Source organism: Aristolochia californica, unplaced genomic scaffold (assembly GCF_029961685.1).
Source record: "Aristolochia californica isolate CCGP_79_NKW_82.1479 unplaced genomic scaffold, dmAriCali1.0.hap1 SCAF_10, whole genome shotgun sequence".
Classification (NCBI taxonomy): Eukaryota; Viridiplantae; Streptophyta; class Magnoliopsida; order Piperales; family Aristolochiaceae; genus Aristolochia; species Aristolochia californica.
In genome coordinates this window covers 5,767,155-5,838,848 of record NW_027181771.1, presented here as the reverse complement: position 1 = coordinate 5,838,848, position 71,694 = coordinate 5,767,155, and the positions used below count along the sequence as shown (strand labels likewise).

Here is a 71,694-nt window from a genome sequence, read left to right as displayed (position 1 = left end):
GTTTTTAGGGTAGGTTTCCTCCTCGAAGACAACTACCACCAACAATTTTCTATATGAAAATTATGGTAAGAGTGTTAAATCCAATGAAAAATAGGAGTTAAGAAAGTCGACTAATGGGAAAAACAAGAAACTTGTTAAGTTGTGAATCCCAATCAACACCTAACGCTAAGTCGATACGCTAACGATAAAGTTGTCGTGGATGTTGGAAAGGGGGTGAGGAGCCCCGAACGGTCCATGATATATTAACTGTCATTTTATTAGGACAATATTTAGAAATTTCATTATTGTAAAACAGTTCAAAAGGAAAAAGACATGCATAAATATAATTTTATGTCATCTTTATGAAAAAAATTCTTATTTACTACCATTAAGAGTATTTTTTTTTTCTTTTAAAGTAGCCCAGGGGAACTCTTTTAATTTCATCAAGACTCTTTAATATAAATAGAAGTGAGAGGAGCTAACCCTAAATGCACCGAAGGAGGAAGAATCACTCTCTCAGCTCCCTAGTTCTTTCTTTTCCCCTCTTATATTACTTTCTCTCTTCGCTTGGCTAAACCCATATGGATTAAATATTAGAATCTAACAAGAATACAAGAAATGTATACTTTGTATGAATAACGGGCATATCCTATGATTGATACTACAATTCAGTATTTCGACTCACACGTGGGTAGAACACTCGACACACCCATGAGAGTTGCCTCCCTCATCCTGCCTCGAGCTTTTACAGTTATGGGCAAAGACACTAATGAGTTGTTAGGCACAATTTTCATGATTAACACTGTTGGCTCAGAAAAGCAAAAATTAGTGAAGACCTGTATTTGGTTCGTCCAAATGATCTCCAGGAGGGATTTGGTAGGGATTAAGGTTCTATCTGGAATGTTTTTCAGTTTGGAACTAAATTTCTACGTGGGAAATAGGAAAACTAGGTTTTATTGGTTGAAAAAGGAGGCCAGAATGTGAGGAGTGTCATGACAAAGTATCCAACTGATCTCAAAGGGCTTCTGTATTGGGTGATGAGGAAGGTGACTAAGAAAAAAAACAGGTGTTTTTACGAAATCAATATTAATCGAACAATAGTCACCTCAAGGAGACACCCAAATAATCTTCAGCAACGATTAATTAAAAGCTAAAACGTCAATATAACAATAAAACCATTCTAATATAGCATACAGATAAAGCTGCCCTCCAGCCAAATAAAACCAACTCAGTGATCAAAATTCGAATCGCCAGATAAGAAAAGCAAATAAAAGGCAACTAACTACCTTAGTCGACTTCCTCAATCTTGGGGCCTGCTCCACCACCAGCTGAAGGTCCATCTTCTTCCATGCCGCCGGCCGCGTCTGGACCCGCACCTTGGTACATTTTAGCAATAATAGGGTTGCAGATGCTCTCCAGTTCTTTCATCTTATCATCAAACTCATCGGCCTCGGCAAGCTGGTTGCTATCCAACCACTGGATAGAAGCCTCAATTGCATCCTCGATCTTTTTCTTGTCTGCATCACCTAGCTTCGACGCAATTTTCTCGTCCTTGATTGTATTCCTCATATTGTATGCGTAGTTCTCCAATGCGTTCTTGGATTCTACCTTTTTCTTGTGCTCCTCATCCTCCGACTTGTACTTCTCTGCATCGTGGACCATCTTCTCTATTTCCTCCTTGCTTAACCTTCCCTTGTCGTTTGTTATAGTAATCTTGTTCTTCTGCCCCGTTGTTTTGTCCTCCGCGGAAACATTCAAGATACCATTAGCATCAATATCAAAACAAACTGTAATTTGAGGAACACCTCTGGGAGCAGGAGGAATGCCTGACAGCTCAAACTTGCCCAACAGATTATTATCCCTTGTTCTGGTTCGCTCACCTTCGTAAACCTGTATCAACACACCAGGCTGATTGTCTGAGTAAGTAGAGAACACTTGCTCCTTCTTTGTGGGGATGGTGGTGTTTCTTGGGATCAAAACAGTCATCACTCCTCCAGCAGTCTCAAGACCAAGTGAGAGCGGTGTAACATCCAAAAGCAGCAAGTCTTGTACTTTCTCATTGCCCTCGCCACTCAAGATAGCAGCCTGGACAGCAGCACCATAAGCAACTGCCTCGTCTGGGTTAATGCTCTTGCAGAGTTCCTTCCCGTTGAAGAAGTCCTGCAACAACTGCTGCACCCTTGGAATTCTAGTAGAACCCCCGACAAGGACAACATCATGGACGGTGCTCTTGTCCATCTTAGCATCCCTCAAACACTTTTCAACTGGTTCCATACACTTCCTGAAGAGATCCATGTTCAGCTCCTCAAATCTGGCACGAGTGATGGTGGAATAGAAATCAATACCCTCGTATAGAGAATCAATCTCAATTGTGGTCTGGGCAGTGGAAGACAGTGTCCTCTTTGCCCTCTCACAAGATGTTCTCAAACGCCTGAGAGCTCGGGGGTTCCCTGTAATCTCCTTCTTGTGCTTCCTCTTGAACTCCTGTACAAAGTGGTTTACCATTCTGTTGTCAAAATCTTCACCGCCAAGATGGGTGTCTCCGGCAGTAGCCTTGACTTCAAAGATACCCTCCTCAATGGTGAGAAGAGAGACATCGAATGTGCCACCTCCAAGGTCAAAGATAAGAACATTCTTCTCACCAACACTGGTAGCTTTCTTGTCCAGACCATAGGCAATGGCAGCAGCAGTAGGTTCATTAATGATACGCATCACGTTTAGGCCAGCAATAACTCCAGCATCCTTTGTAGCCTGACGCTGTGAATCATTGAAGTAGGCTGGCACTGTTACAACAGCATTCTTTATGGCACTGCCGAGGTAAGCCTCAGCAATCTCCCTCATCTTCATAAGCACCATGGAGGATATCTCCTCAGCAGAGAACTGTTTGTCCTCACCCTTGTAGTTCACAACAATCATGGGCTTGTCACCAGGTCCAGCAAAGAGCTTGAAGGGCCAGAGCTTAATATCGCTTTGAACAGAAGCATCACTAAACCTCCTACCTATGAGACGCTTAGCGTCTAGCAACAAACGTGACAGAAAACAGATTGTTAGCTTGTATACCAAGTATTATGGTTTGGATGCAAGTTATCAACAGAGACAAAGAAGCAGAATAGGAGACCATACGATACTTCATAAGACCCGAAAAATAAATCTAGATAAAAATTCAGAGAGAAGTGGAACCACTGTACATTTTACGAACATACTTTTTGGACATAAATCTTAACATCAAAATCAGAGACAAAAGGTACAGCTGCATCAAAATCAGACAAGGGAGGTTTCAACAATTCACGACATGAAACACGAATGCTAACACTTAAAGGTTTCAGAAGCACACAAAATTTCATAGATAATTTTTTTTAAAATAAAAACAGCTCATTCTATGGCAAACGCGTCAAAATAGGGGCGGAGCGCATTCACCATTGAAATTTTGATATTAATCTTCTGAATCGAAATCTATAAAAACAGCATCAGGAAAAGAAGATCTGGCTGAAATTTAAACCAAAACGAAAACATGTAAGAACCAAGAACCAAGAACCAAACAATGCTGCAGGGGGAGAATATCTTTTCAACAACCCTTGCCATATTTTAAGCCATAAAAATAATGAATCCATACATAGTTTTCAGATACAGTAAAAAACTAATCCTATACCCCTTCCGTAGTTGAAGCCCTCAAGGCAATTAACCCATGCATTTTTTATTTTTTCAGATCCAGACCAAAACAAATCATACATCACAGATCCAGAAAAAAAGTACAACACAACAGCCATGACAAAACCACAAAAACATAGATCATACAAACAGAAGGATAAAAAAACTCACCAAAGACGGTGTTCGTCGGGTTCATTGCCACCTGATTCTTGGCGGCATCCCCAATAAGACGCTCGGTGTCTGTAAAAGCAACGTATGACGGCGTCGTCCTGTTTCCTTGATCGTTGGCAATGATCTCCACCCGGTCGTGCTGCCACACTCCGACGCATGAATACGTTGTACCGAGATCGATTCCGATCGCGGGACCTTCTCCTTTGCCCGCCATTCCTCTTTCAGATGATCACAAACGAATAGGAAAAACGGAACCAAACAATAAAACGAAGAGAAACAGATCTAGGGTTTACGGAACTTGAAAGATCATCATTCCTACTCGGACATATATATAAGTTTCATGGTCGACTTCTGGAAAGTTCGCTAGGTTCCTAGCCGTCGATCAAAAGTAATGGACGGTGCGGAAAGTTCTGGAATCTTGGTTCCAACCCAGAAGGAGGGATCAGTTTTCGAATCCGAATTTTGTTTCTCTACCTTAATTGCGACTCGTGAGCCACATACATTCTGACGCTTGTCAACACGTGGGCCTGCATCTGTATGAGCTCACAAACGTGCAAATGTGTGGTCATGTGCCAATAACCTTGTTTAGGAACCAAAATGCTTAAAAGGATACGAAATTATTACAAAATAAATTTTACTGAACCTCATTTTCTTAAAGGCTTATGTTAAAAGATACCTACATATGTAGGAGTGGTATGACTAGTAAATAAAGAGAACTTCCATAGAAATAACATATAATTGTAAACATGTAAGCTGGTGTATGTCCTTTTGTAGTTATTTTTTCTTTTTAAATATGTAGCTCTAAGGGTATTGTAGTCATTGTAAACACCTTCGCACAAATATAGATATAGCCTCAAGGCATGAGGTATAACATTCAAGACTCTTCCTCTTAATTCAAATACGTCCATACACCTCTTTTTTTGTTTCTTTTTTTCTTTTTTTTCTCCTTTGGTTTCTTCTCTCCACTCTCCCAAAAGTTAGAGTCCATCTCTTCTCTCCTTCCCTTGAGATATCTTGTGTTTATGTGTTGGCCCAAAAAAATCAACATGGTATCAAAGTAGGCAAAGATATGAGATAGAAAAAAAAAACGAAGAAGAAAGGGAGGAAAAAAGGGGGTGGGGGAGTGATCTCTCTCATTTTCACTTTTTCCAATTCTTACTTTTTGTTGGTTTTCTCACTCTCTTTCCCATATGTTTTATATATAAAATTATATACTGTTAGAAAAATATTTGAGTCTACTTTCCAACTCAAAAATAATTTTTGGAATCAGATTTTTCTAGAGAGATAAATCAATATCAAAAGTAGCAAAGGTTAACTAGCAGAAAAAGTTCGTGTAGCAGTGGAAATCCTCAACTTTTTTAATGGTTTGTACCAATATGACTAAGAATTTATATTGAAAATTATATATAAAAAGAAAGCTAAGTGATCTACTTTGTATCCCAGTAAACCGTTTCTCAATCCGATTTTTCTAGAGAGAGATATCCATATTGGAAGAATCAAAAGTCATGTTGGTATCCTGTTGGATGTCAAAATTCGAATTTAAGCCAAATTTTTTGCTTCAATTTTTGAATTGTTAATGTTGGCTAAGTTTCCTATTTTTTTTTCAAATTCTATTCAAGATTTTACCAACTTGAGTATCTTTCCTTCCTTAAAATTTTCTTTTATTTGATATCACATTACATTAGTTTCATAATAGAGGTCTTTTCCTATGTGAGTTTTGTTTCCTTTTTAACAAAACCTGAAATTTTTGAATTATAAAGTCTCGTTTCCTTATTCTAAATTCAAAATATTAGTGTTCTAAATCTCTCTTAGTCCAGAATTGGTCAAGGTGTTAAAAATAACTACCTTATATGAGAAGTCTATTTTTAAAAAGTTTTCATTATTATGTTCATATCAAAACTTTCTTATTGGACTTTTTTAAAAAAAAATTCTTAGTCATCATGTTCATAACTCGATGAATTTTATATCTCCTTCTTGGGTCATACTTGGTCAAATTTGTTAAGTTATTTTAGTACTACTATTACAACCTTCTTAATACAATGGTGGTTATTTTTTCTTCCTTTAATCCCCCATTAACATCCGTTTTTTACTCTCGTCTACCCTCTTAGGCCAACCGTTGATGTGTTGCTTTGGTTGGTCTTTATATATGTATATATACATGTATATATATGGGCATTTTTAAGTCCATTGAGATTTTTTTATTGGTACCCTTTAGATTTTTATAACCATCTTTTGAGTGATAGACATTATCATCTTTAGTGATTATTATCACTAATTTATTCAAAATACTTTGAGGTTGGTTTCAACTCTTGCTTTATCACCCATGTTTTTTACTTTTTGAGAGTCTATGACTGATTGATTACTTATCTTTGGGATACCTTGATGGAGTATATAATTATTATAATTATTTTTTATTCAAGCTGGGATAATTGTCATAATCTTTTAGCTTGAGGGGGAGAATAGAAAGAGGCGGACGAAGAATGGGGTAGGTGACACAATCTACCATAAAGGATTCCACAAGTTGAATCCAGTCAGGTCACATTCATTACTCTAATGATTTCATGTATGTCATCTTCTTATTTTCTTTATGTACAAGAATTTAGATTCGAAGTTGATGTAGTAGTGGTTGCACCTTCTTCCGAATTTCACGTTTAAGAAGAAGTATAATCTATAATGAACAATTTTACATATTGCGGTAATCAAATTTTATATGACTAGAATAACCAAGGGGGAGAATAAGATGAGAACAAGAACAAGATGAATCAAAGAAAGACAATCAAGATTTTTTTTAAGCACACAAATTTCTTGACCAAGATTATTTACAAAGTGGAATTACAAACACTAGCTTGAAAGGGAGTGTTAAAAGACACCCACATGTGTAGGGGTAGCATGGCTAGTAAATAAAGATAACTTCCATTGAGATAACATAGAATTGTAATTATGCAAGTTGGTGTATGTCCTCTTATGTATTTTTCCTTTTGAAGCATGTAGCCCTAAGGGCATTTTAATCATTGTAAACACCTTCCCACAACTATAGATCTAGCCTCAAGGCATGGGGTAGAGCATTCATGCCTCTTCCTCTTGGCTCAAATTTGTCCTTACCCCTCTCTTTTTTCCTCTTTTTCCTCTCCCTTGGTTTCTTCTCTCCTCTCTCCAAAGAGCTAGAGTTCCTCGCTTCTCTCCTTCCCTTGAAATCTCTTGTGTTTGTATTTTTCAACTCGAAAAGAATTTTTTTAATCATATTTTTCTGGAGAGAAAAGTTGATATTTGTAGCAAAGAAAGTCAAGCACAAGAAAAGTTTCGAGTAGCAATAGAAAGCCTCAACTTTTTTGAACGGTTTGTGCATGACTGGGAATTTATATAGAGAATTATATCTTTAAAGAAATCTATGTGATTCTACTTTCTATCCCAATAAACCTATTCTCAATTTGATCTTTCTAGAGAAAGATATACACACTAGAAGAATCAAAGGTCATGCTGGCAGCCAGTTGCATGTGAAAATCCGAATTAAGGCCGATTTTTTTTGCTTAACTTTTTGAGTGTCTAATATTGGTTAAACTTCCTATTTACTTTCAAAATCAAGTCAAGATTTTAAAAACTTGAGTATCTTTTCTTCCTTACTTCCTTTCTTTGATCTCACGTTACATTAGTTTCCTTAAGAAATTTTTTCCCTTATATGAGTTTAGTTTCCTTTTTTACAATGTCCGAAAATTTTGAATCAGAAAGTTTTGTTTCCTTATTCTAAATTCCAAATATTTTAGTGTCCTAAATCTCCCCTATTCCATAAGTTATCTCTTGAATATTTTCTTTTCAAATTGGTCAAGGTGTGTTAAAAAGTAATTGCATTATATGAGAAATCTATTTTTAGAAAGTTTCCAGTATTATGTTCCATCTCAAAACTTTCTTAGTGGAGATTTTTTTTAAGTTTTCCCAAATCATCATGTTTGTAGAGGAATTATTATTTTTATCTCTCTTGGGTCATATTGGTTAAATTTATTAAGTTACATTCTTATTTCATTGGTAGTTATTTTCACTTCCTTTAATCCCCCATTATCCTTTTACTTGGTTACCTTTCTCCCACCATCCTGTTTTGATTCTTGTTTACCCTCTTAGGCCAACCCCTTGGTGCATTACTTTGTTTGGTCCTTCTTTTATATATGAGTACTTTTATGTCCCTTAGAATTTTTTATTGGTACCCTTTGGGTTTTTATCTCTATCTTTTTAGTGACATGCATTACTCTCTTTAGTGATTATTATCACTATTTTGTTCGAAATCATTTGAGGTTGGTTTTGACTTTTACTTTGATTCTTGTTTACCCTCTTAGGCCAACCCCTTGGTGCATTACTTTGTTTGGTCCTTCTTTTATATATGAGTACTTTTATGTCCCTTAGAATTTTTTATTGGTACCCTTTGGGTTTTTATCTCTATCTTTTTAGTGACATGCATTACTCTCTTTAGTGATTATTATCACTATTTTGTTCGAAATCATTTGAGGTTGGTTTTGACTTTTACTTTATCACCCATGTTTTTTATTTTTTGAGAGTTTGTATTTGATTGAGTTTTTATTCTTGGGACAACTTTATGTAGGAGATAATTACTACAACTATTTTGTTTTTCAATATGGGATCACTACCATTAGGGGTGGCATCTAACTGTGCAGGTTCGCAAGCGGCTCAAGCTTAGCTTGGTTCTGGCTTGGTGTGGTTTGATTTATCTCAATCTCAAATTGAATTCGAGATCGAGATCGAGCTCATTTAAGTTAACGAGCCGAGCTCGAGTGAACCGGCTCTAGGAACCCGAGCCAGCTTAGTTTAGAAGCTTGCGAACCGGCTCATGACTTTATGAGGGTCTGAGGCTTCGGAGTTTAGATTAGTCGGGATTTGGCATTGACAAGTTGGGGCTCGAGTTAAGGACTTTGGGGAATCACAAAAATAGGGATTTGGGGCTTGGGAAGATCGAAAAAAATTGACTGATGGTGAGAAAAATTGGACCGCAATTTGCTGTAAGTTTTGTTTTTTTATTTTATTTCAGCTTCTTTTTCTTCGATATTCCTCTCTGATCTTCTTCCTCTCCAATTTTCTTCTTCTTCAATCTTCGTTCATTGATCTTTGTAACCGAGCATCGTAGATGGAAGTGACGAAACAAAGGTAAGATCTTTATCTGCTAGTATTGTTTTGTTTTCGTTGTCGATGGCAGTGATGAAATAGTCGAACAGAGGTAAGCCCAAATTTATGTAGAAATATTGGTTTTTAAATACCTAATATTAAATATCTAATTTATTATTCTGTTATTCACTTCAAAGAATATGATTTCTTTGAAAAAAATTTCTTCTATCGGGGATTTTTTAGAGCAATTGTTTTTGTCGAATATTTGGATTCCAACTTGCAGTTGTCTTATTTGCATTGTTGTTATTCAATTGGAATCACCCTCCTTATTGTCACATGAGCAACTGGAAGTTACCTTTTAATAGCGCCAAAGAAAAGAAAAAAAAGTCATTAATTTATCGTAGTTGTTAAAAACAATTTGGTTTGTAAAGTTTCCTTAAACTTATGAGCATTTGGATGATTTTTACATTTCGTTCTGTTGATTATTTTCTTAAAACTAACTAGTTTATCTCTGGTAAATTCCGAAGTTACTTTCAGGTCTTTGGTTAGTCTGTGGTAAATTTTGATTGAAATTCAAACCTTGAATCATAGTAATTTGCACAATGAGACCCCACTAAAAGTTAGTTTGATTCCATTGGTATATTCTATATCTTTATATTTTAAAGGGAATGGGGCTTAATTTGTTTTTGCCATGCCCTAGTTTGGAGAAGCTAAGCCTGTACACTCTAAAGTTCTCAACCAAAGTGATCACAAGTTTAGAGCAATTTTTTGAACTATATCATACTCTTTCTTATTGTTAAAAATCATCACCTATAAAGACTAGGAGCGTCACTTTCCTTTTGGAACTCCAATTTGTGTGCTACTTTAAGTATATAAAAGATTAGATCATGTCAAATAACCAATGTAATTATTTTTGTAGATTAGACATTCACATCAATCTAAGGGTCCAATATTAGCAAAGCATTTTCTTTTTCCCTTTTTAATTGAACTTCATATCTTTGTTATCTGGATTTGCATACCTACCGCCTGTGTGCTGATTGGCTTGTCCAAAATTTTACTTGTTTGAAGTCATAGTATTTTGGGAGAATGGATGCATACAAAATCTTTATTTGTTGATTGAGATATGGGTGTAATGTTTTTCGGCAATTAGATATTGATCTCATACTGAAGCTCAAAGACTAAGATTATCACTTGGATATGCTCAATTTTATGTTAAATTTATGTATAATTTTATATATAGTATATTTGACAGGTATTTTATGCAAAATTTTAAATGTAGGTTAGAGCTCGAGTTCGAGCTTGAACTTGGTTAAAATTATTGGGTTTGAGCTCGATTATAATTTAAGGTTTGAGGCTCGGCTCAGCTCAATATTTAAATCAAGTGTAGTTCGATTCGATGCCACCCCTAATTACCATTACCTCACAACTTGAGAGGGAAAATAGAATGAGAAATATGAAGGATGAGGTAAGTGACAAAATCTACCATGATAAATTCTACAAGTTGAATCAAGTCTAATCACATTCATTACTCTATTTATTTGATGTACATCATCTTCTTATTTTATTTACATGTAAGAATTCAGAATGGAAGTTGAGTGCTACAATGGTTGAGCCTTCTTCTCAATTTAAATATGGGTGTTACTATCATTTGAGAAAAGAAATGCAATCTACAATGAAGAATTCTGCGTCGGTGGTAATCAAATTTTATGTGACTCGAATATCCAAGTAAGGGGAGGGAATAAGATGATAACAAGATAAAGATTACAAGGAAGATGTGAACAAAAACAAGATGAGTCAGAGCAAGGCAATCAAAATTTCTTTTTCAAGCATACAAGTTTCTTAACCAAGATTATTTACAAAGTGGAGTTACAAACACTAACTTGAGGGGGTGTTGAAAGACACCTACTTGTGTAGGGGTGACATGGCTAATAAATAAGGAAACTTCAATAGAGATGACATATAATTATACTTATGTAAGCTAGTGTATATCCACTTATGTCTTTTTCCTTTTGAAGCATGTAGCCCTAAGGGTATTGTAGTCATTGTAAACACTTTCCCACAACTATAAATATAACCTCAATGCATGGGGTAGAGCATTCAAGCCTCTTCCCCTTGGCTCAAATTTGTCCTTACACCTCTTTTTTTTTCTCTTCTTTCATCCCTTAGTTTCTTCTTTCCTCTCTCTAGAGAGCTAGAGTTCTTATCTTTTCTCCTTCCCTTGAGAACTCTTGTGTTTATGTGTTGTCCTTAGAAATCAACATTGTGGAACTGAGTTTTAACCATATAATAAAATGACTCAAAAATAGAGAATAGCTCAGCTCTATCTTTCTTTAAAAATAACAAAGTTACTCGAGTACAATCATCCATGAAGATAACAAAATACTTTGATTGATTTATACTACAAAAAAAGAGGTCCTCGAACATTTGATTCTACCTGTTAAATTCTAGAACCTTCTCACATGATTTCAAAGGTTTAAAGAGAAGAAGTGATGAACAAAACACACATATCCTAATACTTTAGCAAAAATTTGAAAGGCCTTTTCATGTGGTAGAAGTCCTAAAAATGGTGTTTTCTAGCCAAGGACACTAAAATGCATACAATTAATAAGATTGCAACTCATTAAAACAATATAAGGCAAAATGTGGAAGACTCATGGATAATAGTAAGGCTCGAGCAACTTCTAAGAGATGTCGATTTTTCCTTTTAGTAACACCATTTTATTATGGTGTATATGGTTTGATTGATGAACCCCTTTGCTATTGCAAAAAGATTGAAATTGAGATGATATATATTTTTTTGGTATTATCTTAATGAAACACTTGAGTTTTCTTAGGGAAATGAGTTTCAACCATATAATAAAAGTGCGAAAAAAATAGATAATGGTTTGACTCTATCTTTCCTTAAAAACAACCAAGTTACTCGAGTAAAATCATCCATGAAGATAACAAAATACTTTGACTGGTTTACACTTTGAACAAAAATAGGTTCTTGAATATCTGAATGTACCTGTTAAATTCTAGGGCCTTCTAATATGATTACAAAAGTTTAAAGAGAATAAGAGGAAAGAGGGAAAGAGAGAAGGAGAAAGTGAAGAAAGAGAGAGCTCTAGCTCATGGGAGAGAGAGGAGCTCGTGGGAAAGAAGAAGAGGAGAAAGGGAGAAAACTCAAGCGAGGAATTGAAGGCTAGAAGGATAGAGCTGGTTGCTCTAACTCACGCCCTTCGGGTTCTATTTATAGTTGTAGGAAGGTATTTACAATGACCTTAATAGGGGCTACATCCTTTTAAATAAAAACAAAATATAAATATATACACTAGCTTGTATAATTACAAGTACATGTCACATCTTATTGGAAGGCTATCTATTTACCACTTATGCCATCCCTACACATGGGTATAATTTTAACATTTCCCCTCAAGCTAGTGCATATACATCATAAATTTCTAATTTTGTACAAATATCATAAAGAGTTGTTGTTGCTATTGCCTTGGTGAGGATGTTTGCAAGTTGATTTCTTGAAAGAATGTAGAGCATGGTGATGTCCTTAGTTTTCTTGTCTCAATACCTATTGGTTTCTTGACATTCACACCACCATATTGAAATTTTAATATTATAAATTATATATTGATAGAAATATCTTCGAGTCTAATTTCCAACTCAAAAATAATTTTGGCAATCGAAGTTTTATACAATGAAAAATCTATATTTGAAGCAACAAAGGTTAAACTACAAGAGAGGTTTGAGTAGTAGCAGAAAACTTCACTTTTTGAGCTGTTTAAGCCATCAAGAATGAGACTTTATATAGATATTTATATTAAAAAAAGAAGTATAATTTTATTGTCTACCTTATCAAACCAATTCTCAATCTGAGTCTTTTAGAGGGTGATATCAATTTCGCAGTGGTCAGTGGTCATGCTGACCAAAGAAGAAAGCGTATTCAGTTCGACCAGATTATAGAGTCCAAAATCTATCAGTTTGTTTCTCTCAAAATAAGTATATTTTATGAATAAATTTAGACTTGGATGAAATGTATAAAATTCTAGTTTTAGAAGGACAAAATTTCATGCAGTCTGATTTATATTTTGGGAGATATTTGCACTGGAGTTGACAAGGGTCATGCAATAGAATGAAGCAAATCAAGAGGTCATAAAAGATTCAAGAACAAAATTTTTTACATCAAATTATGCATCAATTTAAAGCTATTTGAGTCTAGTTTCTTTAGCAACAAACCATTGGTAATTCTAAGCTATATTTTTGGAGATATCCATATAGAAGTACCAAAGGCTGATTATGCCAAAAATCTCTCATTTTCCCCTATTTTCTCTCCAATTATCTCTCCAAGCATTGATGTGAATTGAGTTTCCTTTTTTCCTAAAATCTAAGTTTTTTTATCCAAGTTTCTATTCTAATGAGAGATTTTTTTTGCCAGACTTAATCACTCCATGATGTACTCATTCGAGGTATGCAATATCTTGCTTCAATGTTGTTTTCAAGTTTTGTGTTTTTGTTACTTGGCTATGTATCTTCGGTATAGTTAACTTCGAAAAATTTTGGTGACCCCAAAAAAGTTAAACTTGGTCAAATTTATTAAAATTTACCATTATAGTCTCTCCTAGTTTTAAAAAAAAATGACTTTGGAAGTATGTGTGTTGGAATGTCGCTTCCTAGGTGTTGGGCCATGTGGCTTCTCAAGAGAGAGATGAATTGATATACTCAAATTAAAATCATTTTGTGTAAGAAAAAAATATCATGCAAATAAGCAACTCAGTGTAAGTACGATCATGCACACACTATAGGGAGAAAAATATTTTTTGTTCTCGATGTTCCCTAAATGATGGTCACCGCCCAAGAACCCTTGCTTGGGAAAATTTCCACTATTATGCTCTAATTGCTAAAAAAATTCAAAGACATTCCAGCGCTCTTTAGCCATGTGTAGCTTAATACACGATTTTCATACAATCCAATTTCCCCAACAGATTGTTGCTAGATTCTAGCTCTAACTAGGCCTTTCTATCTAGATTATCTGGTTCTAGATGAACCTTTCACAAATAACATAAAACAAATGGAAAAATACACTCCCTTACTTGGAGAGATGCTTCTCCTTGAAAGATTTCAAACTTCATCCTCCTTCGTAGCACGTTATAGAATGGTAGATGAGCTTGTACTATCATACATGCAAAGATGATTGAAAGAGAAGAAAGTTTTTTCAAAGTGGGATTTTGCAAGATAAAGCTTGGTAGCTTGAATATATGCCAATAAATGCTCATGGTTTGGTGGGGTATTTATAGCTTCCCCAACTCAAATTAGTTGTTATTTACCTATTGGCAAAAATCAGACCATTGATCGATCGATCAAAATGACTACTTTTTCTTCATAACGGCTATTGATCGATGGATTAATCTATCAACATGTTACAGTTGTTCCAAAAAAAATTAAGTTGATCGATCATTGCCAGTGGTTTATCAATCAATCGAGATACCTTCTGGTAGTGCAAAACAAGTACGATCGATTGGTGTGTTTTTATTTGATTGATCATGCTTGAAGTCCCTAACTAGCAAGGTTCTGTCCAATCGATCAATTTGGTGGGATGATCGATCATTCCATGTTAATTCAACTTGCATGGATAACTGTGATCGATCAATCTCTGTTGTATGATCGACCACGCGTTATAACATGAAATGACCATGTTCTGGATGATCGATTAATCAATTAATCGATTATGGTTGATCCATCAGGCTTTATATTTCTGGGCAACATAGTTCTAGATGATCGATCATAATCAGTGACTAACTGATCATTCCAATGCCAAATAAAATTATTTGTATTTATAAAGCATGAGAATTTTTCTCAGTGCTTTAACATGTTTCTAAGATATGTATGATGATTCTAAACGTGTATATGTAATTTAATATTCTACAACTTCGATTTTCACAAGTACTTTAGGAATAGGAATTAGAAAACTTTCTTACATAATATGACTTAATTTAACTATTTGTCTATTGAAGTTTGAACTCAAGTACTTACATTGACTTCTTCCTTGTGGGTATTTCTTCGCGAGATGTTCTTAATTTTGTGCTTGAGGTCGTTATTTTAGCTTTGATGCTTTAGACCTTGAGATGCTCTTGAATGTTAAGTATCTGAAATACTAGATATGTAAGTTTTTAGTTCAATTAAATTTTGTTATCATCAAAAGCAATGTGAGAGTTAACCTGTGGTCAACTCTAGGTACAAACACCTAGACCAAATTAAGGATTTTTTCACAACTTCCAATCACTTTGTACAAGTTTTGATTGGACTACAAGAAAGGGTGACTTGCTTTTATATTCAAAGAACAAATAAGCCTTTGTTAGGCAAATATGACAATCAAGTATGTAAAATTGATTACACCGATCCTAAGGTGAATCCATAGTGATTTCAGCAACACAACTAATTTGGATTTTTAAAATGAAGGCGCTTGAGAACTTGATATGAAATCATATCCTAATTGATATATGATCATAAGGAATCAAACTTCCACCAAAATCAAATTACCACTTTTATCCTTAAGGTGGCGCCCCTTGGACTTTGTAAAAATAAATGCCCTCCAAATTACAATTTGTACCCATCTCCTAGTATTGATACATGTGTGAGATAAATATGAGTTTAATCAAGTTCCCGTATGTGTTGGTTGGTTCGGTTCAACAATTTTTTTTTTTTAATTAAGTGTCATTTTTCTGTACTCAATAGGGCACTTTCTTTTTCATTCCCGATTCTCGTCCAATCTCAGAAGAACTCAAAATTCAAAACCTGCCAATTCTCCTCCGATCCTGTATCTTTTAGGGAATTCTCAAAAAGAAGCAAGCAAAACTCACTGAAATTTCCGAATCCATCCCAGGTTACGAAGACAAATTTCTCCACGCTTTTTGAGTACTCATTCAAAATCCAGCGATGGATTCTTCTTCTTACTTCTTCGACAAAGACCGTCATATTTTCTATCTTGATATGATGCTGGATGCTCTCCCTTGGCAGTACCAGGACCAAGAAATAAATCGCATTACACTCGCCTATTTTGCCATTTCGGGTCTTGACATCCTTGGTGCACTAGATAGAGTAACCGTTAAACGAACTAAATCTCTCAATTTTTTTTTTTTTATCTTTCCCCTATTATTTTGAGGTTGTGACTTTCCACTGGTGTTCGATTTCAGGTCGACAAGGATCGAGTTGCGAGATGGGTTTTATCCTTACGGGCGTGCCCCAATGATGAGTCTGATCTACACGATGGTACCTATATTTCATCCGTGAAAAGTTAGTTAATTTATCTTTTTCAATTTTAACGCAATGAGAGTGGGGCTTTTTGACTTGTTCAGGCGAATTCTTCGGATTTCATGGTTCGCGAAGTTCTCAGTTTCCACGACATGATCCCGGGGTATGTCCTTGTTATTGAATCATTTTGACCCTATACTTTTGTTTCCTCTCTAATCTGACTTCGTTCTTTCATTATTGTCTGTGTCAATTTCAAAAGTTGATATTTAGAATTTGTTGACAGAATGTGAGACGCAATGGTAGTCACTTGGCAAGTACTTATTGTGCTCTAGCTATATTAAAGATAATTGGATACGACTTACTGAGTATTGACCCTGAGTCAATCTTGATCTCTATGAGGAACCTTCAGCAGCCCGACGGAAGGTATATTTTGAGTCACAGCTGCTGATATTGCTGTATTGTCTTCAGCTTCGTTCTGTAATGTCAATTCTAAGAGAGCAAAACGGTAATGTTTTATGAACTACGAGAAGCTCAATACATAAATTTCCAAATTTGGAAAAAACCGGTGCCTTTCTACCAAACTAAGTTGGTCAAGTCCACGCCTGTTTTGTTTTTTTTTTGTTTCTTTTCTAAAATTGGTTTAGAATATCAATGGATTTATTCTCGTTCTGTTTTTCTTGTATACTTATCTTGCCCATGCTACATAAAACGTACTTCCATAAATGTCTTTTGAGATTCTCTGTTTCTTCAAATGGATATTGCCTGTTCACTGGAGAATGGAAATGCCTGCATCTTCTGATATTTCAATGCACAAAAGGAGGAAGTGCTGCTTTCACTGGGCTACATGTTCATATTTTTCTTCTTTAGGCGTTAGATCGTAGATTGTTGGATGGATTTAAATATTGAATTTGTCGATTGGTTGCACTTTGCATGGTTAAAATAGATGGTGCTGTGGCCAGCCACCATAAGGAGATATATATAATGCTATTTGCAACTGAAAAGCTCTGATGTGTCACCAGTAATACTTTTATCCGCAATGTGTAGTTATGCTAAGCAGCAGTGCTAATCATTATTGCAAAATTTTCAGAATGGAAGTGTGGGAGAGATTAGGGTTTAGAGGTTTATCTCCCCTATTTATGACTTAATCAATGGTAAAAATTACAATAATGTTCTTGCTCCCCTTAGACTCTAGGAATCAAGTTTCTACAGGCAAACACTTCCCCAAAAAATATAGAAAACTAAATAAACTCAAAAGTGCAACTTCTAGTACTCCCCCTGAAGATGGGGCTTATAGCTTCAGAACCTAGACTCTGTGGCTATGTTTTGACACGTATAGCTTTAGCTTGCTATATAATAAGTCGCACAGCTCCCTTTTCTATGCATTTAAAAAAAAAACACAACCAACTCTGTTTCTAGAATCAAAATTCGAATGCTCGGCTTGTCATGGCTTTGTCTTCTATACGGCCCAGATTCTTGAGCTTGCACTTGTAGGATAAGTTTTGGACTTCAACAACCACGGTACTCTTTTAGTTTTTCTCTGCTTCAAGTTAGGGAGTACACACCAATGATCCCCAGATTTAGTATGAAAAGCATTTAACTTTGTTAATCTCCCTCGAATAGCACACTGCCTCAAGATGTCCAAATCAGACAAAACAAGTGAACTTCTAACAAGTACAAAGTTCAAACTGGGATGGATTAAATAACTTCAGTTGAGAAGTACTGGAAAAGAATAAGAAACAGTTGTTATTTCTCTTAGTTTAATGTCTTTGTCTTTTTTCTTTTGTTCTTTTAAATGGGGAGATGCTAATAAGAATGAGTAGCTTGAAATGTAAACGGGGAAATACTAAAGAGATAAGGGAAAAACCGAGGGTTGAAGTTTATCAGGATAGAAGTTATGTCATCTATTTAAATTCATTCATCCTATCTCACAGGATGCAAACATTACCTTTAGGCAAGGATAGAGGATGTATGCTTTCACGAGTACAGTTACAGTGTACTATGTGGTGGATGTCCGCATGAAACTTATGTTATTCATTATTTATTTATTTCTGTCATTCTCATATTTTTTCTTGGTTGATTTGACAGTTTTATGCCAATTCAGAATGGGGCAGAGAAAGACCTCAGGTTTGTATATTGTGCAGGTAGGTATCTTATTTGAACATATTGATGGCATTGTTGCATTAACTTTACCATTTATACCAAAAAATACAAACAAAGAAAACTTTGCCCTTTTTTTCCTTTAACATCAGAATTTTTTTGTCTCAGCTGCAATATGTTTTATATTAGACGATTGGAGTGGAATGAACAGAGAAAAGGCAAAGGAATATATATGCAATTGCCAGGTTAGTGTGTTCATAGAAACAAAAAAGGTACCTGGCTAATGTATCTCTAGCTTCTTTGACAGGTTCCTTTCTACATTTGAATCCTTTTCTCTTATTTATATTTTCAGCTATACTTGATTTACGTAACATTCTCACTTCTTTTCATATATCACTTGAGCAGTCATATGATGGTGGCTTTGGTCTAGTTCCTGACTCAGAATCTCATGGTTGGTAGATAACAAATATCATTTGAAATAGACAAACATTTAAATGCCAGAAATTACTTTTTCATGGGACACAGACCGTTTGCCCCATTCTGGCTTGGCTGGCTTTCTATGCAATTGTTCTCAATATTCTGAAGGGGATCAATATCTAAGTTTTGTTTTAGCAACACAGGTGGTGCGGCATACTGTGCAGTGGCTGCTCTTCATCTGATGGGATTTATTAAAGATGATATTGTTTCTAAATTGCCATCATCTTCTGCAATTGATGTGCCAATGTTGCTAGAGTGGTGTTTGCAGGTCTTTTTCTTTTTTAACTTAAGCAGGGTTTATTGTATCTAACACCCGTTAAACATTTTCCTTTTTTTTTTTTTCTCACCAAGATCACAAGAGCTATAGTTTGCATAACTATTTTTCTTGTTCTGCTGCAGAGGCAAGCTGTTGATGGGGGATTTCAAGGTCGGCCCAACAAGGCAAGTGATACATGTTATGCATTTTGGTAAGAAATACTGACTTCTAGTTTTATTATAACTATTAGTCCCATTTCTTGCAATTTATAAAGGCTGAGTGATTCTTTTGCAGGGTTGGTGGGATTTTAAAGATCTTAGGAGCCCATAACTTCTATGACAAGGCTGCTCTTCGTAGATTTTTACTTACTTGTCAGTCCCAGGTAGTACCTTTTTCATTTCCAAGTGTCTTTTAGTTGTACAAGTGCCTTTTAGTTGTATCTATATTATTAAATAATCTGCTCTCTTTGTAGTTTGTAATTTCTGGCTGTGATGTGTATCTTAAACCAGTATGGCGGTTTCAGCAAATTCCCAGAAGAGTGGCCTGATCTTTATCATTCCTACTATGGAGTAACAGCTTTCAGCTTGTTGGAGGAACCTGGGCTAAAGCCACTTCATGTTGAGCTTGGTATTTCTGATCTTCTTGCAAGTGGAGTTTTAAGTTGTCTCGTGCAATTCTGACAGCTGAGTTAACTGGGGCCCTTAACGCGATATTTCTAACCTTGTTTAGTGTCCTTAGGGACACATTTACACTACGCATAAATAGTTCTTTGCACCTTCAGTTATCTACAAGAAGGTTCGACTTTCAGGGAAGGTAAGTTGGGCCCTCGAGATCAAATTTCTGAAGCACAAGTCTTTCAGTTTAATTTTTCTGTCCAAAATATACTATCAGTTATAATATTTTGTTCTATGATCATATGTTGAATCATTTTCAAAAACGAAAATGTGGTTGGAGTTAAATCAGCACTACAGTTTCTTCTTTGATATACGGAGAGAGACAAAGCTAGTTCTACCTTCGTGAGATAATGAAGAGGCAAAAATGCTATTCTTGATAGTTCTGGAGCCTGTGGATTTGTCTGTTACTCAAGCAGGGAAGAGTTGCATATCAGGCAAAATACAGTATATTCTTATTACATTATAGACTGAATATAAATGTGAAATTTATCATATGACATTGTTCAGGTATCTGCAGTACTGATCAGGAGGCAAGCCTCCGGACTGGTTTCATGCTATACCAGCCATTTTGAGCCACTAGTGAACTTGATGGTTCTTCACAAATACTTCCTAGACAGGGTTTGGTAAGTTTAACCTTAAAAATCACCATTCGATTCATTCCAAATACCCTATTAGTGTTTCTCGTAAAGGTCTCCACATAATGCATTTTATTTCCAAATTTGAAGGATTAACCAGTGACCTGTTTTTATTTTTTATTTTCATCTTTTTGATAAAATCCATCTGCTATTTTTCCTATAAGGTCAGAGGGCATCTATTTTTTCTTTTTACTATTCCTTTCGATTTAAGCATGCCTTCAGAATTCAGAAGTGGCATCTAATGTTTCTTATGAGGGTATTTTTATCTTTTTTAACACAAATAGGGGGTAAAGGAGTGAATATCAAGAAAATTCAAAGCTAAGAGAGTAACACTGATAATTTCTACAATTACAGTTTAAGAGTTCTCCGAAGGGAAGGGTATTTTAGTATTTTATCCAATTTTTAAGATGGGGTCTGGTAAGTTTTACTATTGAAGGGGCTAAAGATATTTTGTATTTTGATTGGTGTGACTGAAATTTCTTTTTGTATATTCTTAAGAGAAGGGTGTCAGATATATTCTCAACCACCTAACGCCATCTTATGATTCAAAACAGAAATGAGGCTCATGAAATACTAGGTTATATCAGCGTCAGGCTTCAAAAAGTCTAATATGATTTCATCTGCAACCTGTAACCCAATGCCTTCTCATATCAAATTCATGGAACTGCGCTATTGAATGTACTAATAGCTGTTCTTTGTATGTTTACCTAGTGCAAAAAAATCATCATCAATCAAGTAATTACCCTCAAGCTTTTCTCAAGTTGAATCAACATAAACATGTAACAAACAAAAATTGAAGTACTTAAAAAAGACTTGGGAACAATTTTTATACAAAATTACAATTTGTTCGCCTTTCCTCTCCAAATTATGTAAAGAAGTTATTTTTCTGCTTTAGAACTACATTTTAATGTTTCCTAAACTAAAATCTGTAAACTTGCAGTTCAGCATGCTTTGGAACTATGTTCAAACAAAATGTAGTACACTAGATATGGAATACTCAAAAACCCTAGCAGAGAAGAGCAAGCAACAAGAAATAGCACTAACTAAAACAAACTCGTTGATGCAAAATGAATTTATTAGTCAAACACAGAGAGATAGAACTCATAAGATTACCATTACCTGTCAAGTGTTCGAAGTCCCCAAAGTCAATAATTTAGGATGGAGAGGGTGAAGTAGTTGAGATCATACTTGGGATAGTTGTAGTTGCAATAGTGGGAGAGGTCTTGTACGAGGGAGATATCATTATATTCTTTATCTATTGAAGTAAATCATAATCTTCTTCAAATACAGTTTTCTTTCCTCTGGATGTGTTAGGTTTGTTCTCTACCTTGTCTCTACTACCAGTAGAAGCTTGGTTGGTCGTAGCCCAGTCTGGTTTCCCATAGGTTTTCCAGCAAGTGTCTACTACGTGACCTATTTTTCCATAGTGAGAACATGTTTGATTTTTAGATTGAGAAGAGCCTTTCCCATTCCTACCACCTCTTCCACGACCACCTCTAGTATATCTTCCCCAATCCCGATTATTGGAACTACCACTGCTATTATTAGAGTATATGGTTGAGGAGACATCAACTTGGGAGGTGGTGGATGGATCCGGGATAAGTATAACTATAACACTTATATCATCAAATGAGGGAAAAACTGTTAAATTGAGAATTTGAGTCTTGGCTATCTCAAGATACAGTTTGATATTGGCGAAACAAATGGCTGCTACTAATGCTTCCCTTTCTTTATTTTGAACCGAAATGTTTGTGGAATAGGGTTGAGGAAACAAGATACGTCATACCCTCGTCCCAATTACACCAAAAGTTAAACATTACAAGATAAGTCCTAGTATAAATAAATAACATGACATAAATAGAAGACTTACATAACTAAAACACCTTTAATTAATACTCTTTTGTGAGACCTCCTCGTATGAGACTCCTGTAAGACTCCGCCATATTAATTCTAGTTCCGTGAGACTTCTTACTATGAGAGTCATGCAAGACTCTTCCATATCTGCTCTTTAACATAATGCAAATAATATTTATCCTACAAATGAACACACTTGATTTGTAGTGTTTCACAATCAAAATGTAGGTTACAATATCCATTTCCAAAGTGTTTGCACCTTTGAAATGAATCCGTAAGTAAAATATCCCAATGACACTTATAATTTAAGAGCTCAATTACAACTTTACGCATAAAGGGACTTTTACAAAAGCATACTAGGCTACATAAGTGGACACCCACTAAGGGATTTTATAAAAGTAAACTAGACTACACAAGACTAGATCCTACACATGGCTTAACCTAGTATATGCAAGGGCTACTTGATTACAATTTAGTTCTAATACAATGCCATTCAAATAGGCTTATTTTAAAATACAAGAGCGAATGAAGATTACACTCACTCCTATATATCTAATCTATGTGGGAGCAACTCAATTGGCTCTTAATGGCTTGATTTTAAAATACAAATAGCTCACTATAAAACTCAGTATTGGTTTTCAAAATTAGGGGGCAACCTCAAAGTAACTCGATATTTTTTCATTTGAAAATAAAGTTGTGCAAGTGACAATAGAAGCTTTACAAATGACTTCAAATAAAGAAATCTCAGTTCTACAACACTCTATCAAGTGTCATCAATAAATTTTAAAAATGGTTGTTGGGTTGAGAAAGGGGCATTTTGTCATTTTTATATAAATTATAAATTTGAGTGAAAGCTTAATTCATGAGAAAAAAAACTCGCTATTTTCAACTTGAGATGCTGATTACATACATGGGTATCTTAATTTTTTTTTTTTGAGATTTATCTTGGTCAGATTGAAACTCAAAAGTTGGTTTAGCTTTGCTTTTGGTACAACTTGTTTAAACAATTAAAAAATATTCAAGTAATTGTCTTACATCTTCTATATAAATCTTGTTCAAACACCCAAACTTGTTTGAACAACACCGGAGGCCTCATTTCTTTCCATATTGTTCAAACATAAAATTTTGTTTGAATACAAATTATAGGTCAAACATATTTTGCACTTCAAGGCTACTCTTCTTCTATATAGAATTTGTTCGAACACTTGATCTTTTGTTTGAACAACTTACATATAGAGACTTCATGCCTTCAAATTTTGATCAAACGAAAAATATTGGTCAAACAAATTTGTTGGTTTCTTGCCATCTTTAAATCTTGTTCAAGCAACTTTCTTCTAGAGGATTTTGTTGTTTAGGGGAGGACATTGGATCAGGTTTCATAGGGAATTGACCCAACCCGATCCCAAGAGTTTGGGTTCGGATTTTAGGTTTCACCCCTTGTCACAGACGGGGAAGAAAAAAACCCGTCGATTTTTGAGTTACGGACAAAATCTTCCAAACCCGACCCATGGGGATGGGGTAGAGATATGATAATAGGGTAAGGACAAGGCGAGGATACATGGATGGGAAGGGTTTATAGGGATGGAGCTAGGATGGGTTAGTTTTACAAGGACGGGACTGGGACAAGGTTGAGGGGATGGAGATTGGGTTGGGGTCGGGTTCAGATTTTCAACAACCTGACCCCAACCGGACTCGTGCCCACCCCTATTTCAAGTATGCAAAGTACAAGTGCAAGTGTACCTCATTGAAGAAGCATAAAGTGAGTGATTCTAAGCTCCGGCTTTTGTTCTTGACTTGATTACATTTGTTGATTATGCTCGCTCATATTGATATTTCTTTTCTTTTACTCCTCATGTTAATGCCTCTTTATCTCTGTTATATTTTAACTTCACTTTTTCATGTCTAATTTCACCCCCTTTCACAATCATCGAATAAGATACACACAACCACACAAACATTTGAAAATCAAGAGCTTACACGAGAGAAAAGCAGTCCATCAAAATTTGATAAATAGAAAAATTCCTTTCAGTGTTTTTTGTTTAAATTTTATTACATACATTTGTGGAGATCATCAAAGTGAATCTTGAGACCATATGTCAAACACAAACCCGGGGTGGTAAGGCTATCTAGACTGAGGGCTAGATGGGGATGGTTCCTCATGAGATGCTAGTGTGAGTAGTTGAATTCAAGGGGAAGCAACTACGGCTCCCATGTCATCTAGCACAAAGATCTTCCTCCTAGAGGGCAGACTAGCTCCTATTCTTCTTCTTTTTTAACTGACAAAAGACTCCTCTCTCCACTAGATAGCTAGTGGGTTCACGTGGTCAAGGATGTGAATGAACTCAACTTCATCTGCCTCATCCTCTATGGGCAAAGTTTCCTACTTGTTCTCAAATTTTCCTCCATTTTCTTTCTTCTTGTCTCTTCTCTCATTTTCTTTTTATTCTTGTTCTTGATTTTTTTCATTTTCTTCACGCTCTCTCTCTCTTTCTTTATCTCCTTTTCGTGTCTTTCCCTATCTCTCTACCTTCATTTTTTTTTTCATCCTTTTCTTATTCCTGACCTCCTCCTTGCTCATCTCCTCGAACTACTTCTTCCTCTTGAGCCTCCTTTACTCCATCATTTTCCTCAGAGTTCTCCTTTTATTCAACTCCTTTGAACCTTATTCTCTTCTCCTCCAAATGGGAACCAGAACATCTTCAATTATCAACACTACTTTCTCCTCTCCTTTCTGCCTCAGCTTCAACTTCATCCTTTTTTCCTTTTCTCTTCTCTTATTGCTGCCTCAAGACCTAAATTATGCTTGATTTTAAATATGTTTTCTCTCATCTTTTCCATCTTTCTATCCATCTAATCTAACCCAATGACCATGCCAGACATCATACTAGAGAATTTGTCTATATAGCCTCTATGAGCTCTGAGTTGATAGGGGGAAAGGTTTTGCCCTGCCTTGGATCTTCCCTCCCTTACTCTTTCTTCTTCCTCAACCTCACTTTCCTCTTCTCCCTCACTTCCTTTACTGGCTCTTGTATCTTTTTTCTTCTCTTTCTATCTTATTCTTTTTGTATTTTTGAATCCTCTTGTAGCCTTTCGAATTTCTTTTCTCCTTCGTCCGAATTAGCATCTTCATATTCACAAAGTTTGTGATGTTTTCTAGTCCATACTCTCTCGACTCAATTCCAAGTTCATCGAGTATGTGGCTGATGATCCAGCCACGGAGTTAATGACTCTCTTGAGGTCGGGGACCTTATGACCATGGCTTTCTCTACTGGCCTCCCAGCTATCCTCCTCCTTCCTAACAACTCCACAAAAACTAATTCCCAATAAGCTTTTTCGAAGTCTTTGTTTGTCGAAGTCTCACCTAATAGATTCCTTTTGTTTGAATCAAAGAAAGGAAAAGTCTTAGCTACCTCAAGCCATGTGTGAGTCACCCTTGCCTCAGATTTGTGCTTCTTCAATTTGGATGCTTTGACCTTGGCCTTTGTTTTCCTTCTTATTCACTCTATTAATGATTTTTCCAGTGATTTTCAATGACAGACATATTTAAATGGGTTTTGGGCATGTTTTTTTGAGTGCTAAGAAGATTTTGGTTTGACCAATGTTTTAAAATGAAAAGATTTCTCAGGTGGACATATCTGGCCTGACAAGTTTTGTTGGACAATATCAAGTTGTTCAAACAAATTTATTGAGGAAACCAAGCCTAAGCTCTCTCTTTAGAAGATTGTTGGAATGAAATTTTATCAAATAAAGGGTTATTTTAGAACTTTTTATGGCAGATTTCTTTCACCAAAATTCTGTTCAAACAATTTTTTTGGTTCAATTATCTTTACTTAAGGGACTCTCTTCCTCCCGAATTTTTTTCCTCTCTCCCACTCTCTTCTCCCTCTCGACATCGTCTCCTTCTCCCTCTCGCACTCCCTTCTCCCTCTCGCACTACCTTCTCCCTTTCGACTCGACCTCCTCCCTTCTCTCTCTTGTTCTTGGCCTACAGTAGCGTTGTTCTCCCCCTCCGACCTTCCTCCCTTCTATGTTGTCTCCGACCTTCTTCTAGCCTCTACCTCTCTTTTCCCCCTCTTCTCTCGCTTCTCACTCTCTTTTCCCCTAAAAATTCTTCCAATTTTCTTCGATTTCTCCCATTTTGGCTTGATTTCCTTCAATTTTTCCCATTTTGGCTTCGATTTTTTTGATTCTACTTCGATTTCCCTTGATTTCCCCATTCGGCTTCAATTTCCCCAAATTTCAGAAGGTAACCCTAAACTTTAATTTTTTTTCAATTAATTTACTATTGTATTTGATTTAATTTTAATTTTTGTGTGCGGTATTTATATTGATTGTTTAGTTACTGCATAGTTTTGGGATTTAGGGTTAGGGATTATGGTATTTAGGGTGCAATTTTGTCTTTATAGGGAATAATTTCGGCTTTAGGGTTAGGGTTTATGGTATGGTTTAGGGTTTTTTTTGTTAGGGTTCTCGATCTTAAGGTAGGGTAAATAGAAATTAGGGTGTAGGGACTAGGAATTTGGGATTTAGGGTTTGGGACTTTTAAGGTTTAGGGTATTGGTTTAATAGTATGGTTTACTTTCTAGAATTAGGATTAGGGTTAATAGAAATTAGGGTTTTAGGGTATTGGTTTAATATTATGGTTTATTTTTTGGAATTAGAGTTAGGGTTAATAGAAATTAGGGTTTAGGGTTTTGAAGGGGTTAGGGTTTAGGGTTTAGTAGGGTGTACTTTCTGGAATTAGGGTTTAGGGTATGTTGGGTAATGGAAGGTAGGTTGAATCTAGTTCAAACTAGGTTGAGTCGCCTGCACATGCGTCCATTAACCAACGAAAGATGATATAATTATATACGCAGAGAGCATTACAATGATATATTTGAAACGGAAGATGATGATTTGGGTGATGAGTTTGGTGGAACACTTGATGAGGTCTAATTAGTAGGTGTAAATAATGATGAATATAGTGATGATAGTGATAGTTTTGTGGATGAAGACATCATTCAACAAACATTCAGAGGAAATGTGCATTAGAATCCACAAGAATTGCACATAATACCGAGATGCCATAGCGACTCGCATGTGGAATGATAATTGATGGTTGTATTTTACTGTTTTTGAACATATATCTTATCGTTCATATGTACTAAACTAGTAACTTGATGATTTTAACATTAAAGGCATGAACTCGTTGTTATCTTCCAAGGCATAAACATTTCTTTTATGTTGCAAATTGTGGATTATTACGAGTAATGCAGTTGATTATCAAGCATGTTTTTTAATTTTTAATTATATATATGTGTGTGTGTGTTATTAATAATCTATAATGTTTTTAATAAAATAGTATATTTATTTATTTATTATATTCATTAATTTTATTACTATATTAAATTAGATATTTAAGACTAGTAATTAAAATATTATTAAAGTATTTGATCAATAAGTTTGGTTTAATTATCCAAATTTTATAATTAATTAAACTAATCATTTTTTATTTTGTGGAAATATATTATTAATTAATACTACGTAAAAAAATCCATTTTGTGTTATTAATAAAATAATTTATTTATTTATTCATTATTTTCATTTTTTAATTACTATATCAAATTAGTGATTTAGAAGGAGATTTTAAGGGGATTGAAATAAAAATTAATTTTCTAAAAATTATTTTCCTGGGTTTGTCAAATCGTCCATCATCTATTCTCTTCCTAAAGGCTGTGCTCTCTCTTATTACATTCCTCCAATGAAGATGAACTTCAATCTCATGATGTCTCCTTCTTTATACTACTCAAAGTGAAGAACTTGAAGAGTAGCATCTTACATGTGGAAGTCTAATCATTGTAACACAAATGATTTAATTCAGACAACTCATGAGCATACACTACACCACAACGAATTTATATGACTTATATAAATTTGGGCACATCAAATATGGGAGTAAAACTGAAATTTTATTCACAAAAATATGAGATGGCTTCTTTCTCAAACTTTCAAGTTGAGAAAACCACATTTAATTTACTTTTTGGCTTTCCAACAAGACCAAATAACAACAAAAATTCATCTAACAAACATACTCAAGGCACAATTAGCTCACTTTGAGGGGTGTTAGTTCACAATGAAGTGGAATGAATTCTCCCCGCATTACCTAATTCATTAAAAAATGGTGTTAGTGTAAAAAGACTTGAATTGAAGTGAGATTACACCATTTCCTTCGCTTCGGCAAAAACGAGGGAAAATTGTTTCTTACCTATTTTGCTAATCATTAGCTTTCTACGCGGGACGCGCTTTGCTTCTTGGCCCCATTCTCCTCTCTTCTCTCTCGGCCTCCCCCTCCACTCCCTCTTGACCTTCGTCGCAGAGCACAGGAAGGCGAGCCTCTCGGCCTCCCGGCTTCTCTTCTCTCTCGATCTCCCTCTTTTCTCCCTCTCGGCGTGTCGTCGAAGCGTCGCCGTCGCCCGCCGCCGTCGCCGTTGAGGAAGACAAAGACGATGTTTAATTTTTCCTAAGTTAGGAAAAATTAAACCATCGTCATAATTGGTTTAATTATCCAATTAATTAAACCATTAGTTTTTCATTTTGTTAATATATTATTAATTAATAATATGTAAAATATATATTATGTTATTGATAAATTAATATATTTATTATGTATTTTTTATTTTGTATTAAAATAGTGAGTTTTAATGTTAAACTATATCTTATGTTACTACAAAATAATTTATTTATTTATTATATTCACTTATGTTATTTTTAACTTTTTATTTATTTAAAATAATTTATTCTAGTCACACGTAATTAGTATATAAATTTATATTAAATTTTAATCATTAATTGGTTTAATTATCCAATTGCTATAATTAATTAAACCATTAGGTTTATTTATTATATTCTCTTGTGTTATTTTTTAATTTTTTTATTAATTAGAATATTAATATATTCTAATACTACGAGTCAAATCACTTATAAGTGTAGTAACCACATTTATTTTTGTTAATTATATGTTTAGGTATATTTTTTATTTAAATATATTATAAAATATTACTCATTCTCTTCTTTATATCATATTTTTCATTAGGGGGGCACTAACACTAGAATCTATTTTCCAGCCACTTAAACTCGTCTACACTAATACCCAAACATGAGTTAAAGTTGAATCAATTCATTTTACTTCAATTCAATTCTTCACTTCAATTTTAGTTCATTCTGGACTAGCCCCCCTTTAACAAAGACTTGCGCCTAGTTTTGCTTGATCCATATTAAGTTAAATTTTGAGAGTATCCAGGTCTATTTCATTGTTCATGAATGTCATGAAGGCCTTATACTCGATTCATGAATGTCATGAAGGCCTTATATTATAAATAAATATAATTTATTTACTTGATTAGTTGTGAGATTTGACTTGAATGTCAGCTTCTTTGATGACTTCTCAAACGGCACTTAAAATCAAAACGACTGGGCGCGCGGCTCTTTGATTACAATTTTCTTTCTTTCTCCTAGAATCTTTGACGCCATCACGTATTCACATCTAACTCGGGTTTATCTGTTTGAAAGAGAAGACCAACGGTAGCTTTCACCCTTGATTACGAATTTAGCACTTTGTGCCAACCCATTTGAATATCCAAACAAGAAGTTGGCACCCATGAACTCATCTGGCAGCTCTAAGACAAGTTGACAAATTTTTCCTGGCAGTGATGACCTCCATTGATGCTCGGAGGTCACGGGCCTCCGATCTCCCCACCCACCTCCACCAAGAAAGAAAATATTAAAAACGGAAGCTGATGGTGACTGTCAGGTGGACAGGATTGAGGATGGATGGATAGATCCATTGGCGGGCCAGAGGACACCCATCATCAACCCACTGTCAGAATAGGATTTGACAGAGATTACTTATTCCACCTTCTTTTCCTCTCTAATTTTGAAGCAAATGTTCTGCTTTCTTGAGAGGGGAAAGCGGAACGGCGCAAAAGAGAAATTCTGAGACTCATTTGAATGCTTTAGTAGTTGTTTAAGAGATGCACGAAATTACCAAAAAGAAAAAGGAAAAGCTGAGACAAGCCAGCCACGCTCTGAAAGGAACCATCACTCCCCTTTTCCCACAAAGAGAGGATGAGTATCACCACCCACATGAATGATTATGGAGTTACGGAGGAGTTATGGATGGAGATTGCAGTCATTTTGAAGATTTCATTTTATAAAAAAAAAAAAAAAAAAAACTGAAAAGGCTTCTCTGGAACCTGGAGTCTGGACTTCTCTTTTGTGGCAGGCACCCACAACAACACTGCAGAGAATGTTTTCTACCTTACCTCAGAAAGATGCTTTATATCAAGGTCAATATTGCATATTAGTCGCAGTATCTGTGAGAGAGCAAAACCCAGCTCTGCTTAAATCTTCTAAGATGATTCACACAGTATTAAATTTCTATCACTCGAGGGAAAATTACATTGGCAACAAAGGCTAACAAGCAACCTGTGTCTCTAACGGAACAAGGTTTTTTGGTTCAATGGTGCTACATTTGATGGAGATGTAGCCAGGGGAAGTACCTGTGAAGAGCTGGAGTGATGGTGCTCTTTCTCCTTGTTCTTTCCGACGATAATTGTGATGAAGGATCCGTCTTCCTCATCCGAACCCATTGAAGAATTTGAGACAGCATGAGTAGGAGCTGATGATGCTGAAGTTGGACCTTGGTTCTTGAGAGGCCCTTCCAATAGTGTTTTCTTGTACAATTTCTCCTCTGCGTCCTTCAAAAACTTGAATGTTGGAGGTGGTGATGATCTAATCCTCCTCATGTCAGACTCAGCTGAAGACTCAAAAAGAGGATTAACCCCATGCTGATTGTAACGATCCAAGGGCGTCAGAGGAGGAGTGAAGAAGGGTGGAGAGGAGAGAGGGGTCAGATACGGTGTCTCCATGGTCAACAGAAGATCACTCAGACTCCTGCTTCTAGACCCTTTTCTGCTCTTATTATCCGCTCTAGATTTCCCATCTTCAGATTCCAAATCCTCTTTTGTCTCCTCCTTGATAGTGAACAGAAACCTGGGGGGGCCTGAGAGGTTATGCAGCCTCATGAGTTCGGTCTCCACATGCTCTTCCCCGAAGGGTTTGAACAGAAAATCCATTCCAGAATGAGAATGTAAGTGAAGCTGTTCACCGGAGTCGTGAACATGGGTATCTGATAATCTCACAGAAGAATGTGGATTTAAACTTGCGGAACTCAAGGATGAGGGTTTTTTCCAGCAGAGGAGATAAAAGAGCTCTCTTGCAGAGCTGCTATAGTCATCTTCAATCTCTCTGTTTGCAATTCTCTTCTTCCACCATAGTAAGTAATATAGCTCCGCAATAAGAGCTAAAAGGAGGCAACCGAAAACCAGGCTCAAACCTATGCCTAAACTGCTCAGTGATTTCATCTTCTTCCAGACAAACGCAAAGCTCAAATGCCAAATTTACCAGGAGTGGCACTCAAACATGAACACAAACCAAATGTTGCAGTTGTGGAGATTTCCCACTTCGTATTTCCAAACCCTTGGAACTGCTGCGAGTTTAGACCCACTTGAAAACAGCCGAGTACTAAAAACCGCAGAAAAATCACAAGTTTCAGCCAAAAATATTTTGAGATCAGGTAGCAGTGATACACAGCCCTAGTTCAAAGCTGCTGCGAAGCTTTCGAGCAGAAAACCTCCTACAGAGCTGACAATCTAAAATCAAACCATTCAAACACGAACTCCGGCTGAAACAACCAAAATATCTCCACCTATCGATCAAAACACAGCAACCTGACTACCCATACTGCTAGCATGATCCGAAACTACCAGAAGCCTCCCAGAATTATATCTTCCACTTCGAGACCAAGACCTCTGCAGCAAAAACTATAAAAACAGAAAAATCCAAACTTTCAGGTCTGAACTGATTAAACTCTCGCCTATGCTCCGAGAACGAAAACTCCTCCTAGCTTCGGAGAAACCTTTCTGTCTTTTTGTTAAAAAAAACTCGCAGAATCAAACCGGCCCACGTTGCGAACACGCCTGGAGAATGAAAACCAAGGCTCAAAATCGGGTCTTTTGAAATCCAAGGGGGTGAGAGAGGTGGCAAGGCGCAACACGTCCAATAATGTATGGTTGAGGAGCTCGCATCCTTCGAGGGTTGCTCACATGGATGGAAAACAAAGGCCGCTGTCGCCTACCGAAAGGTTAAAAAAAGAAACTCTCCAAATAAAAAATCCAACGCCAAAATATCAGTTTTCTCCTCATCTTATTCTTTCCTGCACCTGTGATTCTCTGAAAAAGCATACATAAACAGAAAAGAGAAAGAAAAACTTATCTGCTTACAGGGACTGATGTGTTTCCTTTTCTCTTCCAGTGTCAACACACAGTCTTCTTCTACATCAATACGATCCTGACCATTTCTCGGATGAGTTCTCTACCATACATGGGTGAGGCTATAGTAGATTGTGTTAAAGCCATTTCCATTTCTGGCATCCATGACAGTAAGAAGAGAGAGAGACAGACTGGTTGGTTCAGTAAAAACGTTCTTGCCACAGTTTTGAGCTCTGTACCCATCTTCCACGGCGTTAAATGAATGATTAGACGGTGAAGGAACAGTGATATCATCACATTGATGCTATTGAGCTATCATTAAAAGCTTACCATGTGGATATTACCTGTTGATATCAATGCCTCTTTAAAGACGGAAGTGCAGATACCAATGCATCTTTAAAAGAAGATAGAGAAGAGAAGCCAATTCGATCGTGTTTATTATTTTCGTTTTATGTATCCATTAACAAGATTTTAGAGTTCTCATTTTCTACCACTCTACTTGCTAGTGCTTAATACCATTTGAATTTCAAACAGTAGTGAAAGTAGAAGACGTTGATGCCAAACTCTTAATCAAAACCTTGTTTTGTCTCAACTCAAATACAAGAAAAATGAAAGCTAACCTAACTGCAGGTCGTTAGAAATGATAAAAGATTAATATAATTCCTTCAATTATCAGATAAGATCCTATAAAACATCTAATTCAATCTGTTAAAGAGGGGTTTACTGCAAATCTTAGGCTTCGTGATCTGCAAATCTTTCTTTTTGTCCGGTAGCTGGGAAATGATTATTTGGGTGCTCCGTTTTTCATCTGGATTTCTCATTTTATCTTCTGCACTAAGCATGGTCCAACGATAATAAGCTTTGAAGATGAAATCTTGAAAGCAATCAAACTCATCCTCCACTATCAACCATCTTGTCTATTCCTCTCTTTGTCAAAGAAAGACATCAGATAACAAATGAAAACTTCTCGTCTTCTTAAAAGCGCTTTCAAAAGGGACACAGGTAGAGAGTTGTCATATTCTGTGTTCCAAAAAGCTAGTCTCCCATGGGCAGGACGGGACCAGGTCGTGGGACCCATAAGAAGGGTTGTAGGGAAAAGCAGAAGTGACCTATCGTGGTCTTGCACAGCAACTTGTAGTGACCACATCAGGTCGGAGGTAAAAGACAAAAAAGGATGCCCGATGATGGACAATGAACATACAAAAGCTGGCTGCAACTCATTAAAACGCTAAAGCTGCAACAATACTGTTCACTACTTCACACACCCTTCTACTCAATCCAACCTAAAATTGTACAAAGTAGACTCACCGGAGCAGCAATTGCTTCCAAACCCGCATTCTGGCGTTCCGAAAATGGCACATAAATGGAAAAAAACAGACAAAAATGAAATTAGAGCAGAGAGGCAGGCTCAATGATTTAACAATGTTACAGAATGGATATCATAAAGATTCTCTTTTTTTTTTTCCTGAAAATATCATGATTTAACAATGTTACAGAATGGATATGGTTTGATGCTACAATTTCAATCACCATAGCAGAGAATCAACTGCTTGAATAATGTGAACACAAAAAGAATGTAGGCCTGAAACCAAAATTGGAGACAACTGAAAAAAAAAAAAAAAAAACAATAACAACAAAATAAAAGAATCCTAGATGCCCTACATAATAGGCAAAATGGGTTTGTCTAATCAAAACTCAGCTGTTAACCCTGCTATGCTTCATAGTTTTTGGGTTGGTGCCGTTGTACCAAAGTTCTTGCAAACGAGCTCAGAAGAGACACTTTAGATGGATAAGCAATCTTCCCGTACAGATACTTCCCTCCTAAATCTGAATATTTATACCTGTGTTCTTTAGATCTTTCAATCTGTACATGAAAGAAAAATGCGACATTTTAAAAATGAATAGGCAAGAAGGTGGCAGAGAACATCAAATTAAATCTAGGAATTAATTTAACAATCCAAACTATTGAAAGAGATGAATCAAATTAAGTAAATTTTCAAAAGTTTGGAGATAAAATATTTCTACAGTCCAAGCTCTGGAGGTAAACTGAAGACCGCTTTGATAGAAGTTTTTCTTTTTTAACTAAATATTTTGAAAGATTTGACACATAAAGTTTCTGTTCTCTTTTTCCCTTTGTTCAAGTCTGGAATTGTCTTTTCCCCTTCTTTAAGACAATTTCCCCAGGAAAGAGATTCTTGAAAGCTGCCCATGTGTTGGATCTATATAATTGAACAGCATACCTTGCTTATCTTTCCATTTCTCAAGTGATATAGGACACCCGACCAGTTGATATATTGACAAAAATGGGAACGCATTGCAGAGATAGGATATAAGAAATTGTCCACCAACATGGCAAGAAAAACCTGTTAAACAACAAATCAGTTGTGCTTTTGTGAGTGAACCAAGCAAAAGATGGTCTTCCATTAACCCTAACAACAATGAGAATGACACATAAGCTAAAGAGCTATATAGCTTACAGAATTATAAATTTTGACATCGTTTCTACACTTGTATTATGAGACAGTAATGATACTTTTTTTTATGTTAAGTAATGATACTTACGAGGGCCCAGTTATATGAACCAAGAGAGACTGGCGGTCCCTCTGGAGATAACATGTTGCATAGATGAATTTCCACCTTTGTTAAGTTCCACATTGCAGTTAGTTCTATAATAGTGCACATTGCCAAGCAAGCAGCAAATGACAAGCCTGAATAAAATTAAAAAACAATAAGAAAATAATATAAGATATGGAGGAGAAAAGGAACATTAGCAAATAACAACTTTTAGATCAACAACTTAAGTTGATAGTGTCCTGCGATCAGTGTAGTCCCCAAACAACCAACTGTTTTCAACTACTCTTACTCCTGCATATGCCCTACAGCAGGCATACAAATCCTAAAGCTTCCTTTTTCCAAATTAAAGCAAGAAACTCAGAGTACTAGCACTGCCAGGACCTACCACTTTTACCCAACCAGACCTACCTAAAAAAGAAAAGTAGTGTGCTCACCACCAGAATTCAGTTGCACTGCTTCAAATGGGTAGTAACCAGAATGTGCTCTCAGCGCTGCTAGAATATGAATTACTGCCATAATATAAGGAGCAACAAATCCCCAAGATAAGTAGCAATGTGATGAAAATAGTGCCTTGTTCATAATCCAGTTCACTTTTGATATGTATGATTCCAGAACAAAAGTTTGCTTCCTCAAGTAATTCCAGTATCTGCAAACCACCAAATAATACAATTAGATATGCTACGCAACATATAAAGACTGAGAGAGGGAGACTAGGCATTTGAGTATTCTGCTTTGGTAGTGAAATACCTCCCAAAACTGAGATCACTGGCCAAAGGGTGTGGAAAGATGGCAACTGGTGGTGAACTAATGAGCCTTTTATGTGCACCTAGCAAGTGAAGAATAATTTAAACTTGTTAATAAATGATTGGCACAAAAATAAGTACAAAAAGTATCATTCTCTTCTTTTGTTTGTTGTTTACTTCTCAATTGATTTAGAAAAAATACAAAAACTGAGAACCCAAAATCGGTAGAAAGTAAGATTTATAGATAGATAGATAGATAAAGATAGAGATAGAGAGAGGGAGAGACGAAATGGAAATAGTACCGGCTATTGCTGCAAGGGTCATATCATCAGAGTATCCACCATCCCGAAGACCAGTAACCAAACCATATAGGTCATTTCTAAAATCGTCTGCATGCATCTTAATGTATAAAACAGACAAAATTCCAACAATAAGCACTCTCTTCAGCATCAAAAGCTTCTTTAAGATTCAAATAGTGTCAGGAGGGAAAAGACAGTTTTACCATCATGCATCCTCCCCACAGAAAGAATGTTTTTCCACCAGTAGCAAATCCCATAGAACAAGGCTGAACAAAATAATATCCATAAGCACTAGTGAGCAGAGGACAGGAAAAATAAGAACTAAAATGAAAAAGCCGCTATCTAGGATCCTGCATAAGCAAAATCACAGCCATGGAAAACTAAAAGGAAGGTACCCTAGAAATAATGGTATAAAGCCAACAACAGCATTAAAAAAAAAAAAAAAAAAACTTCAATAACCTTCATGTTACCATACCATATGATATTCATAAATGCAGTAACTCCCCAAGGTCCCGGAAGGCAAATCAAGAGGATATCCAGTTTGGATAAATATCTGCATATAATAGCCATCAAAGATACCAGGATAACCAAAACTATCATAAACTTTTTGACAATAAGAGACATTTTACTGACAGATCAAGAGAAATAGGACACATATGATATGGCAACTAGAACTTGAATTACAGACCTCAGGATTTTTCTCCATCTCTGCTGTAAGGGCTCCAATTGATCCTGGATGCAGCCTAACATCATCATCTAGAAAAAAAACATATTTGCTGTCTTTATGCATACTCTCCACTCCAACCTGGAGAAACAATCACACAACTGTGAAGAACTTCTTTTGCCATGATTCTCACACAGAAAGATTGAAAACAAGTTACTGCTTTTGAAAGTTATATCTCTAGTATTTCTAAAATTTAATGAACTTTAGATGATTTAATATATAGAATTTCCTCTCTTTCTGCTGTGAGTCCATCTATGATCTTTGTCTGATTATGACTGAATAAGCTAATTCACATGACATAGATGTTTAAAAAGCTCAGAACAACTCCCGAAAGATATTGAGATTTAGTGGATATGGGCTCAAGTCCATGCTCAGGTAGGCAAGCAGAATTTTTTGGTTTAGTGAAAAAACTAACATGGCAAAGGAAATCATACCGGCAGTTAAGCAACCAATAAGCATTTTGTACAACATAATTAAAAGAATGAAGGTAAAAGGAAGAGGTATGAAAATTTACAGTTCACATACTAACTGATTGTGAATTTTCTGACTGCATGTTGTTGAGAGCCCAGCTACAACAATCTTGGCATCCACTGTATCCTGAAAAGAAAAGAAAAAAAAAAACACAGACCAATCAAGCAAAAGAAATGAACCGAAGAGAGAGACCAAGTGCACGTAACAAATAATTTAGTGGCACATGCAAAAAAATTCATTATTATCATTATTCTTATATAAAAGATATCCAACAATTACTCATAAGCCCATCAGGTTTTATTTGTAGATCTAGGAAAACAATTCCTTAGATTCAAATATTAAAACAAAGCATGTAAATCAATCTGAATTTTCAAAACTATTTACCTCATGTTCAGCAATCAATAATGTGGCAGCATGGTAAGCTGGATCAGCCACACATTCGACTACAAAAAGAAATTCCAACGGTCCACCATACAGGGATGTTATCTGAAATCAGGCATTCATGCAATTAACCCTTACAAATTGCAGCAGAGGAAGATGGTAGAAAGCTATGACGCAATTTAGTATAAAGTTAGCAAAAACAATTAAGCTTCAAATGATACCAAAAACAATGTTGAGAGCTAGGTTCAGACTCATACTTTGAAAATGAAATCATTAAAGTTTAGAAGAGAAGCTTTACTTCTACAGTCAGACAAAAACCAAACATGCATAACACAAATTTGTAGTTGGCGAAGGGGGTGTGGGTGGGTGAATCTCTAACCTGACTTCTCCAGTTCTTTAAATTGTGTTCTCCAAATCCCTTTAAAGGCATAACGACAGACACTCTTGGTAAATTCTCTTGTGCAGAGTGCTCAAGAGAATTAATGTCATCGCAAATGAAAGCAAAACTATTCCCACCTTCAATGTTTTTCCTTATCTTTCTAATTACTCTACTCCTGTAAAACAAAAAGGATTACATGGAAATTATCAGTTCACAATATTTATTAGCACCACTATCAAAATATTGATCACCATAGCTTATTCCAAATACATCCAAGTGAAAGTACCTCACAAATGCAGCGAAAAACCATCCAAGAGCCAGAGTTAAACATATAACACATCCCTAAAAGCACAAATATAAAAGGTTAAATTTATCCATAAGCAAAAGATAAGGCTAGAGTACCATAAATACGACTTTTCAATGTGAAAAAGTAAACAATTTACAGAGTAATTCATAGTTCATAGTTTCACTGGTTAGAAAAAGACATGAAATAACAATGAAATTAGTAGGTTTGACATCTTCACCAAAGAAGATTGAATATACTTCTTTCCTTTGCCAAGAACTTGAGAATTTCCTTTTGAGTGGGTGGGTGGGTATTCAACAGAACTTAAGAGAGTTTCTTGTATTGTGGAGTCAACTGTAAGAGGTTGTTAGTGAATCTGCATGCATCCATACCAGAAAGAATTTTCCACAGTTTCTTCCATAACTCATATGTAACTTTTTTCTCACATTAACTTGCAGAATGACTCTTGGCCACCAATCCAAAGTTTTCTGATGCCAAAATCCTGAGGAGCTGATGCCAATCATAAATTTCCGAACACAAAATCTTCGAACATTAGGGGATACAACAAACTCAATAATCCAATTCAGATTTTTGCATGAGCTTGGACATGTTCACAATTGCAGATCTATCTCTTCGCCTCCAAAACTAGACTATATCCAACAGCCATCACTATCAACGTCAGAGCACAATAGTAGCTCTTGCCGCCATCGAGACCATTCAAAACTCACATTAAGAACAAAACAAATGCACCACTTCTCAGATCCACAATCAAACTAAAATAACAGAAACACATCCAAAGAACGAGATCCCAAACAAGAAAGAAAGCACGTATTGAAGGATCATATCTGCAGCTGAGAAGTATCACCTGGATCTGAAAGAAAATGGCGACCGGATGCAAGCAAGCATTGCTCGCGGAGAAGAGAAGCGCATCCAGAGCTTCCCAGGCCGCCATTTCTCGGGCAGATTCGCAAAAGAAGAAACAGCCCTAGTCACTTACAACTCGTGCCGTTTTCAACTGGTCATACCAAGGACGGGACAGGAAGAAAAAGGGATGACGACGAAGAAGAAAGAATGTAAGAAAGAGAGAGAAGCCGAAAGAGACGGGTCTTCCTTTTTTCTCCTGCCCACTTTGTGCGGAACCCAAAAAAAAAAAAAAAAAAAAAAAAAGGAGCAGAACAGCGACCACCAAATTTCCCTTGGTCGCCGGAGAAGCAGTAAAAATTCTCTGGCGGACAGAATAACAAAAACCAAAAGAATAAAATAAAAATGAAGATGATAAAAGAAAAGAAAACAAAATGAGGAGCTGCGAGTGAGAGGAGAGAGACCGTTTTTGGTGGTTATTTTATGGAAAGAACTCGGCCTTCTTCCGTTGCTTCAAATATGCCGAGAAAAGGTCCGAATCTTCCATTTTATAACCTCTTGCCTTGTTGTCTTCAAAGTGCAAACCGGCACTCTATTCATCGCATTAGTGCTTTCAGCTTTAAATAAGTGTAGGCAATCAAGGCTTGCGTGCAAGCAAGATTCGAAGAGAGAGGGTGTGGATTAATATTTTATGAAACACATGAAAATGTTTCAAATATAAACTACTTTGCTAATGCCACTTGAAGCATCTTTTCTCACAATTGTATGTACACATACATGCTTTGTTTTTTTTAATAGAATAAAAATAAAACAATTTTTTTACCGGTCTATCATTTATTAAATAGAACATAAATGGGTAAAAATTATTTTATACTCAATTAACCGATTGCCCTAGCATATATACGAGTAATTTGAGAAAATTTTATTTTAATAAATGTATGTTTGAGATAAAACATGTTTCAACTATTTTCTTAAAGGATCTTGTAAAATTATTTTTTTATATTATAAAGTGATTTTTTATATTTTATATTTTTATAAATTTTCTAGTTATTTTTGTTATTATTCCATATAGTTAACCAATTACCCATTCTACCATTTGATAAATGGTTAAATAGATTGTATATGAAATAACTTATTCTATGTACCGATAATACCATATATTGATATGTGGTATATAATTATTTTGTTATGTTTATGTACAATTCTCACGCTAACGAAGTGCAACTAGTCGCTCTTTGAATGTTGCTAGTGACAAAAAAAAACGCTCACAAAATTCGTGCTAGTGGCACATGTAGCGTTGTTAGTGCCTTGAAATACAATTAACACTATAGTTTCATAAATAAATATATATATATATATATATATATTTGAATTAAATTTGAAATATTGACTATAAAGTGTTGTGATTTTATTTGAAATTTTGAATATTTTAGAAGATATGCATCTCAAAATATCTAATTCTAGATATTACCATATTATTGAAGCCTAAACTAAAAAAATATTTTACTAAAGCTTGAAGAACATATTTTTAGGTTGGGGCCCATATTTTTAATTTTAAATAAGTGGGAGATTGGCAACAGGAGGCCTCACATTTGAGACTACTATCATGGATGTTCAAGATAATAGTTTAAGCAAAGTTCTTGGCTAGCAAGAACTTTGGAGCAAGAAAAGAGGGAGGAAAATATTAATTTGGAATAAAAAAAATCTCTCATATTCATAGAGACCAATGAAAATTTTTATATCAGGCAACTATGTGGAAGTTTCACAAAATGAGGTAATATGATGCTATCGCCACTGGTATTAAAAAAAAAAAAAAAAGTGGTGATCTGCTACTCAAAAGGTTCAAATTTTCAGCTCTTAGCCAATTCTAAACAACAACAAAAAATTTCTATATGACTTTTTTCTAAGAACTGAATAATTTTGATGTAAAAACACATATATCCAAGTGTATAACACAATCTCAATAAGGCCCTGTTTGGAACTCATAGAAAAGAAAAGAAAAGAAAAAGGGAGAGAAAGGTATTTTGTTGTTGTTTGGCAACAGAGACTCATTGAGAGAAAAGAAAATAAACTCTCTTAGTTAATAAATTTTCTCTCACAAAATGATAAAATTTGGGGAAAAAAGAAAATAAATAGAAACTTGAGAGAAAATTTTAATCATTAAAATTATAAATTATTACTAATTATATTTTCTTTTTTATTGTCTGCGTGTATCCAAATAGGAGAACTCCGTTTCTCTTCCATTTTCTCTCTCATTTTCCATGTGTATCCAAACAAGAGATTTTCTTTTTTTTCTCTTTTTGTTCTCTTCCTTTTCTTTTCTCTCCACTTTATGTATTCCAAACACAGCCTAAGCTATTACCAACAATATGTAATTTATACATTAGACCCTATTAGTGTCTGTGGCTAAAATTTTTTTTTAGCCTATAGATCCCCATGAAGTTCATTTTAGTTATGCGCCCTATAAGTGTCTTTTCCAGAAAATGCTGGAAAATATTTCTACACAGGCATGTTTCCAAGGACCATTACTGTCGTAATATTTTCTGGAGATACATATCTACCTAGAAAATTTCAATAGAAAAATTACATAATTTTCCAATTGAGGTTTTCTAGCCAAGACAAGTTGAACAACCATATGCTGGAAAAATGTTGGGCTTCAACCTAATCTAAAGCCATCCCCAAACATCCTGCATATCCTCTCCATGGAAGAAATGAAAATTAATAGAAAGGAATTACACCGGATTAGAGGTAGTGAACACTCAAAGCCCACTGCATCATACACAATGTCTTTGGACCAGAAGAAGAAAGTTTGAGCTTGAAACTAGACAATCAAGTTTTCGCATGGGTATGCTTGAACATAACAAGATGTGTATATGTCGATACCTCCAATTTGTCAGGCATGAAGAGTTATGACTATCATGTAATGATGTAATAATTGCTCCTTGTCCTATTGAATGTTTGTTTGCCAAAGAAAGTGACAACTCTAGTAATTGAGATGGGATTAGTCTTTAAAGAGTTATGATGAAGACGCTAAGGGTTGATATATTGAACAAACTAAAAAGGGACATTTCTTTGTATGTAAGCTCGAAAGAATTTACCACTTGCATTCTTCGATGTTATGGTATATTTAGCAATTCACCTACTGTCAGAGGTATTGTTTTGTGGTCTAGTGTAATATCGATAGATGCAGCCTATAGCAAGGTAATCGATATTACTTTATCACACTAATCATTTGTATTACCATGAATTGTTTTTGCCCTAACACATATTGAGTAGGTTTCTTCACAAGTTAAAGAACAAAATATGAAATAAAGTTTGATATGAAGGATCCATCATTAGGGCATATGTTGATAATGAATGACTAACATTTTTTTTCTATATACTTGGATAGAGTGGAAACAAGATTCAACCAAATCGATCAAATTTTTTATGGGGATTTTGAGTGTGTCAAGGATTTTTTTTTCACATAGAACTCACAAGTTGAGCTGCAACAAAGAGTTAGAGCTTAACCCAATTTAATACAAGAAGATGCTTCAGATTTGAGATAAAAAAATATCTTATATAAGTAATTCATTGAGTTCCTTGTATTTGTATGTGTGTTTATTGATTCAACATGAGTGTTTATTATTGTATAATCTATGATGAATAGTGAACACAAAGCACTTATTGAAAGCTGAGGGTACAATAGATGTGGTCCAATAGGCAAGGAAGAGTTCGTTGAACAGTTCAAAGATAATCTTAATTGTGTATCTGTGTTTGGATATAAAAGTAACAAACATTTTTGTAACCTCTCATCCATGTGATCATATTGATTATCTTCTCCATCATAGGTCAAGACATTAGAATACCAAGGTAGTCTATATGGACATAATGACATATACTACCCTCAGCTGTCAATAAATGCTTTGTAATTTCTACTCAAGCTTCATAATAAACAACATGTGAATCCTTACTGAATAGCTCGAAGCACTTTGTAGAACTCAAAATAATGGTGTTGTGGTGAAAGAGTACTATGAAATTAGTGATCTTGATTACTATAGGGTGGTGATCGATATAATAGAGTTGTTGTTAAACACCTAGCCAATACATCCCAAAAGACCAGCCTGTCAGGAACGGAAGGCATAGGTACTTAACCACATGACCATAACATCACACCCCACCTTCATGAGCCGACGACCACGATGGCGCAACGACATAGGCCCGACTCGATTTCTGCCAACCCTACCTGTACTAAACATCCCAAAAGACTGGCCTGTTAGGAGCGGAAGACATAGGTACTTAACCCCAGGACCATAACAGTTGTACTAGTTGCAAAAGAATTTTATTTATATGCTCAAATGCAAGTGGTTTTATGTGAGAAATAAAAGATTATGACATCAAGACAAATGAATGTTTCACAAATTTCAATACTTCTCAAACATGGTGCATGGATTACCCTATTGCATTGGCTTTTCAATTGGAATAGGTTTTCTGCATGAATGACCCTACAATTGTGTTCTATGACATGTTGTACAAAGGGTGATTAAGTAAATGTGTTTGATATTTTAGAGCAATAAGATATCACTATAGAGGAAAACAAAATTCTACCAACTTGACTTGTCCTCTAGGATGTTTTACAGTGTGCAACATGGTTATGAGGATAGCCTATTGGGTAGGATTGATGTTTCTCTTGAATATACAATGGAGCCAATTCAGGGGGTACCTAGTGTTAGGTCAGGTGAGGGGAAAAACCTGAAGGGGAGGAGGATAGGTTTTTTAACTTTTTCTTGTTATGTAAACCCCTTTAACGTAATCCTATGTGTGTGTTCACTTATTCAATTTAGACAATGTGGACAATTGATTTCACATTTAAAGTATAAGCATATACAATCAAAGTGTAGAAGCAATAAAATGCAAAGTACACAAAATAGTTTAGGTGGTTCACAATCTTTTTGTGGATTGCTAGTCCACCCCAAGATGTTTTACTACCTTGAGCTCCACTAAGTTTAAGTTTCCCTACTATATCGACAATAAATCACCTCTAAGGACAATTACAATGTTGTCATATGTGGAATAATGATCACAACAATTGATAAGAATGCCACTTGTAAAAGGTCCTATCTTTTTTAAAATTACAACGAACAATTGAAAGAGAAAGGTTAAGAGGGTTGGAGTATGATAGAAGGGAGGAAGAAAGAAGTAAGGTAGAGGAAGAGATGGAGAAAGAGTGAGAGCTAGAAGGAAAAGAGAGAAGAGGAGAGGAGCAAGGAGAAGAGAGGCTTTAGGGCACAAATTTGAGGGGCGGAAAGAGAGGCAAGAGAGATTTTAGAAAAGGCTTACTAAATTTTCCTTCAACCAACACCCCTATTTATATTTTTTCAAATACATTCTTTGTGAAAGTCCTCAATTAATTATGGTTCCCTAATTACATGATTTAAGGACAGATCCTAGGAGATTGAGAGATTACATAAATCTAGGAATTTTAAAGATTACATCAATCAAAAGAAATTTTTTCTATACTAACAAAATTCAATCTTCTTCAAGAGAGGCAAGTTTGACTTCTCCTTTAACTAACCCCTTTTTATTTTTATGTCCCTGAGCTTCTTTTTTTCTAGGAGGTGGCACCACTTTCTATTTTTTTAGGTGGCACCACTTCTTTTTTCCTTTTCTTTGCTTCTTCTTTTCTTCTTTTCTTCTTCCTTAGGGATAATTTTTAGGTCTCTGTCAAGAACAAACTTACACTAGCACATCCTCACTATCTTCATCATTAATTGGTGGAGCTGGTTTGGTTAAGTGACCTAAGAGGTCTCAAATAATGAGAAACCTGCTAACCAATTGTGACCAACTTAGGGGGGGTTAGTCAACATGACTCAGGATATGAACTTCAAGCGCATTACTCAGTTCATGTCCTGATGTCGTTAGGGAGCACCAATCATGTACATGACACTATCGCGGGGCTCTCTCTCGTGCTCTTTGCCGCACACCCTTGCTCATTTTCTGCCATTTCGTTCCCGCAGCCCTCTCTCGTTCTCTGCTCCCTCTCTCGTCTCTACCGTCCCTCTCCGGTCTCCCTCTCTACGGCGACCATCTCTTGCTGCGAACGTCCGTTCGGCGTCCTTCTCTCCATCTCGGACTCGCTCTCCCTTTGAACCTCCCGCTCGCTTCTCCCTCTCTCCTATCCCTCTCGGCCTCCCTCACTTCTCCCTGTCTCTTCTCCCTCTCTTCTCTCTTTCGGCATCTCACTCCCTTCTCCCTCTCGCTATTATCTTTTCCCCCAAAATACCTTCTGATTTCCTGCGATTTCCCCTATTTCGGTTTCGATTTTCTTTGATTTTGACATTGGGCTTCGATTTCCCCATTTGGCTTTGATTTCAGCCATCGGCTTCGGTTTTCCCAAAATTTCAGAAGGTATGACTAAACCCTAATTTTTTTTTTATTAAATGAGTGTTGTATTTAATTTAATTTTAATTTCAGTGCCTAATTTGGGGTTATTTGTGCATAATTGTGGGATTTAGTGTCACGGTTTACAGTCTAATTTTTTTATTAGGGTTAGGGTTTAGTGTTTTTAGGGCTTGGTGCTCTGTATTTAGGGGTTAAGGATTTAGGTTTAAGGATTTATGGTATTGTTAGGATTTAGGTTCTGGAATTAGGGTTTAGGTTTTTTTCAAATTTTTTTCAGTTAAGGTTTATCGGGTGATAGGGTTTAGGGTTTAGGGTTTGGGGCTTTTACGGTTTTTAAGATCTAGGGTTTTTTATTTAACTTCTGGAATTAGGGTTTAGGGTATAGGGTTTAGGAGGTTTGGGGCGTATGGGGTCTTGGGTTAGGGTTTAGGATAATGGTTGTCTAATAAAGTTTTTTCCATGAGGACAATCTCCGATTTAGATTGAAAATGGTTGCAAGAAAACAACGAAGTGGTCGATCATAAGACTTTTGGAGCTTTGAAGAAGACAACAAAATGTTCGATCTTTTAGTCGAGTAGGTATATATGGGGAACGAGTTGCCCTATGGGGTTTGGAAGCACGAGGTATATGCGGAATGTGTCAATAAGTTCAATGAAGCGCAGTCAATAAAATTTTTTTGAGCAGCTTAAGAATCGAACAAGATCATGGAAGAAAACATACCAAACGGTAACGAGCTATCTCAACACTAGTGGGTTCGGTTGGGATGCAACCACACAACGATTCGGATGACGAGTTCGGTGGAGGTGGTGATGGGGTCCAATTATGTGCAACGGACGATACAGACAACGATGATAGCAATGGTCTTGAGGAAGAGGATACCCAAGTAACAAGCTTTCGGAGGCAGCGTGCATTAGAATCCACAAGAGCTGCACAATTTCGAGATGACATAGCGACTTGCATGTGGAATGATAACTGATGATTGTATCTTTTATTGTTTTTGAACACGTGTTGTTCTTATGTACTAAACTTGTAATTTGATGATTTTAATACTAATCACGAACTGGTTATTACAATAAAACTTTATTACATTAGTAATAAAGTTGTATATTTATTTATATATTATATTTATTAAATTTTATTACTATATTAAACTAGATATTTAAGTCTGGTAAATAAAATATAGTTACAATATGCATTTGATCAATTGATTAATTTCAATTTTGTGGAAATATATTATTAATTAATAATACGCCATATTACGTTTTTAATAAAATAATTCTTTATTTACTCATTATATTTATTATATTATATTTGTGATTTAATAGTGGTAATATTATGTACAAATATATAGTGTATTAAAGTTATGATTAAATCAATTTTTCCTCTTAAATCATTCATTTTTAGGCTATAGTATATCATATGTTATTAATAAATTAATAGGTAAACATATTACTTTCGTTTTTTTTATTTATAATGTTATTTATTTATTACTTGTAATTAATCATGTGCGTATTTCATTGGCTCACGTAATTACCATATTAATGCACAATAACATATCTAATTCAATTAATAAATATATTAATATATTTTAATTATACATTAAATAAGTTATTCGTATAGTAATAATGATTGTTTTACCTAATTTGGGGTTCGAGGATTATGTTGTAATCATAAGTGTACTGTACAGGTTTAGGGATTCTCGTATTTTTTATGTTTTTCTAATGAGTGGGCACTATTCACTGGAAACTGTTTTCTTGTACATGAAGGCGTCAACACTAACACCAAGTGCAAAGATGATCTTCATGTACATGACTGACATGATCTTCATGTTGGACATGAACTTGAACTTCAAAAATCCATTTGGGGGACTAACCCCGCCTTAGGTAATTATACAACCCTCTCAAGGGTATGGTAGTAATTTTGATGAGATCTCTCTTACTTCACATGTGGTCTTCAACCATTATGTATCACAACAACACTACTCTTATTCAATGTATGTAAAAAAGAGTAGCAATAATTCAAGTCTCAACAAGTCTTAATCAAGTATCAATGCACTCCTTATAAGAATAATAGAAATAACTCCAACAAACTGATCCAAATATGAACCAACCCAAGTGAAGATTCAAACCGACCCGACATCTTAATCAAGCCTCAAGCAAACTAAACCAACCCGAGATCTCAATCAATTATGCATTAAGTATGGAAACCTTATACTGGCCGAGATCAAATAAGCAACACATGTCTTTCTTAATCAAGAAGGAGTAATATTCAAAGACATAATCAAATCAACTCATCCTCTGAATCAAAGCATGGAAGATCTTCCACTAAATGAGTCACTTCCAAAAATAACCAAGGAAACTTTCATTTTGAGTTATGGCACCACTTCACCAAAATATCTCAATCTTCACTTGCCTTAATTATTTTAGGCAAGCAGATAATTAATCAAGTCTAGTAGTAATCATACCAAAAACAAGGGATCTTGAACAAGCTACAAAATTTTTCAAGAGAGGAAACTTTTCTTCTATGTTTTAGGCACCTACTATCATCCAAAAGACAACCTTTTATTTCCTTTTTTCTCTTGAATCTGTGGGTAAGTCAATCCATCCTTTATCTCAACGTGTAGTACTTCCAATGAGAGAGGAAAAACACCAGCATGTATCCTCGATGTGTTTTGTCCTCTCATGAAAGACACGATTTGAAATGATATGAATGGCTGCCTAGTTGTCGTAATATAATTCCATAGAATCTCCTTTATAAAATCCCAATTCAGTAAGTAGAGATTTGATCTATAGAAGCTCATTGACTGTGTGGGTCATAGCTCTGTACTCTGCTTCTGCACTTGACCTTGCTTCAATATTTTGCTTTTGCTTCTCCATGTGACCGGGTTGTCTCCAACTAAGGTACAGTACTTTGAAGTAGACTTCCTGTCATCAGGTGATCCAACCCAATTTCCATCCGAGAAACCTTCTATGATGTAGTGGTCATGATTCTTATAGAGAAGTTTATTTTCCTAGAGCTCCTTTTAAATATCTTGGTATTCACTCCAAGGATTGCCAATGGGTAAGTTGTGGTTTGTGCATATATTGACTTACCACACTTATTGCATATGATTTATTAGGTTTGATCACTGTGAGCTAAATAAAATTTACCAAAACCCTCTGATATTTACCTATATCGACATCATCTCCAGAGCTTGCACATAGCTTTACATTAGCATCCATAGGAGTATCTATAGGTTGACTCCTCATCATCGTTGTGTCCTCTAGTAGATCTAGGACATACTTTTAGTAAGATAATATAATCCCATGCTTTGACTAGAATACCTTAATTTCCAGAAAATATTTTAGAAGTCCAAGATCTTTTGTTTTAAATTCTAGAATTTCTAATGCCATTATAGTAACAAAAGGAATTGAATTCACTAGATAGGTACTCATTGGCATTATCTAATCGCATCATTTGTATTTGTTTTTAAAACTGAGTAGACACCATAGCATGAAAGGACTTAAATATGGAAAAAATTTAGACCGTTCTTTAAAAAAAATAGAAATGTGACTCGAGTAAAGTCATAAACAAAGGTGACAAAATACTTAACTTGAGATATGTTCGAGACACTTAAGGGTCCTCATACATCTAAATGAATTAATAAAAAAAGAGCAACACCTTTAAGTTCAGTTCGAGGAGAATATGATGTCCTTTGGTGTTTGCTCAACTAATAGACTTCGCAATTAAAATTTGGTAAATTTTTTAAGGATGGAAATAAGCACTGAAGAGACACTATGGATGGATGACCAAATCGGTTGTGCCATAAACCTTGCCTCTGTCTTGAGAAGTGGCAATCGCAGTGACGGGAGGTAGATTCAAGTAATAAAGGCCCCCCATTCATGGCCGAATTGTGAGATCTTGGAAGACACAAGAAGAAGGTGAGAAGGTGATAGAGAAATTAAAATGTTTGGTTAATTGGATAACAAATAAAAAATTAAAGGAACATTGAGGGACAAATAAGACATCGGTAAGCGAAAGAGATGAAGTAACAAGGGAGGATCCCTTCCCAAGAATTTTGGTTTGGTATCTGTCGGTAATGGTAACAAACTTTTTTGGTAGACATGGAGATAGGGAATGTAATAGATTCTTATTACATGTAAGATGCTCGGAGGTCCATGAGTCAATGATTCAGGATGAAATGGAGGAAGTGGCAGAAATCATACCTGAAGTAGTGGTGGCAGCAACAATAATTGAAGGTGTTGGAGAAGATGGACCAGATACCATCAAAGTTTTCATTCTCTGTAAGAGGTCATAATCATCATCGTTGATAGTCCGTTTTCTTCATTGTGACTCAGATTGAGAATCATTTTTTTCATTTTTAATCGTGGCTTGGTTGGCAGTGATCCAGTCTAGTTTGGCATCAAGCTTCTAGCAGGTATCCACCAGATGGTTCAGTCCACCACATTGAGTACAAAACCTGTTGTATGACCTTGAATGACCAGAGCCACTTCTACCACATCTTGCTCGACCTCTATAATTTCTACCGCATCCTCAGGTGGTAGAAGATGTACCCCTATTTCCTCTATAATTTCATGAGTATATAACAGATGATACTTCATTATGAGAGGTGGAGGAAGGAACTGGTATCCGAAGTAATGTTGTACTAATGTCATCGAATGATGAAAGTGCGAAGGAGTTGAGGAGTTGGATTTTGGCCACTTCAAAATATGACTTGATATTTGACAAATAGATAGCAGCTACTAAGACCTCCCTTTGTTTTTCTTGAACCGATATATCAAATGAATGGGGCTGAGCAATTTTCAACTCTTGAACCAGCCCTCTAAATCTAGCCAAGAACTCAAGTAGGTTCTCTCCTTGTTTTGTAGTAAACATGTTCTGAAACACATCATATAATTCCTGTCAATTCTCGATGCTAGCATACAACTTGGAGCAAGTATCCCATATCTGTTTTGTTGTCTCAAGGTAGACAACATTATTTACCAAATGTTCCTCCATGTTGTAAATGAGCCAACTCATGATATATGTGTCATTCTTGAGACATTTGATATAGGAATTATCATCTTCATCTATGGGTAGAGCTGGTTTAGACAAATGTCCTCAAAGATCTCTAGTGATAAGGAATCTCTTGACTAATTGAGCCCAACTCAAGTAATTTGATAACCCTCTCAAGGGTATTGTGGTAATCTTAAGTAAGTCACGTTTACTACTCATATTCACATAAAGTCACTTTTACTACTCATATTCACATAATCTTCACCTATCATGAATGAATATTCAATGCAGTATTTTACCAACTCGAACCAAACCAACCACCCAAACCAACTGACCCAATGAGAGGGGAAAGAGGAACCAACCCGAGCTTGACTTTAGTCAACAATCATTCATCAAATAGAAAGAATCCTTATCTAGAAAAAATCAAGTTGGCTTTTATCTGGAAAGGTGGATCTCATATCTTTCTAAGCATGAAAAGCCTTAAACCCTCATGAACTAACCCTTAGTCAAGCATGGAAGGAGTACTTATTTCAGGTATCAAACGAGAGATACTTAAGGTAAGTTGAATGCAACACCCATCTTGACTTATGTAAGTATTCCAAGGTGGAAGGTTTGGGTAATCCACATATTATCATACCATTTAGGAAGATACTCAATCTTCTAAACAAAATTAACTACAAATCAATTCTCTTTTAAGAAGGAATCTTTCCTTCTATGTTGAACATGCCAACTTGCATGCCACCTTTAACTTTCCTTTTTGTTTGAGAGATTTTAGGCAAGATGATCCAAGAAATAAGTCAACCATGGGAGGTTTGAATTATTTCTTGATTCAAGATCTTCTTCCACAAAAAAAAAGGTCTCGGTAGCTTGTAACCAAATCAACAACTACAACCAAACCCACAACTCAAAACACTCAATCAGATCAATGAGCTTCGATTATGTAAATCGTTGAGCTTGTTCACACATATTTTTCAAGCAACCAAATCAAATTTTATGCACAAGAGCAGCAACATAACCGAGCTTGGTTAATTGAACCAGAATTTGAAAACCAAGTATAAATATGCCATGAAAGAGTTACCACCAAAGCAAAAGAAATAACTTTCAAGCTTTTTATCTGGATTAAACCAGAATTAACATCCCTTGCTCAACTTTTAGAGATCAAATCCTCAATACCAATGACATTGGAGAGAAAAAAAAAAATAACAAGGATGAAAAACTTATCTTGGCGTTGCCTAATTCTTACTTATTCAAAAATACTCCACATGAGGCTTGATAATCTTAATCAATATCTTAATGTCGGGATCCTAAAAATATTGCTTTGATACTATGTTGGATTTAGGATACCATGACAAGGTCTTCGACTAAGGTGGTGAGAGATGAGAGGAAGAAGAAGAAGAAGAGAAGAAAGGAAAGGAAGAGAGAAGAAAAGAGAGAAAGAGACAGACGACTAGAAAGAGATGGAGAGAGAGAACTTGGGAGAGGAGAGAAAGACTAGGGACGAATTTGAGAGAAGAGAGGAGACTTAATGATCTACCCCTTGCTTTGAGCCTCTATTTATAGTTTATGAAAGAAGATTACACTGACTACAATGCCATTAGGGTTACAAGATCTCAAAAGGAAAAGACATAAGTAGACATACATCATCTTCTTTAATACTCACTTGTGTTATCCTTATGAGAAGTTCATTAAATTACACTTTGTGCCACCACCTTGATGTGGGTAAGTTATTTACCTTAATTCCACTTGAGGTGTCTTCCAACAGATAAGTCCTAAAATAATTGAACAACTAAACATAAAGAGAATGTTGAATTTCTGGAAAAGAGAAAAACTTCGTTGATTTGTTGTAATTTGAGTACATGATCTCCTATTTATAATAGAGGAAAGTAATAGAGTCCTAAAGTACCCTTGTCCCAATTACACCCAAAGTCTAACACTTAAAGATAAGTCCTAGCATAATTAAATAACTCGACATAAATTGAAGAGTAACATAACTAAAACACCTTTAAACTGAGACTCTTGTAAAACTCCACTATATTAATTCTGGCTCTGTGAGACTTCTTACTATGAGAGTCATGTAAGTGTCTTCCATATCTTCTCTTTAACACCCCCCTCAACTTGGAGTTTATAACTTCATCTTGCAATGAAAGGATTCTTGGTCTTCAATTTTCCTTGCAGTACAAACTTCATCTTTTGTTCTTCCCATTTCTTGAATATTTTTGTCACATAAAAATTACCACAACATGTGGAATAAAATAGATTTATCTTATACTTCTTCTTCTCTTTCTCTCCCTCAAGCTGAAAGGTATCGGTGTAATCCCATCTTGAAACAAAAACATAATTGTATTTATTATCTCCTCCATCAAGGTGTCTTGAGGATAAGAACTCAATCGAACACAGACTTTCAAAAAATAAGATGGGTTATGTATGTATAATTTTTTTTGAAACCAACCTCATAGGATTTCAAATAAAAGTAGTGATTATAATCACTAATAAGGATAATGCATCTCACTCAAAGGAAGGCGATAAAAACCCACTTAAGGGTACTCATAAAAAAATCTCAATGGACTTAAAACACTCATATGTATATAAAAAGATAAACCAACCAAAGAAACACACAAGAGGTTGGCCCAAAGGGATATGCGAGAGTAAAAAAATGATGGTAGGATAAAGGTAACCGATAAAAAGGGGTATGTGGAAAATTTGTAATTTGGCCGAATTGAGTACTATTTCTTCTATGGCCAGCGAATCTTCCAAGATCAATATCTCCCTATAGAAAACTCAGATTGAGAATTAGTTGAGTAGGTAATAAAATATAATTATAGATCTTTCTTTGGATATATAATTATCCCTGTAAAGTCTCATTCTTGATGGCATATTACGGCTTGAAAGTAGAAGTTTTCTACTGTTGCTCGAACTTCTCTTGCAGTCTAACCTTTGCTGCTTCAAATATCGATTTCTCTTTGTACAAAACTCTGATTGCCAAAATTCTTTTTGCATTGGAAATTAGACTAGAATATATTTCCCAAAATATAAAATTTTCTATATGAAAAGTTCTGTATGGAGGTGAGAATGCCAATAAACTAATGGGTATCAAAACTAAAAAGAGAGAGAAAAAGATAAATATGAACCTAAACTACTAGATATGATAAATAAAAAAAGGATCACATTATATCTATGGGATGACAGAGTCAACTCATAGAACCCACTCTGATACCATGTTAAATTTCTGGAAAAGAGAAAAACTTCATTGACTTGCTGTATTCTGAGTACATGAGCCCCTATTTATAATAGAGGAATGTAATAGGGTCCAATTACAATTGAAGTACCATTGTCCCAATTACACCCAAATTCTAACACTTAAAAGTCAACATAAATAGAAGACTAATATAACTAAAACACCTTTAAATTGAGACTCTTCTGTGAGACTCCACCATATTAATTTTGGCTCTGTGAGATTTCTTACCATGAGAGTCATGTAAGAGCTGTCCATATCTTCTTTTCAATAGAGAAAACTAGTATAACTAAAACACCTTTAACTGAGACTCTTTTGTGAAACTTCTGTAAGACTCCGCCATATCAATTCTAGCTCTGTGAGAGTCATGTAAGATTTTTCCATATCTGTTCTTCAACATAAACCTTATGTTATTTTCAAGAGATTGTTTGTGTTCATGCTCTTATGTTTTATATTCCAAATTATTTAAACTTTTACAATGAAATTTACAATCGCTAGGAAAATATCAAATTGAAAATCAGTAATGAGTCACACCACGTTCCTACATAAACTACAATATGATCAACAACACGATATATATCAAAATTAATTCAATTAATGCTAACTAAATGGAAGTTTTGAATTTGAAAATAATGTTACACCAAGTTCCTAGGTGAACTACAACATGACTAGGACCACTATTTATATCAAAATTAATTCAAGTGATGCTAATTGAATGAAAGTTTTGAATTTGAAGATAATAGTTCAAATGAGGAAGTAATAAAAACTTCTATTACTTTTGAAAACTATTCATCAAATATGAAAATTAAAGGGAGAATACTTAGTTCTTTTGATAGGCATACGCCCACCTATTGCCCAACAGTTTAAAATTGGATCTTACTTGGGTTGGATCCTTACTGGGGGTCCACATGTAGGACGCCCAAAGTCGTAACTTACGTATGAAGCTTACGTATGAAGCTTTAAGGGCTTCCACGTCCACGATACCGCGTGAATAACACGTCGACGATCATTGGAAGGGTCTTCCTGAAGAAAGTTGAATACTGCAAATAGAAGGGGAAAATTTTCCAAGACGATCAAATCACTCCTGCAAAAAATTTCGTCGAATTCTTCGTTTACAGAGAAGACATCAACAGCATGAGTTTTCTTTTCGGAAAGCGAAAAACCCCTGCTGGTATTTTTCTTTCTTTTCTGCGTCGAGGATGCAAGTCCTGTAAATTTTTCTTCTAACTTAAGGAAATTCCCGGAAGAATTTTAATTTATAACTTCAAACTTCTACTATAAAATTTTTGTATTGATCTAGGTCGATTCACCCTGTTGGTCATTTATCTTTTAGTTACTGTCTTTGACAAAATTTAACTGGAAAAGGATGTTATTTCCTCATGTTTAAACTAATTATGTTCAATTTATGTTTTTTACCCGAATTGGGATATTTGTGTTATGCCAGAAACTTTTTTAGGGAGTTGATTATATGCTAAGCGTCGAATTGGGAAATTGCATCGAACCCCTGTCGCAGTAGTTCTCAATCAGGGTGTTTCTGATAAATGGGATTTGATTTTCCTATTTTCTTATTTGATTTGGACATTGGTTCGATTCTATATACACAGAATTTCAAGTCGTATATTTTGGCTATCCATCCAAATTTCCGCCCTCAAAAGTTTAACGCTGCTATTTCACTTCCCAGTGCCACTGTCTTATTGTCTTTTTGTTGTTTCATTGCAGAGCTTCTGCGGGAGAATAAGCGGATGCTAGACAAATCAATTAGAGAAATAGAAAGGGAGAGACAAGGACTACAGACACAAGAGAAGAAACTTATTGTAGAGATTAAAAAATCTGCAAAGCAAGGACAGATGGTACGTTAATTTTTCTTATCCAAGCATTAGGTTCTTTCTCTGGTGTAGCATGTTTTCTTTGTTGAAATGCTCTATTGCATACCCTATCATGTAGGCGTCTATGTATTGGAATCTGTTGTTTTCATGTTTTGCTGTCTAGGTGGTTAAATGTGCATTAGGTTGTTGAATAAGTGTGTTAAAATTCTTAAAATCTGAAAAAGGAAAGCAGAATACTGGGAGATTCTGAAGCGATTTTTTTTTTTTTTTTTTTTTTGGAAAAGCGATATAAGATTATATATCTAGAATATGGTACCATTAAGGTCTCAAGGAGCCATAAAGGTAGCAGACAAGCAGGTCTATGGTAGTCAAACCCAAAGTTGACTGGAGGTTTTAGATGCGGCTAACCATCTTTGGCAAGATAGTACATTACTGGAGTGAATGCTTCGAATTTCTTTACCAAAACAGAGATTTCTTGAATTGTTTTTAGAGAGAGGAAAATGGAAGAGAAAAGAGGCAGATAGGAGTAGGAGACGACAAGATAAGGTGAAGACAGAAAATTTTCTCTCCAACATTTTATTTCTTTATCTTAGCACAGAAACAGAGTTCTACAAATATAGTAAAGTGTGTGCTTTCAACTATCATAGTAATTTCAATGTAGGTGTAATTATTGTATGATCAGTGATAGAATGTTAGAATTACCATTTTGAACTCTGCAATCAGTTCTAAAGCTTGGCCCTTCCAGTAAATTCCTTGAAGTGCTGATTGTCTAGGTTGAAACTGGAAGTTTCTATTAGTATCACTTTAGTGATGGCAGTTGAGTGAGTTTTCAATAGACAGTGTAAAGCTAACAAAACCTCCAGCAGCTCCTCAAGGTCTTCTAACAGAAAAAGATATTGAAGTTGACTTTTCACACTCAGGGATTTGCAGTGGTTTAATGGGAACTGAAGAACATGAAGATGCAGGACAAACACCTCAAGGAATGAGAAACCTCCTTAAAGAATACAAAGATGTATTTCCTGAAGAATTACCTTTCGAGTTGCAACCAATGCGAGACGTTCAACTCAAAATTGACTTGTCTGCATCAAAAGATGAGTCCTAAAAAACATGTAGAACTTCCTAGAAAAGTGGATGAGCTTTTTGAGAAAGGTTACATTCGCCCTAGTCTTAGCCTTTGGGTGTACCATCCTTGCTTGTGCAAAAGAAGGTACGTGGAGAATGTGCATCACTAGCCAAGCAATCAACAAAATAACTGATAAATATAGATTCCTGTTCCAAAGACTTGAAGATATGTTGGAGCAATTGCATGGGTCCTGTGTTTTTAAAAAAAATATACCATCACATCCTTATCAAGCTTGAAGGTGAATGGAAAAGTGCATGCAAGACAAGACAGGGTTATATGAGTGGTTGGTAATGTCTTATGGCCTCCAATGTGCTGTCAACTTCTATGAGGGCAATGACGCAGTTCTTGCAACCTTTTGCGAACAATTTTGTTTCAATCAACTATGGTGTTACACTTCTTTATAGTACTTACCCAAACACTCATATAAGCCATTTGCGTGAATGATTTGCTGCTTTACAAATGCCCAGGTACTTCAGCAATTTACAGAAGTGTTTTTTCATGACAAGAAAAGTGATCTTTCTTGGATACGAGGTTTCTGGAGGTTTACACATTGATGCTTTAAAAGTTAAAGCAATTGTACTCAAAACTTTGACTGAACCTGAAGTTTTCATGATGTAACTTCATCCTGTCATTGATTATCAAGGATTTCAGATTTATTGGCACTTTGACAGATTGTTTAAAGACTAAAGACAAGTTCCAGTGGACACCAGAAGCACAAGCTGCCTTTGAGATAATCAAGCAGAAACTCTCTGCCTGTTCTGCTACTGTCCTTACCTAATTTTAATCTTTTATTTGAGTTGGAGTGTGATGTGTCTAAAGTGGCTATTGGTGCTGTCTCAACTCTACTACAAAAGCCTGTTAAGTTTATTGAAAACCTCACAGGGCGACTATTGAAATACTGTACCTAAGTTGTTGAACCTCACAGGGCGACAATTGAAATACTGTACCTAAGTTGTTGAACCTCACAGGGCGACTACTTGGTTCAAAAAGCATATGTGACATTCCTGAAATGAAGCATTAAAGCATCTCAAATTCACAGGTTAAATTGAGTGCATGCTAATGGGCTGGATTACCAAAAAAAAAATATATTTACCTTGAAACACAAAGCTACACAAAGCTGGAGAACAAAACAATGTGGCCAACTCTGATGCTAAACGTTGGTGCAGCTCTGGAGAACAAAACAAGGTGGCCAGCGCACTTAGTAGAAAAAAACTCTGATACCAAATGGTGGTGCTTGAAGGATGAATAGAAAATAATAGTATCAAGTTTGCACTTGGGCGTTATTGAAAACAAGTTATAATCTGTTTACACTAGATTTATGATTTCCCCTTAGATAGGATTTGCAGAGTCACTTGCTAGGTTACTTCCAATAAAGAAAAGAAAACACAAAATAACTTTATTGGTTCTTAAAACAAGATAAGATGCCTTGTACATGGACTGGGCTTAGCTATTTATATTCTCCTCCTATAGAAATTTGACTTAGGATTTCACCATAACTCTTAACTTGCTTAAGGATTTTGCTTACGTAATTAGAAAAGTACAACTCTTTTAGAAGCTATTAATATAGGAATCTCCTAATATAACCAAAGGACTTGGGTAAAACTGGGAAACATTTATCAAAAGAAACTATTACAAAGTAGGAAAGCCCCCATACAAAAATATGTGAAATAGGAAACTCACAAAGTGCAAAGTAAAGATTCTATTCTAAACAGAAACTTCCTGGAAAAGACACTTACTAGTAAAAACAACTTTAACTAGGAAACTGCTAAAAATAGAAAGGACATAAATTAGGAAACTCCAACAATTGTAAGAAGTATGCTTATGGTGCCAAATGCTTCTTCTGCTATTCTAGCAGAGATGTTTTGCATGAGTTTGACTCTTTTTAATTTCTTCTTTTTTCTCTGCTAGATCAATGTGTTTATGCATTAAGTAACAAACTAATGCTGCATCGTTTATTCTCTCGACAACCCTAGCCTATGGCCTCATCCCAGTCCAGCCCCATGATGGGTTCTCTTTCCAACTCTATGACTGCCTTGCACAGTTAACCCAATGCTCCCTCTCCTTTTCCGATTCCTCTCTCTATATTGCTGCAGATTGGAGATGAAAGGGAAGTCCTCCCCTTCCTTTGGCTCTACCTGCTAGTGGAGAGAGATGGAAATGGTGGGGGTGGGAGGGGCTTCCCCGCCCTTCCTCTCTTCTTGTCTTTTATTGTAAAAGCGAAAAAAAAAAAAAAAGAATAGAGGTCACTGAAAATGAGTAGAATTGAAACTCTTCTTTGAACACCTTGAATTAATGGGTTTGCAGGGGCAACATTGATGAAGGGGATAATATAAGTGGAGAGATCAAAAGAAGGTTAACTGAAGTAATAAGTGATAGCTGCAAATAAATTACTAAACTATTACAATTGAAAATAAACTTTATTTGATCAGAATGATTGTACTTTATTAACAGTGTAGAATAATATTTGATTTAAGCTTTTGTAAGAAGAGGTCTGATTAGAGAAGAGAGGTAGGGTTGGTGTGAAAAGAAGAATCAGGAGAGAATAGGATAATCTATGACCCATCTCTCTTATTTATTCATTAAGTGGTTTGGGAAAGTAAATTACAAAAATACCCCTGACAGTACCCTTTTTTCTTCTTAAACATAAGTTTTCTTCCTAAAATACCCCTCATTAAAAGTTATCCTCTCAAACACTAACTTAACACTATAATTACATAAAATAACACTCAAATGATGGAAGTAATAAATGAGAGCTGCATTGATATTATTTAAGATGAAAAACCTATTTCAAAACATTGATACTCTCAAGAATCGAAGAGACCATCTCTTTTCTTTTCTTTAAAAAATAACAATGTCTCAAGCAAAAGACGTGGTTTTTTTATCTATTGCATATTAATATTTACCCATATATGTTACTTCTAAAATAAAGTTTATATGGTTATAATAATAATATTGTGGACATTATTGTGATAATACATTACAGTGAGGGTCATCTATACCATCCCCCTTGTTTCCATGCTGTAATTAAACGATTTTTGATTGGTGAATTTGAAAACACCTTGTGGGACAAAATACTTACCCCTTCTCAGCTTCAATAAGGGTGGGTTCCCCCATGCTAGGCCAGAACCTGCCCTTGTGAAGGGAACAATGCTTGGAGGTGAATGCTAGTACCCTGGAGGGTTAGGAGCATGAGGATGAATCCACTCGACGATAGGTTTTTAATTGATTACCTAGTTGGTGAAGCAATACCTTACCAAGGCAATTATTTTTGGCTAGTCTGTGAGGATGATCAGCGGCAATGAGACTAAGACATGGCATTAACTTCTACAGAGTGCAGTCGGAAGCTGGTGGCTGTAATGAGCTGTCTGGGTTATAGTTGATTCCTGAGCCATCAGGGCCAACCATTGCCTGTATAATTTGCCTTGTTTTGACCAAGAGTCTGGGGGACAAGCTCCCCCAGACTTTGTTTGAGATCTAGAGTATCATCCGTACTGTACATAACTTATAGGACAACCTTTTTGCCCTCATCACCTGGCCAGAATGTATAGATATAGAGAATGTTCCTCTGAAGCACCTTTTTCATTCTAATCTTGGCCGAAAAACCAGAGGTTTAGGCTGCCCACTCCCCTCCCCTCACCCATCATGTGATAATCCACGACTTTCGGTGCAATTATGTTGGGCCCTTTGACACAGTCACTACGTGGTTTTTGTGGGATTTAGGAGGTCATAGGTGTCACCTTGTGTCCAAGTCTCAGTGGGGATGAGTGTGTTACTCTCTCTCTCTCTTATGGCAACAGTTATCAGGTGCGGCTCATTTCTACTTGGACGCTCTTGAAAAGGCCCACTTCTCAGCTCACCTACGTACCTTATCTATTACTTTAGGCTGGCCCTCCTATACAATGCCAATTAAACATTCATCTGGCTTAAGTCTCTCTCTCTCTCTCTCTCTCTCATGGCAATAATTATCAGGTGAGGCTCATTTCGGCATCCGTTTTTTGCTTGGACACTCCTCTTTTTCGCTCACCTAAGTACCTTGTGAATTACTTCGAGCTGGGCCTCCTACATGATGCCAATTACACATTCATCTGGCTTTGGCCGATGTCGTTAAAACAGGGCTTTTAGGATTCCCATTTATTGGTGACTTTGCACTCTGGAAGTTATCTGGTAACTTCATAGCCTTTTTGTGGTGATTTTCTTTGATGGAATGATAATATATGACCTTGTTCAGTTTTACGTGCGGATCAGTCAACATGGCAGCACTATGGCTTCAACTGCTTAGAAGAGTCTACTTATCATTTTCTTGCCTTCAGTTTCTCTTAAAAAGTGCTTTATTTTACCAGATATCAACTATGTATTATGTTGCATTTCTTTCCTCACTATAATAGCTTGCTTTTGTGATTTTTGAAAGTCTCTTGCATCATGTGGTACTAGCTCAAGCAGTGTGTAATTAATACATTATTTTTAAATTTTGATGTCAGGATGTAATATGTGAAGCTTGGTTCTCCTCTCTTAGAGTGGGTCAAGAATTTAATGAAATGTGTATTGGAAGATAAACATACTGCTGCTGAGAAGGCGAAGACTTAATTGACCTGAATATGTTTACAATGATGGGAGTAGATGACAAGTTATAGATGCACTGAATTTTATATTACAATCATGCATGGTGTATGGACTGTGGTTGCTAGTGGTTTGGGAGTGAAAGCAGTATCATCTTGATCTTTATTTGATTTTCGTGCATGCATTCTGCTTCAGGGAGCTGTAAAGGTGATGGCCAAAGACCTTATCAGAACCAGGCACCAGATAACAAAGTTTTATGCATTGAAATCACAACTCCAGGGGGTATCTCTTCGTATCCAGGTAAACTGTCAGTCCTGCATCATGTCTCACCCATGATTTCAATTCGTTTATTTCTGTAGTATGCTATTGATTCCTTATCAATCATATAAAATTGCCAAAAGGATATATTTCTGCCAACTTCTGTGGCTTATGAAAAGGCAACTTGTAAGGTTAGAAGTGACATTGTGTGCACTGCTCAGTACTATTTACATGTGCTTTGATATCACATGTATGATGCTCTGGGTTAATATCTTTCTGTAATTGTTTGCATTGAGAATGGGTGTTTCTCATATGCAGACTCTGAAATCAACACAAGCAATGGGCGAGGCTATGAAAGGTGTCACCAAAGCCATGGGACAGATGAATAGGCAGATGAATTTACCTGCCTTACAGAAAATAATGATGGAGTTTGAGAGACAAAATGAGAAGATGGAAATGGTAACCGAGGTTATGGGAGATGCCATTGATGATGCTTTGGAAGGAGATGAGGAAGAAGCAGAAACAGAAGAGCTTGTGAGCCAGGTTCTTGATGAGATTGGGATTGATATTGATTCTCAGGTGAACATATTCATTTGATTAAAGTGTCATGACTATTCGTATCACTTTGTTGTTTTTAACAATTTTTTCTAAGAGGCATCTTACTGAGCTTCTAGCTTATTTATGCAGCTTCTTAAGGCACCCTCATCTGCAGTGGCGGCACCATCTGCAACAGGTAAGGTTGCTCAAGCTGAAACGACAGGCAATGACGATGGTGGGATAGATACAGACTTACAGGCAAGGTTAGATAATCTGAGGAAAATGTAAAGCTTTTTCTTGTAATTACTCCTGTTTTTATTCAAAGACTTTCAACTACAGGTTTGAAAAAAAAAAAAAAAAAAAAAAGATTCAAAGAATGTTTGATATCAGTAATCCAAATTTCTGTTGTTGATTATGGTTTTTGTTCTGCTTTTGTAAAATTCTCTTGGGGTCTTTATATATGTATGATTGAGAAATTAATATTCATGTGAATATAAGAGTAGTTTAAGCTCAAGGTGTTTGGATCTTTGCACAAAATATGCTGTGGGGTTTTAGTTGTTGTTTTCTCTTGGTGCGTGATAGAAGTTTTTACAGGAAATTGGGTCTTTTCTGATTTGCGTTGGTTTGAACATCTCATCCTGTACCTGCCTAACTAAATCCTGGAAGACTAATCTTTAAATTTCATGTTGGTTCGTGGAGAAAGACTTGATGTTTTTCTCCTGTTTGGATGCTTATGAAAATACGAAAGAAAATAAAAGAGAAATATGGTTTCTCTTGTTCGGATACGCAAGGAAAATATGGTTTATCATGTTGGACAAGAAAAAAAATTAATATTTTTAAAAAATTTAATGATTAAAATTATATAGAACTAAAATATCTTTTAAGTATTAAAATATTATTGATAGACTATTAAAATCAATATTATCAATAGTTTTATTTATAAATTCATTATAAATAAAGATACTATGATTTATTATTTCTGTGACTTTAAATTTAAGATAATATTTTTGTCTTTTTATATTATAAAGAATTATATTTTAATAATTTAAATTTGAATGTTTTTTGAAACTATGATAAAAAATTTCTCTTATTTCTCTTTCTGTTCTTTCTCTCCAAATTCGTTGGTTTTTTAGAGAAAGTCCATTGACTAAATGAGAAACTAAGTTACTCTCCTACATGAAAAGATTTTTTTTTCTTTTTTTTTCTTTTTTTTTTTTCTTCTTTTCTATAGTTTTCTACAGATTGACTGGAAATTTAACTTTATCTGGACAACTTTGTACATTTTAGAACGAAGTTTTTTAGTTAAGATTTTATATCAACTACAGACATCTCCAAAAAAGCACAAGTGAAGTCTTCAGTTGCGGATGTGTTCCACTTATGATCTCATAGAATCTTTCTTTTCCCTGCCTTAAGCCGTTAAAAGACCCTTTCTACTTCATTAAAAGCAGCTCTTTGACAAAAATCGATTTTTAACTACGTAATTCCAAGCAACCTTTCGCTCATAATAACTGTAAAAACAAAATGTGTAAGCTTTTATCTATATATAATGCTTTACAAACAAGGTTGATCCAACCATTTGGTGTGAAACATACGAAATGACTCTCTCTATCATCCGATCATGATCGAATGACTGCGATAACCATTTGATTGGACGGTTGAGATAGCCGTTTTGCTTGTTTTGTACCAAATAACTTTTCGTATTGGATTAGTTCTCGCTTTACACAAAATAAAATATTTGTTCTATTTTTCTTGGGACGGTTGAGATAGTTGTTTTGCTTGTTTTGCACAAAATAACATTTTGTATTGGATCAGCCACCGCTTTACTCAAAATGCAACATTTGTTCTAATTTTCTTGGTCCGATAAAAACGAGATCAGATTTTCCGTGCCAAACCTATGCTCTATTCCTTGCCTTAGTTTAAAGTAGGGTAGTGAAACCAATCACCTGCGATGCCTATGATTTGTAATTCTATATGGACCATGGATTTGAACGACAAATTGGAACTAATTGAAAACAAATGAGATGACCACCTATGTTTGTTTGAAAGTTCGTATTTAGTAGCTGAATCCATAAGATGTACACATGGAACTAGCTGACTTACGTCTAAAGGCTCTATACAAATAATTTCATGTATAAACATTGTTGTTTTCAAGATTTCACCATCTCTGAACTTTAAGGTCACATGTGCTGAAGAGGAGGAAGAAGGAGAGACGAAAGAAGAAGAGAAGAAAAGATGAGAAAAATGAAGAGGAGAGGACAACTTGAGAAGAAAGGAGAGGGAGCACGTAGAGGAGGGGAGAGATTAAGGCTGCGATGAATGACCTAATCCTCCCTTTTAGGCTTTATTTATAGTGGTCAAGAATTTATAAATTACAAGTATACCCTTCACCCTAATAGGTGTGAACAAGAGTAAAAAAATAAAGTGTTATTACAATAATGCCATTTAAGATTGACCACATCTTCCAACACTCCCCCTCAAGCTGGTGGTGAGATGATATCAGATATACCCAGTTTGGTGTATGTAGTGGAGAAAACTTTTGAGCTGATTGGTTTTGTGGGTATATCAACAACTTGACTTTGAGAAGAAACATGCATAAGACATATAATTCATGCTTGCAACTTTTCTCTAACAAAATGACAGTCTACTTCAATAAGCTTAGTTCTCTATTGAAAGACCGGGTTGGAGGCAATGTGAATTGCAGCTTGTCTATGGCGTTTCATAGGTTCTCCGTGGTTGAACCCTAACTCTGATAAAAGCGATTTAACATAAGAGCTCACTTATTGTATATGCCATAGTTCTATACTCAGCTTCGACACTAGATCTTGCAACTACATTTTGTTTTTCACTTTTCCAGGTCACTAGGTTGCCTCCAACAAGTGTACACTATCCTGAAGTGGAAATTGTATCAGCGAAGCCTTCAATTTTGAGGTGTCCATAGCATTTTGCATAGAAGTCCTTGTCCTACTGACTTTTTCAAATATCTGAGGATCCTTTCTAATGCTTGCCAATGAGCAATCTAGGGTATGTGCATGTGTTGACTAACCACGAAGGAAACATCCGGTCTCGTCACAGTAAGAAGAATCAACTTCCCAACTAACTTTTGATACTTTCCCACATCAACTTCCTCTCCATAACCAACACATAATTTTGTATTTGTATCCATGGGAGTATTTGCAAGACAACATCCCATCATTTTTGTGTCATTGAGTAAGTCAAGTACATATTTTCTTTGTGATAGAATAATGCCATGTTTGAATTGAAAAACTTCAATACCAAGGAAATATTTTAGGAGCCCCAAGTTTTTTGTCTTGATCTCACTGCAAGTCTTATTCTAAACTTGATTAATGTTGTCAGTATCACTGTCTATCAAGACAATATCATCAGCACATACTGCAGGTAGCACCACACCTGTGTTAGTATGCTTGACAAAGACTGAGTGATCTACACAGCACTGTGTAAACCCAAATCGAAACATAACTTGGTTGAACTTGTCAAACCAAGCTCATGGAGATTGCTACAAACCATATAATGATTCCTATAAGTGGCATACCAACTCCCCTTCAACCATATAACTAGGTGGTTGCTTCATATATATCTCCTCCTTAAAGTCACCATTAAGGAAGATATTTTTTACATTGAGTTGATAGACCGACTATCGAGAATTCGTAGCAAAGGAGAGTAAAAGGCACACCAAATTAAGCTTGGCAACAAGAAATAACGTATATTCATAATCAACTCCGTAACACTGAGTATAACCTTTAGCCATAAGCTGGGCTTTAAGACAGGCCATAGAACCATCCAGATTATGCTTCATCGTAAAAACCTACTTAAAACCCACCTATTTTTTAGTAGATGGAAGAGGAACAAGTTGTCATGTTTGATTCTCATAAAGAGCTACCATTTTTTCATCCATAACCACTTTCCATCTTGAATGCTGGAGGGCCTCTTGATAAGACCGAGGAATAGAAGTGGACGAAATAGAAGAAAGAAAGTGACAACATGATGGTGATAAGCGATGAGTAGAGACAAATTGAGATATGGGGTGAGATGTAGATGGTTGAGTGCAAGACTGATGCTCTTCGCAAAGAGCAATCAGACGACTATCAAGTGGAGGACCAGACACACGAGGAGGAGAAAAACTTACCTCAAGAGAATTTGCAGTTGTCTACCTCAGAAGAATTTTCAAAAGTCTACCTAAAAAGAATTTGAAGAAGTTACAGGTGAGGTATCAACCATGGCCTCAAGGGGTTGAAGAGATACGTCATTGTTGCATGGAGATGTGGTCATCAATGGGCACAATAGGCTTCGGGAACTCAGTAGCAAGGGAGAACCTAGGGGGAGTACTTGTGGGTGAATAAAATAGTTGTTCTTCAAAGAATGTTACATCCCTGGACTCAAATATTTTCAGAAGAAAAGTATTTTAACACACGTATCCATTTTCAGTACGAAAGTACCTCAAGAAGATATATTTAAGTGCCCTCATATCCAATTTAGTGGTGTGAGGAGAGGTAACATGGACAAAACACGTACAACTAAAGACTCGTATTGGAAGGGAAAACAAGTCATCACTAGGAAAAAAATATGAATAAGGAGTGCCATCATTAAGAACTGATGACGGTAATATGTTGAAAAGAAAATAGGTCGTAAGGATGACATATGACCAATAGAAGTGAGACTCATGCATATGTTATAGAAGGGCTTGTGCAACCTCAAGGAGGTGGCGTTTCTTTCTTTCAACCACACCATTCTATTGGGGTGTGTAAACACAAGAGTTTTGGTGAATAATTCTTTTATTTGCACAAAAGGAGTCAAAATCGCCACATGTATTCCTTGGCATTATCTGATCGAAGAACCTTTATAATGGTGTTGAATTGAGTAGAAACCATGGCACAAAAGAATTTAAGTATAGGTAAGACCCCAAACCTATCCTTAAATAAAAAAAATAACCATGTAATGCTTGAGAAATCATTAACAATAGTAATGAAATACTTGGACTAAGAAATATTAGAAAATTTTAATGGTCCCCACACATCAGTATGTTTAATGAAAAATGAGCAACACCTTTAGGTTTTCCACGAGGGGAAATAAGTACTCCTCTAGTGTTTACTCATTTGACAAACATCACAATTTAAGCTGTAAATAAAATGCAGCGAAGGAAACAAAAATTCAAGTGACTGGAGAGACGAATGGTTGAGTCTATTGTGCCATTGAAGTGCCTTGTGTTGTGAGTTGGATGTAGCAATGACTACTGGTTGATCAAGATTGTAGAACCCTTCTTGTTCATGGTTTCCACCAATCACATGTTTCGTCTACAGGTCTTGAAAAACACTGGTGGAGAATGTAATGGAGCAGTTAAACTTTCTTGTTAATTGATTGATAGACAAAAGATTCAATAGAAACTCTGGAATAAATAAAACATCTTCTAAGGGAAATGTTGGTGTAGCAAAGGTGGATTTCATCCTATGTACCTTGGTTTGGGACCCATAAGCTATAGAAACAAACTTGTCAGTTAAACAAAGAGAGTTAGAAATAAATTTACCATTACTTGTCAGGTGCTTGGAGGCCCCATAATCAATAATCCAGGATGGAGAAGGTGAAGTAGCAGTGACCATACCTGTTATAGTGGTGGTTGCAGTAGATGTAGAAGCCTTGGAAAACTTTGGCCCCATCTTTGATTTGTTGTAACTCAATTGGGTATGTCATGAATTTTCCAACATGTCTCCATTAAGTGATTTTTTTTTCCACAATGAGTAAAATCCGACCGTCATCAGGTTGGGAAGAATTTTGACCAGACCTGCCTCCTCTGCCACAACTTCCTTTATTATTTCTACCTCGACCCCTATTCCCGAAACCTCCACCTCTATTGCTAGAGTACATAACCGAAGAAACATTAGTGTGTGTGCTGGAGGATGGCTCTGGGATACGTATTAGTATAGCCGATATATTATCAAAGCAAGGAAGGGCAACAAAGTTAAGAATTTGATACTTAGCTACCTCCAAATAAGACTTGATATTAGCAAGGCAAATAGCACCTGCTAATGCCTCTCGTTGTTTCTCATGGACCGTAATATCTATAGAATAAGGCTGGGCAATCTTCCATTCTTGAAGAAGTCATCAAAATTGAGTAAGATAATCATGTACATTCTCCCGTTGTTTGGTATTATACAGCAATCTTCCATTCTTGAAGAAGTCATCGAAATTGAGTAAGATAATCATGTATATTCTCCCGTTGTTTGGTATTATACATTGTTTTAAAAAATATCGTGTAATTTTTGGAGACTATTAGCATTGGATTATAACTTGGCACAAATATCCCATACTTATTTAGCGGTCTCGAGATGGACAACATTGGTGGCAACATTTCTTCCATATTGTTAATAATCCAGCTTAGAACTTGTGTATATTCTTTAAGCTACTTCAAGTACATACTATCTTCTTCATCCACCGAAGGAGGGAGCTTACGTAAGTGACTCATCAAATCACGAGTAATGAGGAACCCTTTCACCAAATGAGACCAACTTAAATAATTAGATAGTCATTTTAAAGGAACCGCAATATCTAAAGAATAAGGCTGGGCAATCTTCCATTCTTGAAGAAGTCATCGAAATTGAATAAGATAATCATGTACATTCTCCCATTGTTTGGTATTATACATTGTTTTAAAAAATATTGTATAATTTTTGGAGACTATTAGCATTGGATTATAACTTGGCACAAATATCCCATACTTATTTAGCGGTCTCGAGATGGACAACATTGATGGCAACATTTCTTCCATATTGTTAATAATCCAGCTTAAAACTTGTGTATATTCTTTAAGCTACTTCAAGTACATACTATCTTCCTCATCCACTGAAGGAGGAAGCTTACGTAAGTGACTCATCAAATCACGAGTAATGAGGAACCCTTTCACCAATTGAGACCAACTTAAATAATTAGATAGTCATTGTAAAGGAACCGCAATATCTAAAAAATAAGGCTGGGCAATCTTCTATTCTTGAAGAAGTCATCGAAATTGAATAAGATAATCATGTACATTCTCCCGTTGTTTGGTATTATACATTGTTTTACAAAATATCATATAATTTTTGGAGACTATTAGCGTTGGATTATAACTTGGCACAAATATCCCATACTTATTTAGAGGTCTCGAGACGGACAACAATGTTTGCAACATTTTCTTCCATATTGTTAATAATCCAGCTTAGAACTAGTTTATATTCTTTAAACTACTTCAAGTACATACTATCTTCTTCATCCACCGAAGGAGGGAGCTTACTTAAGTGACTCATCAAATCACGAGTAATGAGGAACCTTTTCACCAATTGAGACCAACTTAATTAATTAGATAGTCATTTTAAAGGAACCGTAGTGATTTTAAGCAAATCATTTTTTTCCAGTCATTATAGCACTTAGCTCATCAATCGAGCTTTGAGAAATATTTAACTCTAAATTCCTTCTTGTGTAATATTAAATAACAAGAGGAGAGTAATTTACTGCTGCTATAATAGAGACCAAAAGCATGCCTCAGAAAAATAAGAACAATAGTCTGCTACTACCGTAATATATTGTTATAAATAAGATATAAGAGCTGATGCAATAGAAAGTCCTGGACACATGAGTAGTAAACCTACTAGTAAAACAAGTATGTAAAGTCTGGTAATTGTAAACTTTAACCACAATATTTATTTCCAAATTGGGCAGTCCATATGAGGAAAATTTCTAATCCAAAAAGCCAACAAATTCTTGTCTAGAATACTATTCCGATTCTGTTGAAACCAACTACAAAACTTTCCCAAGATAAACTTTTCTAGAGTAACAATACTCTCTTAAATTAGACTTCCCAAAGATAAGAGCTCTCTGCGATCAAAGAGGCTTTAGAACAAGAGGTAGATCTTTGTCCAATATATTAGAACTGGAATTCATGAAGACCTTCTTGGCATACATCAAACAAGAATTCATGATATCAAATTGTAGTAATCTATCAGCTAGTATTACAACAATTCAACCCAGGTATGCAAAAAAAAGAGGTATCCAGTAGTGGCTACTGATTTCCAAAGAATAATATCATCAACCAGCCACAAGTTTATAAGAAAAACAAGGCTGTATAAAGCATAGAAACAAGGTTATAATATCCCTAATATCGATAACTTTCTTCCACAAAAAAAATAAAAAAAAATATTTTCATGGAGTAGGAAAAACTTCAACTTTTTCTCATAAATCTCATGAAAGAATCATAAATTATGGATGAAGAAGATCTATCATATATCTAACATTAATATATACGAAGCATCAATGATCAAACCTGGAATAAAAACTTAGTTTTTCCAAGAAATTCTAGCACAAACTGAAGAAGAAGACTTCAGCTCTTCAAATCACAACTTGCACCTCGGAGTCCTGAAATAAGCTACTCTGATACCATGTTAGTTTTTAGGATTCCATCATCTTGAACTTTAAGGTCACGTGTGATGAAGGAGAGGAGGAAGAAGAAGAGAAGAAAAAAGAAGAAAAAAGTAAGAGGAGAGGACTGCTAGAGAAGAATGGAGATGAAACAAGTAAAGGAGGGGAGAGATTAAGGTTGTGATTAATTACTAATCCTCTCTCTTAAATTTTATTTATAGTGGTAAAGAATACATCAATTACAAGTATATGCTTCGCCTAATAGGTGTGAATAAGAGTAAAAAATAAAAAAGGATTATTACTGATGACAATAATCAACTAATCATTACTGTGTGCACTCCAAGCTAAGCTTCATCGAATCTCAGTTTATTTACTTCAAGAAGCAGCTAATGAATTGAAAACAAGCTCGACAAATTTAAACCACGTTACCAAAGTTCATCAAAGCTTCCCTTGAGCTTCCCATGTCCACCGCATTTCCGCCGCGTAACGCCTGCGGAACCACCACGACCGTGCGGCAAACGGGGCAGTTGGAATGCGAGTAGAGCCACATATCTATGCAGTCTGCGTGGAACTGGTGCTTGCACTTGGGCAGCTTTCGGATATCCTCCCCTTCGACGAAAACCGATAAGCAAACCGAACACTCCGACTGAGAAGCTTGCACGAGTGTCTCCTCTTTCCGGTACTTGTACATGGGAATTCCTTCCACGGACTTGGGCATACTCAAGAAGGCATGGTTAGACTGTCTGAGTCTCTGGCGGGAGCGGTGGTGCTGCCAGCACCATCCGACGACCACGATGTTGTAAGCAAGAAGTATGACTGCAATGGATGCAATCCCCAGCAGGCTGTAGTAAAACGGCGAGATGGTGCTTCTGTGGGCGGGGGCCACCGGCGCCGGCGCCGGCGACTGCAGTGAACGGCCGAGAGCATCTTCCATTGGCGTGCCGGAGAGGCGTCGGACGTTGGTGGTGCCGAAGATGATGATGAAGGGTAAGGCATTGATTTTATGCTCTCAAGGATAATGACAGAAACACTAAAGAATGACCAATTTGTTGTTATTGGATCCAGAATGATTTAATTAAATTGGTTGGCGTTGATTGAAAGGCGAAGATGATGGAAATGGCTGTTTAATGAGGGATGACCGCCTGCCCAGACGAGTTTGATGGAGATGTTTTAAAAGAGAAAAAAATTCAGATACAGCCATTACGGAGCTTGTCGAAAAGGAAC

General features: G+C 35.8%; 6 protein-coding genes across 6 annotated transcripts; 2 read left to right on the top strand and 4 right to left on the bottom strand.

Annotated features, from left to right (window-relative positions):
- Window positions 1-1,102: 1,102 nt before the first annotated feature.
- LOC137934569 (heat shock cognate 70 kDa protein 2-like) lies at window positions 1,103-4,085 on the bottom strand. Its single transcript, XM_068778997.1, has 2 exons — window positions 3,799-4,085; window positions 1,103-2,996 (listed from the first exon to the last, which is right to left on the bottom strand). The coding sequence occupies exons 1-2, from the start codon at window positions 4,010-4,012 to the stop codon at window positions 1,267-1,269; spliced, it is 1,944 nt and encodes a 647-aa protein (XP_068635098.1). The 5' UTR covers window positions 4,013-4,085; the 3' UTR covers window positions 1,103-1,266.
- Window positions 4,086-15,575: 11,490 nt separating this feature from the next.
- On the top strand, window positions 15,576-20,116 carry LOC137940893 (geranylgeranyl transferase type-1 subunit beta-like). Its single transcript, XM_068786012.1, has 11 exons — window positions 15,576-15,993; window positions 16,089-16,164; window positions 16,251-16,309; window positions 16,430-16,569; window positions 18,232-18,287; window positions 18,412-18,488; window positions 18,649-18,694; window positions 18,864-18,988; window positions 19,120-19,187; window positions 19,271-19,358; window positions 19,486-20,116. The coding sequence occupies exons 1-11, from the start codon at window positions 15,832-15,834 to the stop codon at window positions 19,654-19,656; spliced, it is 1,068 nt and encodes a 355-aa protein (XP_068642113.1). The 5' UTR covers window positions 15,576-15,831; the 3' UTR covers window positions 19,657-20,116.
- A 10,230-nt stretch (window positions 20,117-30,346) lies between these two features.
- Window positions 30,347-32,460, bottom strand: LOC137940885 (uncharacterized). Its single transcript, XM_068786003.1, has one exon. It carries the CDS (start codon window positions 31,538-31,540, stop codon window positions 30,611-30,613), a length of 930 nt encoding a protein of 309 aa, XP_068642104.1. The 5' UTR covers window positions 31,541-32,460; the 3' UTR covers window positions 30,347-30,610.
- A 1,379-nt stretch (window positions 32,461-33,839) lies between these two features.
- Window positions 33,840-39,649, bottom strand: LOC137940874 (uncharacterized). The gene is made up of 14 exons (XM_068785997.1): window positions 39,166-39,649; window positions 38,304-38,359; window positions 38,018-38,192; window positions 37,642-37,743; window positions 37,312-37,383; window positions 36,751-36,867; window positions 36,538-36,615; window positions 36,266-36,328; window positions 36,066-36,162; window positions 35,768-35,846; window positions 35,455-35,666; window positions 35,009-35,154; window positions 34,687-34,809; window positions 33,840-34,310 (listed from the first exon to the last, which is right to left on the bottom strand). The coding sequence occupies exons 1-14, from the start codon at window positions 39,250-39,252 to the stop codon at window positions 34,158-34,160; spliced, it is 1,560 nt and encodes a 519-aa protein (XP_068642098.1). The 5' UTR covers window positions 39,253-39,649; the 3' UTR covers window positions 33,840-34,157.
- Window positions 39,650-54,773: 15,124 nt separating this feature from the next.
- On the top strand, window positions 54,774-62,865 carry LOC137940864 (vacuolar protein sorting-associated protein 2 homolog 1). The gene is made up of 5 exons (XM_068785985.1): window positions 54,774-54,940; window positions 55,489-55,619; window positions 61,471-61,575; window positions 61,852-62,112; window positions 62,221-62,865. The coding sequence occupies exons 1-5, from the start codon at window positions 54,904-54,906 to the stop codon at window positions 62,356-62,358; spliced, it is 672 nt and encodes a 223-aa protein (XP_068642086.1). The 5' UTR covers window positions 54,774-54,903; the 3' UTR covers window positions 62,359-62,865.
- An 8,020-nt stretch (window positions 62,866-70,885) lies between these two features.
- On the bottom strand, window positions 70,886-71,404 carry LOC137942833 (RING-H2 finger protein ATL52-like). The gene has a single exon (XM_068788566.1). The coding sequence runs from the start codon at window positions 71,402-71,404 to the stop codon at window positions 70,886-70,888; it is 519 nt and encodes a 172-aa protein (XP_068644667.1).
- Between the last annotated feature and the right edge of the window lie 290 nt (window positions 71,405-71,694).

Coding starts and splice junctions, on each gene's coding strand:
- LOC137934569 (XM_068778997.1), bottom strand. CDS start 4,012: ATGGCGGGCAAAGGAGAAGGTCCCGCGATCGGAATCGATCTCGGTACA. Junction 2,997..3,798: donor CCCGACGAACACCGTCTTTG/GTGAGTTTTTTT, acceptor GTTTGTTGCTAG/ACGCTAAGCGTCTCATAGGT.
- LOC137940893 (XM_068786012.1), top strand. CDS start 15,832: ATGGATTCTTCTTCTTACTTCTTCGACAAAGACCGTCATATTTTCTAT. Junction 18,695..18,863: donor TCCTGACTCAGAATCTCATG/GTTGGTAGATAA, acceptor TTAGCAACACAG/GTGGTGCGGCATACTGTGCA. Junction 18,989..19,119: donor TGCTAGAGTGGTGTTTGCAG/GTCTTTTTCTTT, acceptor GTTCTGCTGCAG/AGGCAAGCTGTTGATGGGGG.
- LOC137940885 (XM_068786003.1), bottom strand. CDS start 31,540: ATGAAATCACTGAGCAGTTTAGGCATAGGTTTGAGCCTGGTTTTCGGT.
- LOC137940874 (XM_068785997.1), bottom strand. CDS start 39,252: ATGGCGGCCTGGGAAGCTCTGGATGCGCTTCTCTTCTCCGCGAGCAAT. Junction 37,384..37,641: donor TATTGATTGCTGAACATGAG/GTAAATAGTTTT, acceptor TTTTCTTTTCAG/GATACAGTGGATGCCAAGAT. Junction 36,616..36,750: donor AGATGGAGAAAAATCCTGAG/GTCTGTAATTCA, acceptor TATTATATGCAG/ATATTTATCCAAACTGGATA.
- LOC137940864 (XM_068785985.1), top strand. CDS start 54,904: ATGAGTTTTCTTTTCGGAAAGCGAAAAACCCCTGCTG. Junction 54,941..55,488: donor AAAGCGAAAAACCCCTGCTG/GTATTTTTCTTT, acceptor GTTTCATTGCAG/AGCTTCTGCGGGAGAATAAG. Junction 55,620..61,470: donor CTGCAAAGCAAGGACAGATG/GTACGTTAATTT, acceptor ATTCTGCTTCAG/GGAGCTGTAAAGGTGATGGC.
- LOC137942833 (XM_068788566.1), bottom strand. CDS start 71,404: ATGGAAGATGCTCTCGGCCGTTCACTGCAGTCGCCGGCGCCGGCGCCG.